The sequence below is a fragment of the Mytilus galloprovincialis genome, chromosome 9, assembly GCF_965363235.1.
Source record: "Mytilus galloprovincialis chromosome 9, xbMytGall1.hap1.1, whole genome shotgun sequence".
Lineage (NCBI taxonomy): Eukaryota > Metazoa > Mollusca > Bivalvia > Mytilida > Mytilidae > Mytilus > Mytilus galloprovincialis.
In genome coordinates this window covers 41951668-42023756 of record NC_134846.1, presented here as the reverse complement: position 1 = coordinate 42023756, position 72089 = coordinate 41951668, and the positions used below count along the sequence as shown (strand labels likewise).

Here is a 72089-nt window from a genome sequence, read left to right as displayed (position 1 = left end):
TTATCCTGTAACAATAATGATATCTTGACCAAAAGAAATGGCGTCAGAGTAAACATATCATAGTCAGATGATTTATCCTGTACCACCAGTGCTACTGTGGCCAATAGACATAGTGTCAGAGTCAATCTATTACAGTCAGATGATATATCCTGTTACAATAATGATACTCTGACCTATAGACATGATGTCAGAGTTAATCTATCACAGTCATATGATTTATCCCGTAACAATAATGATACCTTGACCAATAGAAATGGCGTCAGACTAAATCTATCACAGTCAGATGATTTATCCTGTACCACTAGTGGTACTGTGGCCAATAAACATTGTGTCAGAGTCAATCTATCACAGTCAGATGATTTATCCTGTAACAATAATGATACTGTCACCTATAGACATGATGTCAGAGTCAATCTATCAAAGTCAGATGATTTATCTTGTAACAATAATGATACTGTGTCCTATAGACATGGTGTTAGAGTCAATCTATCACAGTCCGATGATTTATCCTATAACACTAATGATACTTTGACCAATAGAAATAGTGTCAGAGTCTATCTATCACAGTCAGATGATTTATCCTATAACAATAATGATACTGTGACCTATAGACATGGTGTTAGAGTCAATCTATCACAGTCAGAAGATTTACCTTGTAACAATAATGATACTGTGACCTATAGACATAGTGTCAGAATCAATCTATCACAGTCCGATGATTTATCCTTTAACAATAATGATACTGTGACCTATAGACATGGTGTCAGAGTCAATCTATCACAGTCAGATGATTTATCCTGTAACAATAATGATACCTTAACCAAAAGAAATGGCGTCAGAGTAAATCTATCACAGTCAGATGATTTATCCTGTAACAATAATGATACTGTGACCTATAAACATGGTGTCAGAGTTAATCTATCACAGTCGGATGATTTATCTTGTAACAATAATGATATTGTCACCTATAGACATGATGACAGAGACAATCTATCACAGTCAGATGATTTATCCTATAACAATAATGATACTGTGACCAATAGAAATGGTGTCAGAGTCAATCTATCACAGTCAGATGATTTATCCCGTAATAATAACGATACTGTGACCTATAGACATGGTGTCAGAGTCAATATATCACAGTCAGATTATTTATCCCGTAACAATAATGATACTGTGATCTATAGACATGGTGTCAGAGTCAATCTATCACAGTCAGATGATTTATCCTTTAACAATAATGATACCTTGACCAATAGAAATGGCGTCACAGTCAATCTATCACAGTCAGATGATTTATCCTGTACCACTAGTGGTACTGTGGCCAACAGGCATAGTGTCAGAGTCAATCTATCGCAGTCAGTTGATTTATCCTGTAACAATAATGATACTTTAACCTATAGACATAGTATCAGAGTCAATTTATCACAGTCAGATGATTTATCCTGTAACAAAAATGGTACTGTGTCCTATAGACATGGTGACATAGTCAATCTATCAGTCAGATGATTTATCCCGTAACAATAATGCTACTGTGACCTATAGACATGGTGTGAGAATCAATCTATCACAGTCCGACGATTTATTTTGTAGCAATAATGGTACTCTGACCTATAGACATGGTGTCAGAGTCCATTTATCACAGTCAGATGATTTATCCCGTAATAATAATGATACTGTGACATATAGACATGGTGTAAGAGTCAATCTATCACAGTCAGATGATTTATCCCGTAACAATAATGATACTGTGACCTAAAGACATGGTGTCAGGGTTAATCTATCACAGTCCGATGATTTATCCTGTAACAATAATGATATCTTGACCAAAAGAAATGGCGTCAGAGAAAACATATCATAGTCAGATGATTTATCCTGTACCACCAGTGCTACTGTGGCCAATAGACATAGTGTCAGAGTCAATCTATTACAGTCAGATGATATATCCTGTTACAATAATGATACTCTGACCTATAGACATGATGTCAGAGTTAATCTATCACAGTCATATGATTTATCCCGTAACAATAATGATACCTTGACCAATAGAAATGGCGTCAGACTAAATCTATCACAGTCAGATGATTTATCCTGTACCACTAGTGGTACTGTGGCCAATAGACATTGTGTCAGAGTCAATCTATCACAGTCAGATGATTTATCCTGTAACAATAATGATACTGTCGCCTATAGACATGATGTCAGAGTCAATCTATCAAAGTCAGATGATTTATCTTGTAACAATAATGATACTGTGTCCTATAGACATGGTGTCAGAGTCAATCTATCACAGTCCGATGATTTATCCTATAACAATAATGATACTGTGACCTATAGACATGGTGTTAGAGTCAATCTATCACAGTCAGAAGATTTATCCTGTAACAATAATGATACCATGACCAAAAGAAATGGCGTCAGAGTAAAGATATCACGGTTAGATGATTTATCCTGTACCACTAGTGGTACTGTGGCCAATAGACATAGTGTCAGAATCAATCTATCACAGTCCGATGATTTATCTGTACAAGTAATGATACCTTGACCAATAGAAATTGTGTCAGAAATAATCTATCACAGTCAGATGATTTATCCTATAACAATAATGATACCTTGACCAATAGAAATGGCGTCAGAGTAAATCTGTCACAGTCAGATGATTTATCCTGTACTAGTGGTACTTTGGCCAATAGACATAGTGTCAGAGTCAATCTATCACAGTCAGATGATTTATCCTGTAACAATAATTACATAATAATTAATTATGTAATAATTATGTCATAATGAAATTATCACAATTTGAAAGACTAATCTTTCTTCTTTCTTTTGGTACCTCGTTTATAAAATATAAAGAAGGATGGAATGAACTACATCAGTTTAAAGTTGTCTGTTTGGGAATGACAAAAACTTTGTATTGTGCTACCTTAAGTTATACAACATTAATAATTATGTTAAAAGGTACATTTGTGTATCAATTTTAAACCTGGATCATGCAGTATGAGCAATGAAAACCTGTCCGCATCTCTGAACTATATCATGACTTTATTAAAACAGTACATATTATATATTATTTCTTATTTTATTTAAAAATCTTGAATTTGTCGTCTGTTTATTTATCATTCTACATTAAAAATTCATAACGGATACAGTAAAAACGGTATTTCAGGATTCGCACATTATATACACTGAATCTCTAGTTATACTACATGTACTAAGTAGTTGTGATAATGTGTTTTGAGACAGTGAGGCAATTTTGTAAAATGTATTTAAAATTTTAATTTTCAATTTTATTATTAGATTGTTGGTTCCGAGTATGACCTGCCAATTTTGAAGGAAGGTGACAGGTATGGTCACAGAGAGAAGAAACAGAGAAATAAGCTGTACACATGGGTGAAAAACCTTTGTGTGCAGCATAAGCATGGAAATGCTTATAAAGCAGGTACATGTATGTATAACTACATGAAATTAATAACACAGATTGATATACTGGGTTGTTGGTGGTCAAGTGGTTTAAGTAGTTTATCTACAGGGATAAATAGCTTGTCAACACTAACAATGACTGAGATTGTGAGATTATGAGGTGCATTTGACGGATATCTTTAAAATTGACAAGGATTACCATTTTTGCTGTTGAAGGTCAATACTCATTGATGGTTCTCTCCAGATAGTATGGCTTCTTCCACCAATAAAAAATGGCTACCGAAATATAGCTGAGAGTGCTTAAAGTTGAGTTCATCACCAACAAAGAAACAGATTGATTTGTGTATGATATTTAAAAACCAGTTTCTTTGCTGTATTCTTTGTTATTTGATGCAAAGTAAATACATGTATAATCTGCTTATCATGATCTATTATGTTAATATGAGGCAGGAGTTACCTGTAAAAGGGGATGAAGTGTGTATAAATTATTTTTGAACTTGATTAAGCATATTTTAACTTTTGTCTTTAGTGATTTTGTTAGTTATTTTTACCTGCATCACCAATGTTAAAAGAGGTCTAGTAACCCCTTGACTTTGCACATCATTCAGTTTGTCTGTACGTATGTACATCTGAATAACCTTCTGTAGAAAACTTTCTAACTTGTTTTGGCTTCTATAAAAGGAGGCAATTTTATATTTGATCTGGAAATTGACAATGTTGATTTGTAGCATGTAAACAATTTTTAGAAGCTTTATGTGAACATGCTCAAGTGTGTGATACAATATTTCAGATTCTTCACTCATCTGAACTGCCTTTTTCAGAATGTATAATAATAATAAGAGAGGAGACCTGTTTTCATGGTTTTTGTGTGTCTCTTTGGTTCCTTTTCTTCTAGATAAAATCAAGCAACTTGGCTCACTACTGTTAAAGGGGCATTTTGTGTGTATTTCAGTATAGACACCATCTGATTAACTATTGAGGTAACCTCCAAAGTCTGCCGACGGTCATATAACTTGATATAAATATAGATATAAATAGATAGCAAACCTGTGCAGTTTGATTTTTTCTAGGTTTGTTTGATTTCATATTATAGATTAAAAATATATGTTAATCATCATTTTTGTCGAGCCTGCAACTTTTGTTGCAGAAAGCTCGACATAGGGATAGTGATCCGGCGGCGGCAGCGTTAGCTAACTTTTTAAAAGCTTTATATTTTAGAAGGTGGAAGACCTGGATGCTTCATACTTTGAATATAGATGCCTCATGTTACGAAGTTTCCGTCAGTTACATGTCAAATGTCCTTGACCTCATTTTCATGGTTCAGTGACCACTTAAAAAAAAAAGTTCAGATTTTTTGTAATGTTGAATTCTCTCTTATTATAAGTAATAGGATAATTATATTTGGTATGTGCGTACCTTGCAATGTCCTAATGCCTGTCAGACAGTTTTCACCTGACCTCCACCTCATTTCATGGATCAGTGAACAAGGTTAAATTTTGGTGGTCAAGTCCATATCTCAGATACTATAAGCAATAGGGCTAGTATATTTTTCGGTGTATGGAAGGACTGTAAGGTGTACTTGTCCAACTGGCAGATGTCATCTGACCTTGACCTCATTTTCATGGATCAGTGGTTATGGTTAAGTTTTTGTGTTTTGGTCTGTTTTTCTCATACTTTATGCAATAGATCTACTATATTTGTTGTATGGAATGATTGTAAGGTGTACATGTCCAACTGGCAGATGTCATCTGACCTTGACCTCATTTTCATGGTTGAATGGTCAAAGTTAAGTTTTCGAGTTTTGGTCTTTTTATCTTTAGAATACTATATGCTATAGGTCAACTATATTTGGTGTATGTAAATATTTTATGATCTATATGTCAGTTGCGCAGGTTTTATTTGACCTCGACCTCATTTTCACGGTTCATTGCTTAGTGTTAAGATTTTGTGTTTTGGTCTATTTTTCTTAAACTATAAGTAATAGGTCAACTACATTTGTTTTACTAAAGCATTGTTAGCTGTACATGTCTGCTTGGCATGGTTCATCTGACCTTGACCGCATTTTCATGGTTCATTGGTCTTTGATTAGTTATCTTGGTTAATGATAAGTTTATGTGACAGTTTTTAATAAAGCTTTATACTTAGGACTATATCAACATAATATCAATGATAAGTAAAGAAGGCGAGACATTTCAGTGTATGCACTCTTGTTACCTGTATAAGAATGAGATTTTGTGGGTCGAATCAGTCAATCAAATGATTTATCCTTGTTTCACATTTAATGTTGACATTCTTTTCCTTTTAATAACAAAACACCCCTCATTCTTGCTTAACCAATCTCTAGATAAGGGGTTAAATTGAAGGACACATGAATATGGATTAAATAAAGTAAAATTATTCACTTGCAAGTTAATAATTCATCAGCAATCTTTCTTAGCATATTCTGACAAAATTGAACCAAACTGGCTGCTAAAAGCGAATTATGATTGTAAGGTGTACATGTCTGATTGGAATGTGTCATCTGATATTGACCTCATTTTCACAGATCATTGGTCAATATTAAGTTTTCCTGGTTATGTTTGTTTCTTAGATAGTATATGCCATAGGGCAACTATATTTGATCCATTGAATGATTGTAAGGTGACATGTCTGTATGGCAGGGTTCATCTGACCTTGACCTTGTTTCATTGGTCAATATGAAGTTTTCAAGGTTTGGTCTGTTTCTTGTATATTTACTGTAAGTAATAGGTCAAATATGATTGATATGTATGGAATAATTGTAAGGTGTAATGTATTTCTGGCTTGATTTATCTGAGTATGTCCTCATTTTCTTGGATCAAATTAAGTTTATATATGTGATACACGAAGTAAAACGTCATATTTAGGACTATCAACATAAAATCAATGCTCAGTAAAAACAGGTGAGACATTTTAGCATGTGCACTCTTGGTAGTCTTAGGGGGAGGATTGGCACCTTTAAACTAATTTAACATCCAACATTCTGTTTGTACATGTTCCTAGTCAGGAGCCTGTAATTCAGTGGTCGTCATTTGTTCCTGTGTAACATATTGTTGAAGGCCTTACAGTGACCTATAGTTGTTAATTTCTGTGTTATTTGGTCTCTTGAGGAGAGTTGTCTCATTGTCAATCATACCACATCTTCTCATTTTTATATTGACTACTGTGATCTATCTTGCTTTTTCATTTGTACTTAAAAAAAACCTTTAGGACTTCTAACAGGGGGTAAAAATCACTATCATTTTATATTTTTGTTGTAGTGACCCCGACAGAGACATTTCTACACAATAAAAACAAATTATACCAAGCATGTTTCATAAGATAGACCATCTAACATCATAGTACTATCTTACTACACAATAAAAACCAATTATACCAAGCATGTTTCAATAGATAGACCATCTAAAATCATAGTACTATCTTACTACACCATAAAAACCAATTATACCAAGCATGTTTCAATAGATAGACAATCTAACAGCACAGTACTATCTAACTAGACAATAAAACCAATTATACCAAGCATGTTTCATAAGATTAACAATCTAACATCATAGTACTATCTTACTACACAATAAAAACCAATTATACCAAGCATGTTTCATTAGATAGACCATCTAACATCATAGTACTATCTTTCTACACAATAAAAACCAATTATACCAAGCATGTTTCATTAGATACACCATCTAACATCATAGTACTATCTTTGTACGCAATAAAAACCAATTATACCAAGCATTTTTCATTAGATAGACCATCTAACATCATAGTACTATCTTTCTACGCAATAAAAACCAATTATACCAAGCATGTTTCATTAGATAGACCATCTAACATCATAGTACTATCTTTCTACACAATAAAAACCAATTATACCAAGCATGTTTCATAAAATAGACCATCTAACATCATAGTACTATCTTACTACACAATAAAAACCAATTATACCAAGCATGTTTCATTAGATAGACTATCTAACATCATAGTACTATCTTTCTACACAATAAAAACCAATTATCCCAAGCATGTTTCATTAGATAGACCATCTAACATCATAGTACTATCTTACTACACAATAAAAACCATTTATAATACCAAGCATGTTTCATTAAATAGACCATCTAACATCATAGTACTATCTTTCTACACAATAAAAACCAATTATACCATGCATGTTTCATTAGATACACAATCTAACATCATAGTACTATCTTTCTACACAATAAAAACCAATTATACCAAGCATGTTTCATTAGATAGACCATCTAACATCATAGTACTATCTTTCTACGCAATACAAACCAATTATACCAAGCATGTTTCAATAGATAGACCATCTAAAATCATAGTACTATCTTACTACACCATAAAAACCAATTATACCAAGCATGTTTCAATAGATAGACAATCTAACAGCACAGTACTATCTTACTACACAATAAAAACCAATTATACCAAGCATGTTTCATTAGATAAACAATCTAACATCATAGTACTATCTTACTACACCATAAAAACCAATTATACCAAGCATGTTTCAATAGATAGACAATCTAACAGCACAGTACTATCTTACTAGACAATAAAACCAATTATACCAAGCATGTTTCATAAGATTAACAATCTAACATCATAGTACTATCTTACTACACAATAAAAACCAATTATACCAAGCATGTTTCATTAGATAGACCATCTAACATCATAGTACTATCTTTCTACACAATAAAAACCAATTATACCAAGCATGTTTCATTAAATAGACCATCTAACATCATAGTACTATCTTTCTACGCAAGAAAAACCAATTATACAAAGCATGTTTCATTAGATAGACCATCTAATATCATAGTACTATCTTTCTACACAATAAAAACCAATTATACCAAGAATGTTACATTAGATAGACCATCTAACATCATAGTACTATCTTTCTACACAATAAAAACCAATTATACCAAGCATGTTTCATTAGATAGACCATCTAACATCATAGTACTATCTTTCTACACAATAAAAACCAATTATACCAAGCATGTTTCATAAAAGAGACCATCTAACAGCATAATACTATCTTACTACACAATAAAAACCAATTATACCAAGCATGTTTCATTAGATAGACCATCTAATATCATAGTACTATCTTTCTACACAATAAAAACCAATTATACCAAGAATGTTACATTAGATAGACCATCTAACATCATAGTACTATCTTTCTACACAACAAAAACCAATTATACCAAGCATGTTTCATTGGATAGACTATCTAACATCATAGTACTATCTTTCTACACAATAAAAACCATTTATACCAAGCATGTTTCAGCAAATAGACCATCTAACATCATAGTACTATTTTTCTACACAATAAAAACCAATTATACCAAGCATGTTTCATTAGATAGACCATCTAACATCATAGTACTATCTTACTACACAATAAAAACCATTTATACCAAGCATGTGTCATTAGATAGACCATCTAACATCATAGTACTATCTTTCTACACAATAAAAACCAATTATACCAAGCATGTTTCATAAGATAGACCATCTAACATCATAGTACTATCTTTCTACACAATAAAAACCAATTATACCAAGCATGTTTCATAAAATAGACCATCTAACATCATAGTACTATCTTACTACACAATAAAAACATATTATACCAAGCATGTTTCATTAGATAGACTATCTAACATCATAGTTCTATCTTTCTACACAATAAAAACCAATTATACCAAGCATGTTTCAGTAAATAGACCATCTAACATCATAGTACTATCTTTCTACACAATAAAAACCAATTATACCAAGCATGTTTCATTAGATAGACCATCTAACATCATAGTACTATCTTACTACACAATAAAAACCATTTATACCAAGCATGTTTCATTAGATAGACCATCTAACATCATAGTACTATCTTTCTACACAATAAAAACCAATTATACCATGCATGTTTCATTAGATACACAATCTAACATCATAGTACTATCTTTCTACACAATAAAAACCAATTATACCAAGCATGTTTCATTAGATAGACCATCTAACATCATAGTACTATCTTTCTACCAATTATACCATGCATGTTTCATTAGATACACAATCTAACATCATAGTACTATCTTTCTACACAATAAAAACCAATTATACCAAGCATGTTTCATTAGATAGACCATCTAACATCATAGTACTATCTTTCTACGCAATAAAAACCAATTATACCAAGCATGTTTCATTAGATACACCATCTAACATCATAGTACTATCTTACTACACAATAAAAACCAATTATACCAAGCATGTTTCATTAGATACACCATCTAACATCATAGTACTATCTTTCTACACAATAAAAACCAATTATACCAAGCATCTTTCATTAGATAGACCATCTAACATCATAGTACTATCTTACTACACAATAATAACCAATTATACCAAGCATGTTTCATAAGATAGACCATCTAACATCATCGTACTATCTTACTACACAATAAAAACCAATTATACAAAGCATGTTTCAATAGATAGACCATCTAACATTATAGTACTATCTTACTACACAATAAAAACCAATTATACCAAGCATGTTTCATAAGATAGACCATCTAACATCATATTACTATCTTATTACACAATAAAAACCAATTATACCAAGCATGTTTCATTAGATAGACCATCTAACATCATAGTACTATCTTTCTACGCAAGAAAAACCAATTATACAAAGCATGTTTCATTAGATAGACCATCTAATATCATAGTACTATCTTTCTACACAATAATAACCAATTATACCAAGAATGTTACATTAGATAGACCATCTAACATCATAGTACTATCTTTCTAGACAATAAAAACCAATTATACCAAGCATGTTTCATTAGATAGACCATCTAACATCATAGTACTATCTTTCCACACTATAAAAACCAATCATACCAAGCATGTTTCATAAAATAGACCATCTAACATCATAGTACTATCTTTCTACACAATAAAAAACAATTATACCAAGCATGTTTCAGTAAATAGACCATCTAACATCATAGTACTATTTTTCTACACAATAAAAACCAATTATACCAAGCATGTTTCATTAGATAGACCATCTAACATCATAGTACTATCTTACTACACAATAAAAACCATTTATACCAAGCATGTGTTTTTAGATAGACCATCTAACATCATAGTACTATCTTTTTACACAATAAAAACCAATTATACCAAGCATGTTTCATTAGATAGACCATCTAATATCATAGTACTATCTTTCTACGCAATAAAACCAATTATACCTAGCATGTTTCATTAGATACACCATCTAACATCATAGTACTATCTTACTACACAATAAAAACCAATTATACTAAGCATGTTTCATTAGATACACCATCTAACATCATAGTACTATCTTTCTACACAATAAAAACCAATTATACCAAGCATCTTTCATTAGATAGACCATCTAACATCATAGTACTATCTTACTACACAATAAAAACCAATTATACCAAGCATGTTTCATAAGATAGACCATCTAACATCATCGTACTATCTTACTACACAATAAAAACCAATTATACCAAGCATGTTTCAGTAAATAGACCATCTAACATCATAGTACTAATTTTCTACACAATAAAAACCAATTATACCAAGCATGTTTCATTAGATAGACCATCTAACATCATAGTACTATCTTACTACACAATAAAAACCAATTATACCAAGAATGTTACATTAGATAGACAATCTAACATCATAGTACTATCTTTTTACACAATAAAAACCAATTATACCAAGCATGTTTCATTAGATAGACCATCTAACATCATAGTACTATCTTTCTACGCAATAAAACCAATTATACCTAGCATGTTTCATTAGATACACCATCTAACATCATAGTACTATCTTACTACACAATAAAAACCAATTATACTAAGCATGTTTCATTAGATACACCATCTAACATCATAGTACTATCTTTCTACACAATAAAAACCAATTATACCAAGCATCTTTCATTAGATAGACCATCTAACATCATAGTATTATCTTACTACACAATAAAAACCAATTATACCAAGCATGTTTCATAAGATAGACCATCTAACATCATCGTACTATCTTACTACACAATAAAAACCAATTATACAAAGCATGTTTCAATAGATAGACCATCTAACATCATAGTACTATCTTACTACACAATAAAAACCAATTATACCAAGCATGTTTCATAAGATAGACCATCTAACATCATAGCACTATATTACTACACAATAAAAATCAATTATACCAAGCATGATTCAATAGATAGACCATCTAACATCATAGTACTATCTTACTATACCATAAAAACCAATTATACCAAGCATGTTTCATTAGATAGACCATCTAACATCATGGTACTATCTTACTACACAATAAAAATCAATTATACCAAGCATGTTTCATAAGATAGACCATCTAACATCATAGTACTATCTTTCTACACAATACAAACCAATTATACCAAGTATATTTCATTAGATAGACCATCTAACATCATAGTACTATCTTTCTACACAATAAAAACAAATTATACCAAGCATGTTTCATTAGATAGACCATCTAACATCATAGTACTATCTTTCTACAAAATAAAAACCAATTATACCAAGCATGTTTCATTAGATAGACCATTTAACATCATATTACTATCTTTCTACACAATAAAAACCAATTATACCAAGCATGTTTCATTAGGGAGACCATCTAACATCATAGTACTATCTTTCTACACAATAAAAACCAATTATACCAAGCATGTTTCATTAGATAGACCATCTAACATCATAGTACTATCTTTCTACACAATAATAACCAATTATACCAAGCATGTTTCATTAGATACACCATCTAACATCATAGTACTATCTTTCTACAAAATAAAAACCAATTATACCAAGCATGTTTTATTAAATAGACCATCTAACATCATAGTACTATCTTTCTACACAATAAAAACCAATTATACCAAGCATGTTTAATTAGATAGACCATCTAACATCATAGTACTATCTTTCTAGACAATAAAAACCAATTATACCAAGCATGTTTCATTAGATAGACCATCTAACATCATAGTACTATCTTTCCACACTATAAAAACCAATCATACCAAGCATGTTTCATAAAATAGACCATCTAACATCATAGTACTATCTTTCTACACAATAAAAACCAATTATACCAAGCATGTTTCAGTAAATAGACCATCTAACATCGTAGTACTATTTTTCTACACAATAAAAACCAATTATACCAAGCATGTTTCATTAGATAGACCATCTAACATCATAGTACTATCTTACTACACAATAAAAACCATTTATACCAAGCATGTGTTTTTAGATAGACCATCTAACATCATAGTACTATCTTTTTACACAATAAAAACCAATTATACCAAGCATGTTTCATTAGATAGACCATCTAATATCATAGTACTATCTTTCTACGCAATAAAACCAATTATACCTAGCATGTTTCATTAGATACACCATCTAACATCATAGTACTATCTTACTACACAATAAAAACCAATTATACTAAGCATGTTTCATTAGATACACCATCTAACATCATAGTACTATCTTTCTACACAATAAAAACCAATTATACCAAGCATCTTTCATTAGATAGACCATCTAACATCATAGTACTATCTTACTACACAATAAAAACCAATTATACCAAGCATGTTTCATAAGATAGACCATCTAACATCATCGTACTATCTTACTACACAATAAAAACCAATTATACCAAGCATGTTTCATTAGATAGACCATCTAACATCATAGTACTAATTTTCTACACAATAAAAACCAATTATACCAAGCATGTTTCATTAGATAGACCATCTAACATCATAGTACTATCTTACTACACAATAAAATCCAATTATACCAAGAATGTTACATTAGATAGACAATCTAACATCATAGTACTATCTTTTTACACAATAAAAACCAATTATACCAAGCATGTTTCATTAGATAGACCATCTAACATCATAGTACTATCTTTCTACGCAATAAAACCAATTATACCTAGCATGTTTCATTAGATACACCATCTAACATCATAGTACTATCTTACTACACAATAAAAACCAATTATACTAAGCATGTTTCATTAGATACACCATCTAACATCATAGTACTATCTTTCTACACAATAAAAACCAATTATACCAAGCATCTTTCATTAGATAGACCATCTAACATCATAGTATTATCTTACTACACAATAAAAACCAATTATACCAAGCATGTTTCATAAGATAGACCATCTAACATCATCGTACTATCTTACTACACAATAAAAACCAATTATACAAAGCATGTTTCAATAGATAGACCATCTAACATCATAGTACTATCTTACTACACAATAAAAACCAATTATACCAAGCATGTTTCATAAGATAGACCATCTAACATCATAGCACTATATTACTACACAATAAAAATCAATTATACCAAGCATGATTCAATAGATAGACCATCTAACATCATAGTACTATCTTACTATACCATAAAAACCAATTATACCAAGCATGTTTCATTAGATAGACCATCTAACATCATGGTACTATCTTACTACACAATAAAAATCAATTATACCAAGCATGTTTCATAAGATAGACCATCTAACATCATAGTACTATCTTTCTACACAATACAAACCAATTATACCAAGTATATTTCATTAGATAGACCATCTAACATCATAGTACTATCTTTCTACACAATAAAAACAAATTATACCAAGCATGTTTCATTAGATAGACCATCTAACATCATAGTACTATCTTTCTACAAAATAAAAACCAATTATACCAAGCATGTTTCATTAGATAGACCATTTAACATCATATTACTATCTTTCTACACAATAAAAACCAATTATACCAAGCATGTTTCATTAGGGAGACCATCTAACATCATAGTACTATCTTTCTACACAATAAAAACCAATTATACCAAGCATGTTTCATTAGATAGACCATCTAACATCATAGTACTATCTTTCTACACAATAATAACCAATTATACCAAGCATGTTTCATTAGATACACCATCTAACATCATAGTACTATCTTTCTACAAAATAAAAACCAATTATACCAAGCATGTTTTATTAAATAGACCATCTAACATCATAGTACTATCTTTCTACACAATAAAAACCAATTATACCAAGCATGTTTAATTAGATAGACCATCTAACATAATAGTACTATCTTTCTACACAATAAAAACCAATTATACCAAGCATGTTTCATTAGATAGACCATCTAACATCATAGTACTATCTTTCTACACAATAATAACCAATTATATCAAGCATGTTACATGAGATAGGCCATCTAACATCATAGTACTATCTTTCTACACAATAAAAACCAATTATACCAATCATGTTTCATTAGATAGACCATCTAACATCATAGTACTATCTTTCTACACAATAAAAACCAATTATACCAAGCATGTTTCATTAGATAGACCATCTAACATCATAGTACTATCTTTTTACACAATAAAAACCAATTATAACAAGCATGTTTCATTAAATAGACCATCTTATATCATAGTACTATCTTTCTACACAATAAAAACCAATTATACAAAGTATGTTTAAATAGATAGACCATCTAACATCATAGTACTATCTTTCTACACAATAAAAACAAATTATACCAAGCATGTTTCATTAGATAGACCATCTAACATCATAGTACTATCTTTCTACACAATAAAAACCAATTATACCAAGCATGTTTAATAAGATAGACCATCTAACATCATAGTACTATCTTTCTACACAATAAAAACCAATTATACCAAGCATATTTCATTAGATAGACCATCTAACATCATAGTACTATCTTTCTACACAATAAAAACCAATTATACCAAGCATGTTTCATTAGATAGACCATCTAACATCATAGTACTATCTTTTTACAAAATAAAAACCAATTATACCAAGCATGTTTCATTAGATAGACCATCTAACATCATAGTAGTATCTTATGTCGCAATAAAAACCAATTATACCAAGCATGTTTCATTAGATAGACCATCTCACATCATAGTACTATCTTTCTACAAAATAAAAACCAATTATACCAAGCATGTTTCATTAGATAGACCATTTAACATCATATTACTATCTTTCTACACAATAAAAAACAATTATACCAAGCATGTTTCATTAGTGAGACCATCTAACATCATAGTACTATCTTTCTACACAATAAAAACCAATTATACCAAGCATGTTTCATTAGATAGACCATCTAACATCATAGTACTATCTTTCTACACAATAATAACCAATTATACCAAGCATGTTTCATTAGAAACACCATCTAACATCATAGTACTATCTTTCTACAAAATAAAAACCAATTATACCAAGCATGTTTCATTAAATAGACCATCTATAGTACTATCTTTCTACACAATAAAAACCAATTATACCAAGCATGTTTCATTAGATAGACCATCTAACATAATAGTACTATCTTTCTACACAATAAAAACCAATTATACCAAGCATGTTTCATTAGATAGACCATCTAACATCATAGTACTATCTTTCTACACAATAATAACCAATTATATCAAGCATGTTACATGAGATAGGCCATCTAACATCATAGTACTATCTTTCTACACAATAAAAACCAGTTATACCAATCATGTTTCATTAGATAGACCATCTAACATCATAGTACTATCTTTCTACACAATAAAAACCAATTATACCAAGCATGTTTCATTAGATAGACCATCTAACATCATAGTACTATTTTTTTACACAATAAAAACCAATTATACCAAGCATGTTTCATTAAATAGACCATCTAACATCATAGTACTATCTTTCTACACAAAAAAAAACAATTATACCAAGCATGTTTCAATAGATAGACCATCTAACATCATAGTACTATCTTTCTACACAATAAAAACCAATTATACCAAGCATGTTTCATTAGATAAACCATCTAACATCATAGTACTATCTTTCTACACAATAAAAACCAATTATACCAAGCATGTTTCATTAGATAGACCATCTAACATCATAGTACTATCTTATGTCGCAATAAAAACCAATTATACCAAGCATGTTTCATTAAATAGACCATCTAACATCATAGTACTATCTTTCTACAAACTAAAAACCAATTATACCAAGCATGTTTCATTAGATAGACCATCTAACATCATATTACTATCTTTCTACACAATAATAACCAATTATATCAAGCATGTTACATGAGATAGGCACTCTAACATCATAGTACTATCTTTCTACACAATAAAAACCAATTATACCAATCATGTTTCATTAGATAGACCATCTAACATCATAGTACTATCTTTCTACACAATAAAAACCAATTATACCAAGCATGTTTCATTAGATAGACCATCTAACATCATAGTACTATCTTTTTACACAATAAAAACCAATTATACCAAGCATGTTTCATTAAATAGACCATCTAACATCATAGTAATATCTTTCTACACAATAATAACCAATTATATCAAGCATGTTACATGAGATAGGCCATCTAACATCATAGTACTATCTTTCTACACAATAAAAACCAATTATACCAATCATGTTTCATTAGATAGACCATCTAACATCATAGTACTATCTTTCTACACAATAAAAACCAATTATACCAAGCATGTTTCAATAGATAGACCATCTAACATCATAGTACTATCTTTCTACACAATAAAAACCAATTATACCAAGCATGTTTCATTAAATAGACCATCTAACATCATAGTACTATCTTTCTACACAATAAAAACCAATTATACCAAGCATGTTTCATTAGATAGACCATCTAACATCATAGTACTATCTTATGTCGCAATAAAAACCAATTATACCAAGCATGTTTCATTAAATAGACCATCTAACATCATAGTACTATCTTTCTACAAACTAAAAACCAATTATACCAAGCATGTTTCATTAGATAGACCATCTAACATTATAGTACGTTCTTTCTACACAATGAAAACCAATTATACAAATCATGTTTTATTAGATAGACCATCTAACATCATAGTACTATCTTTCTACACAATAAAAACCAATTATACCAAGCATGTTTCATTAGATACACCATCTAACATCATAGTACTATCTTTCTACAAAATAAAAACCAATTATACTAAGCATGTTTCATTAAATAGACCATCTAACATCATAGTACTATCTTTCTACACAATAAAAACCAATTATACCAAGCATGTTTAATTAGATAGACCATCTAACATAATAGTACTATCTTTCTACACAATAACCAGGTGCTCCGCAGGGCGCAGCTTTATACGACCGCAGAGGTCGAACCCTGAACAGTTGGGGCAAGTATGGACAAAACATTCTAGCGTGATACAGCTCTGACTTTGGATTGTGATCAAATTTTTGACATTACATGGTTTCTTTTTACACAAAACAAATGTCAAGATTTTACAAATTTTACAATTAAAGATTTCTTCTTCAAACTTTTTAAATCTAAAATTAAATAGTTGACACAGCATAGGTTTCTGACACAGAATGAATGTGGTCTAATGAACTTAAAAGTTTGTTTTTGCCTTTGAGCAATTCACTATGCTGTTGAATATTAATCCTCTCAAAAAAATGTTTGAAGAAATTTTCTTTTTATTTATGAAATCTGAAATGAGAAAAATTTAACCCCCCCCCTTTTTTCACATCCCCGTTTCCCTTTTTCCAAAACTGATATCAATTCAAATTTCTAATGGAGTTTGCAACAATAACTACTCTTTTAAATACATCATAAAATATTAAAATGTAAAATAAAGTGCTTGTTATCACTGAATGGTAAAGATTGGTTGGTAGTAAAAGTGAATATACATTGTTTATTGTATAAAACAATAAAAAAAACTTCATCAGCAACATTTTATATTGGCAAATTTCCAATGAAGTTATTTACATAAAGTTATTGGCAAATAAAAATAGAAAATGACATCATAGTCATGTCTGGCAAATGTCCAACATACATTATCTAAAAACATTTTAGATAAGATAAGGAAATAAGATGTAAAAAAACTGCTTGTTATCACTGAATGGTAAAGATTATTTTAATTTATCAGTTGGTAGTAAAAAGTGAATATGCATTGTATATTGTATATAACAAAGATTTAAAGTTGATTCTGGACAAAGAAAGATAACTCCAATTAAAAAAAATCTTGCTATTGCACAATATTTTGCAATTAGATATTTCTTGCTTACTATTCTGGACAAAGAAAGATAACTCTAATTAAAAAAAAATTTGCTATTTCACAATATTGTGCAATTAGATATTTCTTGCCATTGCGCAATACTGTGCAATTGAAAAGACTTGCTATTGCACAATACTTAATATAATAATTTTAGATCCTGATTTGGACCAACTTGAAAACTGGGCCCATAATAAAAAATCTAAGTACATTTTTGGATTCAGCATATCAAAGAACCCCAAGATTTCAATTTTTGTTAAAATCAGACTAAGTTTAATTTTGGACCCTTTGGACTTTAGTGTAGACCAATTTGAAAACAGGACCAAAAATGAAGAATCTACATACACAGTTAGATTTGGTATATCAAAGAACCCCATTTATTCAATTTTTGATGAAATCAAACAAAGTTTAATTTTGGACCCCGATTTGGACCAACTTGAAAACTGGGCCAATAATGAAGAATCTAAGTACATTTTTAGATTCAGCATATCAAAGAACCTAACTGATTCATTTTTTGTCAAAATCAAACTAAGTTTAATTTTGGACCCTTTGGACCTTAATGTAGACCAATTTGAAAACGGGACCAAAAGTTAAGAATCTACATACACAGTCATGACAGTTCGATTCGGCATATCAAAGAACCCCAATTATTCAATTTTGATGAAATCAAACAAAGTTTAATTTTGGACCCTTTGGGCCCCTTATTCTGTTGGGACCAAAACTCCCAAAATCAATACCAACCTTCCTTTTATGGTCATAAACCTTGTGTTTAAATTTCATAGATTTCTATTTACTTATACTAACGTTATGGTGCGAAAACCAAGAAAAATGCTTATTTGGGTCCCTTTTTGGCCCCTAATTCCTAAACTGTTGGGACCTAAACTCCCAAAATCAATACCAACCTTCCTTTTGTAGTCATTAACATTGTGTTTAAATTTCATTGATTTCTATTTACTTAAACTAAAGTTATTGTGCGAAAACCAAGAATAATGCTTATTTGGGCCCTTTTTTGGCCTCTAATTCCTAAACTGTTGAAACCAAAACTCCCAAAATCAATCCCAACCGTTCTTTTGTGGTCATAAACCTTGTGTCAAAATTTCATAGATTTCTATTAACTTAAACTAAAGTTATAGTGCGAAAACCAAGAAAATGCTTATTTGGGCCCTTTTTGGCCCCTAATTCCTAAAATGTTGGGACCAAAACTCCCAAAATCAATACCAACCTTCCTTTTGTGGTCATAAACCTTGTGTTAAAATTTCATAGATTTCCATTCACTTTTACTAAAGTTAGAGTGCGAAAACTAAAAGTATTCGGACGACGACGACGACGACAACGACGACAACGACGCCGACGACACCAACATAATAGCAATATACGACGAAAAATTTTTCAAATTTTGCGGTCGTATAAAAACCAATTATACCAAGCATGTTTCATTAGATAGACCATCTAACATCATAGTACTATCTTTCTACACAATAATAACCAATTATACCAAGCATGTTACATGAGATAGGCCATCTAACATCATGGTACTATCTTTCTACACAATAAAAACCAATTATACCAAGCATGTTTCAAAAGATAGACCAACTAATATCATAGTACTATCTTTCTACACAATAAAAACCAATTATACCAAGCATGTTTCATTAGGTAGACCATCTAACATAATAGTACTATCTTTCTACACAATAAAAACCAATTATACCAAGCATGTTTCAAAAGATAGACCAACTAATATCATAGTACTATCTTTCTACACAATAAAAACCAATTATACCAAGCATGTTTCATTAGATAGACCATCTAACATCATAGCACTATCTTTCTACACAATAAAAACCAATTATACCAAGCATGTTTCATTAGATAGACCATCTAACATCATAGTACCATCTTTTTACATAATTAAAACCAATTATACCAAGCATGTTTCATTAGATAGACCATCTAACATCATAGTACTATCTTTCTACACAATAAAAACCAATTATACCAAGCATATTTTATTATATAGACCATCTAACATCATAGTACTATCTTTCTACACAATAAAAACCAATTATACCAAGCATGTTTCAAAAGATAGACCATCTAACATCATAGTACTATCTTTCTACACAATAAAAACAAATTATACCAAGCATGTTTGATTAGATAGACCATCTAACATCATAGTACTATCTTTCTACACAATAAAAACCAATTACACCAAGCATGTTTCATAAGATAGACCATCTAACATCATAGTACTATCTTTCTACACAATAAAAACCAATTATACCAAGCATATTTCATCAGATAGACCATCTAACATCATAGTACTATCTTTCTACACAATAAAAACCAATTATACCAAGCATGTTTCATTAGATAGACCATCTAACATCATAGTACTATCTTTTTACAAAATAAAAACCAATTATACCAAGCATGTTTCATTAGATAGACCATCTAACATCATAGTAGTATCTTATGTCTTAATAAAAACCAATTATACCAAGCATGTTTAATTAGATAGACCATCTAACATCATAGTAGTATCTTATGTCTTAATAAAAACCAATTATACCAAGCATGTTTAATTAGATAGACCATCTAACATCATAGTACTATCTTTCTACAAAATAAAAACCAATTATACCAAGCATGTTTCATTAGATAGACCATTTAACATCATATTACTATCTTTCTACACAATAAAAACCAATTATACCAAGCATGTTTCATTATCTAACATCATAGTACTATCTTTCTACACAATAATAACCAATTATACCAAGCATGTTTCATTAGATACACCATCTAACATCATAGTACTATCTTTCTACAAAATAAAAACCAATTATACCAAGCATGTTTCATTAGATAGACCATCTAACATTATAGTACTATCTTGCTACACAATAAAAACCAATTATACCAAGCATGTTTCATTAGATAGACCATCTTACATCATAGTACTATCTTATGTCGCAATAAAAACCAATTATACCAAGCATGTTTCATTAGATAGACCATATAACATCATAGTACTATCTTTCTACACAATAAAAACAAATTATACCAAGCATGTTTCATTAGATAGACCATCTAACATCATAGTACTATCTTTCTACACAATAAAAACCAATTATACCAAGCATGTTTCATTAGATAGACCATCTAACATAATAGTACTATCTTTCTACACAATAAAAACCAATTATACCAAGCATGTTTCAAAAGATAGACCAACTAATATCATAGTACTATCTTTCTACACAATAAAAACCAATTATACCAAGCATGTTTCATTAGATAGACCATCTAACATCATAGCACTATCTTTCTACACAATAAAAACAAATTATACCAAGCATGTTTCATTAGATAGACCATCTAACATCATAGTACTATCTTTTTACACAATTAAAACCAATTATACCAAGCATGTTTCATTAGATAGACCATCTAACATCATAGTACTATCTTTCTACACAATAAAAACCAATTATACCAAGCATATTTCATTAGATAGACCATCTTACATCATAGTACTATCTTATGTCGCAATAAAAACCAATTATACCAAGCATGTTTCATTAGATAGACCATATAACATCATAGTACTATCTTTCTACACAATAAAAACAAATTATACCAAGCATGTTTCATTAGATAGACCATCTAACATCATAGTACTATCTTTCTTCACAATAAAAACCAATTATACCAAGCATGTTTCATTAGATAGACCATCTAACATCATAGTACTATCTTTCTACACAATAAAAACCAATTATACCAAGCATATTTCATTAGATAGACCATCTAACATCATAGTAGTATCTTATGTCGCAATAAAAACCAATTATACGAAGCATGTTTCATTAGATAGACCATCTAACATCATAGTACTATCTTTCTACAAAATAAAAACCAATTATACCAAGCATGTTTCATTAGATAGACCATTTAACATCATATTACTATCTTTCTACACAACAAAAAACAATTATATCAAGCATGTTTCATTAGTGAGACCATCTAACATCATAGTACTATCTTTCTACACAATAAAAACCAATTATACCAAGCATGTTTTATTAGATAGACCATCTAACATCATAGTACTATCTTTCTACACAATAATAACCAATTATACCAAGCATGTTTCATTAGATACACCATCTAACATCATAGTACTATCTTTCTACAAAATAAAAACCAATTATACCAAGCATGTTTCATTAAATAGACAATCTAACATCATAGTACTATCTTTCTACACAATAAAAACCAATTATACCAAGCATGTTTCATTAGATAGACCATCTAACATAATAGTACTATCTTTCTACACAATAAAAACCAATTATACCAAGCATGTTTCATTAGATAGACCATCTAACATCATAGTACTATCTTTCTACTCAATAAAAACCAATTATACCAAGCATGTTTCATTAGATAGACCATCTGACATAATAGTACTATCTTTCTACACAATAAAAACCAATTATACCAAGCATGTTTCATTAGATAGACCATCTAACATCATAGTACTATCTTTCTACACAATAATAACCAATCATATCAAGCATGTTACATGAGATAGGCCATCTAACATCATAGTACTATCTTTCTACACAATAAAAACCAATTATACAAATCATGTTTCATTAGATAGACCATCTAACATCATAGTACTATCTTTCTACACAATAAAAACCAATTATACCAAGCATGTTTCATTAGATAGACCATCTAACATCATAGTACTATCTTTCTACACAATAAAAACCAATTATACAAAGGATGTTTCAATAGATAGACCATCTAACATCATAGTACTATCTTTCTACACAATAAAAACCAATTATACCAAGCATGTTTCATTAGATAGACCATCTAACATCATAGTACTATCTTTCTACACAATAAAAACCAATTATACCAAGCATGTTTCATTAGATAGACCATCTAACATCATAGTACTATCTTTCTACACAATAAAAACCAATTATACCAAGCATGTTTCATTAGATAGACCATCTAACATTATAGTACTATCTTGCTTCACAATAAAAACCAATTATACCAAGCATGTTTCATTAGATAGACCATCTTACATCATAGTACTATCTTATGTCGCAATAAAAACCAATTATACCAAGCATGTTTCATTAGATAGACCATATAACATCATAGTACTATCTTTCTACACAATAAAAACAAATTATACCAAGCATGTTTCATTAGATAGACCATCTAACATCATAGTACTATCTTTCTACACAATAAAAAACAATTATACCAAGCATTTAAAAAAAAATAGACCATCTAACATCATAGTATTATCTTTCTACACAATAAAAACCAATTATACCAAGTATGTTTCATTAGATAGACCATCTAACATCATAGTACTATCTTTTTACACAATAACAACAAATTATACAAAGCTTGTTTACTTAGATAGACCATCTAACATCATAGTACTATCTTTCTACACAATAAAAACCAAATATACCAAGCATGTTTCAAACGATAGACCATCTAACATCATAGTACTATCTTTCTACACAATAAAAACAAATTATACCAAGCATGTTTGATTAGATAAACCATCTAACAGCATAGTACTATCTTTCTACACAATAAAAACCAATTATACCAAGCATGTTTCATAAGATAGACCATCTAACATCATAGTACTATCTTTCTACACAATAAAAACCAATTATACCAAGCATGTTTCATTAGATAGACCATCTAACATCATAGTACTATCTTTTTACAAAATAAAAACCAATTATACCAAGCATGTTTCATTAGATAGACCATCTAACATCATAGTAGTATCTTATGTCGCAATAAAAACCAATTATACCAAGCATGTTTCATTAGATAGACCATCTAACATCATAGTACTATCTTTCTACAAAATAAAAACCAATTATACCAAGCATGTTTCATTAGATAGACCATTTAACATCATATTACTATCTTTCTACACAATAAAAACCAATTATACCAAGCATGTTTCATTATCTAACATCATAGTACTATCTTTCTACACAATAATAACCAATTATACCAAGCATGTTTCATTAGATACACCATCTAACATCATAGTACTATCTTTCTACAAAATAAAAACCAATTATACCAAGCATGTTTCATTAGATAGACCATCTAACATTATAGTACTATCTTGCTACACAATAAAAACCATTTATATCAAGCATGTTTCATTAGATAGACCATCTTACATCATAGTACTATCTTATGTCGCAATAAAAACCAATTATACCAAGCATGTTTCATTAGATAGACCATATAACATCATAGTACTATCTTTCTACACAAAAAAAACAAATTATACCAAGCATGTTTCATTAGATAGACCATCTACAATCATAGTACTATCTTTCTACACAATAAAAACCAATTATACCAAGCATGTTTCATTAAATAGACCATCTAACATCATAGTACTATCTTTCTACACAATAAAAACCAATTATACCAAGCATATTTCATAAGATAGACCATCTAACATCATAGTACTATCTTTCTACACAATAAAAACCAATTATACCAAGCATGTTTCATTAGATAGACCATCTAACATCATAGTACTATCTTTCTACACAATAAAAACAAATTATACCAAGCATGTTTCATTAGATAGACCATTTAACATCATATTACTATCTTTCTACACAATAAAAAACAATTATATCAAGCATGTTTCATTAGTGAGACCATCTAACATCATAGTACTATCTTTCTACACAATAAAAACCAATTATACCAAGCATGTTTCATTAGATAGACCATCTAACATCATAGTACTATCTTTCTACACAATAATAACCTATTATACCAAGCATGTTTCATTAGATACACCATCTAACATCATAGTACTATCTTTCTACAAAATAAAAACCAATTATACCAAGCATGTTTCATTAAATAGACCATCTAACATCATAGTACTATCTTTCTACACAATAAAAACCAATTATACCAAGCATGTTTCATTAGATAGACCATCTAACATCATAGTACTATCTTTCTACAAAATAAAAACCAATTATACCAAGCATGTTTCATTAAATAGACCATCTAACATCATAGTACTATCTTTCTACAAAATAAAAACCAATTATACCAAGCATGTTTCATTAAATAGACCATCTAACATCATAGTACTATCTTTCTACACAATAAAAACCAATTATACCAAGCATGTTTCATTAGATAGACCATCTAACATCATAGTACTATCTTTTTACACAATAAAAACCAATTATACCAAGCATGTTTCATTAAATAGACCATCTAACATCATAGTACTATCTTTCTACACAATAAAAACCAATTATACAAAGGATGTTTCAATAGATAGACCATCTAACATCATAGTACTATCTTTCTACACAATAAAAACAAATTATACCAAGCATGTTTCATTAGATAGACCATCTAACATCATAGTACTATCTTTCTACACAATAAAAAACAATTATACCAAGCATTTTAAAAAACATAGACCATATAGCATCATAGTACTATCTTTCTACACAATAAAAACCAATTATACCAAGCATGTTTCATTAGATAGACCATCTAACATCATAGTACTATCTTTCTACACAATAAAAACCAATTATACCAAGCATGTTTCATTAGATAGACCATCTAACATCATAGTACTATCTTTCTACACAATAAAAACCAATTATACCAAGCATGTTTCAATTGATAGACCATCTAACATCATAGTACTATCTTTCTACACAATGAAAACAAATTATACCAAACATGTTTGATTAGATAGACCATCTAACATCATAGTACTATCTTTCTACACAATAAAAACCAATTATACCAAGCATGTTTCATAAGATAGACCATCTAACATCATAGTACTATCTTTCTACACAATAAAAACCAATTATACCAAGCATATTTCATTAGATAGACCATCTAACATCATAGTACTATCTTTCTACACAATAAAAACCAATTATACCAAGCATGTTTCATTAGATAGACCATCTAACATCATAGTACTGTCTTTTTACAAAATAAAAACCAATTATACCAAGCATGTTTCATTAGATAGACCATATAACATCATAGTAGTATCTTATGTCGCAATAAAAACCAATTATACAAAGCATGTTTCATTAGATAGACCATCTAACATCATAGTACTATCTTTCTACAAAATAAAAACCAATTATACCAAGCATGTTTCATTAGATATACCATTTAACATCATATTACTATCTTTCTACACAATAAAAAACAATTATACCAAGCATGTTTCATAAGTGAGACCATCTAACATCATAGTACTATCTTTCTACACAATAAAAACCAATTATACCAAGCATGTTTCATTAGATAGACCATCTAACATCATAGTACTATCTTTCTACGCAATAAAAACCAATTATACCAAGCATGTTTCATTAGATAGACCATCTAACATCATAGTACTGTCTTTTTACAAAATAAAAACCAATTATACCAAGCATGTTTCATTAGATAGACCATCTAACATCATAGTAGTATCTTATGTCGCAATAAAAACCAATTATACAAAGCATGTTTCATTAGATAGACCATCTAACATCATAGTACTATCTTTCTACAAACTAAAAACCAATTATACCAAGCATGTTTCATTAGATATACCATTTAACATCATATTACTATCTTTCTACACAATAAAAAACAATTATACCAAGCATGTTTCATTAGTGAGACCATCTAACATCATAGTACTATCTTTCTACACAATAAAAACAAATTATACCAAGCATGTTTCATTAGATAGACCATCTAACATCATAGTACTATCTTTCTACACAATAATAACCAATTATACCAAGCATGTTTCATTAGATACACCATCTAACATCATAGTACTATCTTTCTACAAAATAAAAACCAATTATACCAAGCATGTTTCATTAAATAGACCATCTAACATCATAGTACTATCTTTCTACACAATAAAAACCAATTATACCAAGCATGTTTCATTAGATAGACCATCTAACATAATAGTACTATCTTTCTACACAATAAAAACCAATTATACCAAGCATGTTTCATTAGATAGACCATCTAACATCATAGTACTATCTTTCTACACAATAATAACCAATTATATCAAGCATGTTACATGAGATAGGCCATCTAACATCATAGTACTATCTTTCTACACAATAAAAACCAATTATACCAATCATGTTTCATTAGATAGACCATCTAACATCATAGTACTATCTTTCTACACAATAAAAACCAATTATACCAAGCATGTTTCATTAGATAGACCATCTAACATCATAGTACTATCTTTTTACACAATAAAAACCAATTATACCAAGCATGTTTCATTAAATAGACCATCTAACATCATAGTACTATCTTTCTACACAAAAAAAAAACAATTATACCAAGCATGTTTCATTAGATAGACCATCTAACATCATAGTAGTATCTTATGTCTTAATAAAAACCAATTATACCAAGCATGTTTCATTAGATAGACCATCTAACATTATAGTACTATCTTATGTCGCAATAAAAACCAATTATACCAAGCATGTTTCATTAGATAGCCCATCTAACATCATAGTACTATCTTTCTACAAACTAAAAACCAATTATACCAAGCATGTTTCATTAGATAGACCATCTAACATCATAGTACTATCTTTCTACACAATGAAAACCAATTATACCAATCATGTTTTATTAGATAGACCATCTAAAATCATAGTACTATCTTTCTACACAATAAAAACCAATTATACCAAGCATGTTTCATTAGATAGACCATCTAACATCATAGTACTATCTTTCTACAAAATAAAAACCAATTATACCAAGCATGTTTCATTAAATAGACCATTTAACATCATAGTACTATCTTTCTACACAATAAAAACCAATTATACCAAGCATGTTTCATTAGATAGACCATCTAACATAATAGTACTATCTTTCTACACAATAAAAACCAATTATACCAAGCATGTTTCATTAGATAGACCATCTAACATCATAGTACTATCTTTCTACACAATAATAACCAATCATACCAAGCATGTTACATGAGATAGGCCATCTAACATCATAGTACTATCTTTCTACACAATAAAAACCAATTATACCAAGCATGTTTCAAAAGATAGACCAACTTATATCATAGTACTATCTTTCTACACAATAAAAACCAATTATACCAAGCATGTTTCATTAGATAGACCATCTAACATAATAGTACTATCTTTCTACACAATAAAAACCAATTATACCAAGCATGTTTCAAAAGATAGACCAACTAATATCATAGTACTATCTTTCTATACAATAAAAACCAATTATACCAAGCATGTTTCATTAGATAGACCATCTAACATAATAGTACTATCTTTCTACACAATAAAAACCAATTATACCAAGCATGTTTCATTAGATAGACCATCTAACATCATAGTAGTATCTTATGTCGCAATAAAAACCAATTATACAAAGCATGTTTCATTAGATAGACCATCTAACATCATAGTACTATCTTTCTACAAACTAAAAACCAATTATACCAAGCATGTTTCATTAGATATACCATTTAACATCATATTACTATCTTTCTACACAATAAAAAACAATTATACCAAGCATGTTTCATTAGTGAGACCATCTAACATCATAGTACTATCTTTCTACACAATAAAAACCAATTATACCAAGCATGTTTCATTAGATAGACCATCTAACATCATAGTACTATCTTTCTACACAATAATAACCAATTATACCAAGCATGTTTCATTAGATACACCATCTAACATCATAGTACTATCTTTCTACAAAATAAAAACCAATTATACCAAGCATGTTTCATTAAATAGACCATCTAACATCATAGTACTATCTTTCTACACAATAAAAACCAATTATACCAAGCATGTTTCATTAGATAGACCATCTAACATAATAGTACTATCTTTCTACACAATAAAAACCAATTATACCAAGCATGTTTCATTAGATAGACCATCTAACATCATAGTACTATCTTTCTACACAATAATAACCAATTATATCAAGCATGTTACATGAGATAGGCCATCTAACATCATAGTACTATCTTTCTACACAATAAAAACCAATTATACCAATCATGTTTCATTAGATAGACCATCTAACATCATAGTACTATCTTTCTACACAATAAAAACCAATTATACCAAGCATGTTTCATTAGATAGACCATCTAACATCATAGTACTATCTTTTTACACAATAAAAACCAATTATACCAAGCATGTTTCATTAAATAGACCATCTAACATCATAGTACTATCTTTCTACACAAAAAAAAAACAATTATACCAAGCATGTTTCATTAGATAGACCATCTAACATCATAGTAGTATCTTATGTCTTAATAAAAACCAATTATACCAAGCATGTTTCATTAGATAGACCATCTAACATTATAGTACTATCTTATGTCGCAATAAAAACCAATTATACCAAGCATGTTTCATTAGATAGCCCATCTAACATCATAGTACTATCTTTCTACAAACTAAAAACCAATTATACCAAGCATGTTTCATTAGATAGACCATCTAACATCATAGTACTATCTTTCTACACAATGAAAACCAATTATACCAATCATGTTTTATTAGATAGACCATCTAAAATCATAGTACTATCTTTCTACACAATAAAAACCAATTATACCAAGCATGTTTCATTAGATAGACCATCTAACATCATAGTACTATCTTTCTACAAAATAAAAACCAATTATACCAAGCATGTTTCATTAAATAGACCATTTAACATCATAGTACTATCTTTCTACACAATAAAAACCAATTATACCAAGCATGTTTCATTAGATAGACCATCTAACATAATAGTACTATCTTTCTACACAATAAAAACCAATTATACCAAGCATGTTTCATTAGATAGACCATCTAACATCATAGTACTATCTTTCTACACAATAATAACCAATCATACCAAGCATGTTACATGAGATAGGCCATCTAACATCATAGTACTATCTTTCTACACAATAAAAACCAATTATACCAAGCATGTTTCAAAAGATAGACCAACTTATATCATAGTACTATCTTTCTACACAATAAAAACCAATTATACCAAGCATGTTTCATTAGATAGACCATCTAACATAATAGTACTATCTTTCTACACAATAAAAACCAATTATACCAAGCATGTTTCAAAAGATAGACCAACTAATATCATAGTACTATCTTTCTATACAATAAAAACCAATAATACCAAGCATGTTTCATTAGATAGACCATCTAACATCATAGCACTATCTTTCTACACAATAAAAACCAATTATACCAAGCATGTTTCATTAGATAGTCCATCTAACATCATAGTACTATCTTTTTACACAATTAAAACCAATTATACCAAGCATGTTTCAAAAGATAGACCATCTAACATAATAGTACTATCTTTCTACACAATAAAAACCAATTATACCAAGCATGTTTCAAAAGATAGACCAACTAACAAATTCAGTAATTTTTTCATTTGTAAAGGGGCATAACTCTAGAAAAGTAATAGTAATACCATCAAAATTTGAATTTCATCTGTATTTTGTTGCAATAAGAATTGTGTATAAGTTTTATAACGTTAGGTTGAGGGAAACTTAAGTTTGAGAAAGAAAACGACGAAAAATTCAGCAATTTTTTAATATGTTAACAAGCATACATTTATTTTTGGCATTGCACAAGTCATGTCTTCTTTGACTGTTCATGACGTTGAAATACTAAATCTCTGGGATCTGTTTTAGTTGATTTTAGTCTCTGATGCAAGATTTTTTTTTAATTAATTGTTTTTGGCGTTTCAGTAACTAAGAGTACTCTCAAATCGTACTTTCTTGTTTATTTGACCTGTTGATACTATTTGTAATGCTCTTTAGTTATTTAATGTTTACTTATTCAGGGATGTAGCTGGTCTATATACCAGCTTTGATAAGTGTTTGATAGTACTATACATTTTCTCTAGAAAGGTTAAAATTATGCCACTAAAATTCAAACTTGATCTGTGTTTTGCGTAATAAGCATTGTGTATATGTTTCAAACATTTGGTCGAGTCAAACTATAACATCCATAGCTAAGGCTGCGGCATAAAAATGTTGGTTATCCCCATTATTATTCAATCTATTGATAACTTACGTTACTATCCTTATAAATCTATCTATAATCAGCTTGCATGTTAAATAGTCTAGAGCTGTTCCATTGAATTCGTCTTCTTTTTCTGTTTCTTGAGGAAGTTAAATCAACCTGTTCAGTCACTATAAAGTGTTACAATTCGTATTTAGACGCAACACATAAATAGTGACCAAAAAGGTACCGCAATCTCAGGATGAACACTTACATAAAAAAAAAAATATGAACACACCTCTTATGTCTCACCCCGCAACATTCTGTATGTATGTTTCTATCCCTAGTCAGGAGTCGGTCATTCAGTGGTTGTCCTTTGTTTATGTGTTACATATTTGTTTTTGATAGATTGGACTGTTAGATTTCTCGTTTGAATTGTTTTACAATGTCATTTCGGGGCCTTTTATAGCTGACTATATGGTATGGGCTTTGCTAATTGTTGATGGCCATACTGTGCCCTATAGTTGTTAACTTCTGTGTCATTTGATCTCTTGTGGAGAGTAGTCTCATTGGCAATCATACCACATCTTCTCTTTGACATAAAATATTTTAACCTTCGTTCTAAAAAACACATGTCCAAAACTGGAATATGATTTGATTGCGTTAAAGATCTGAACACAGACAGAAACACTAACATGACTAAATCCATATATTTTTGTTCAAGCATAATTGATTTGAAGTCATACTCTCCTCGTACATACTTGAATTTAACACGAGATGGATTGTATGAATAAATGATATCATTATTTTGAAACTTTCGGATGCACAATTAAATTTCCTAATGGTGCACATGCGCAGAAGCGTAACCAATTTGATTAAGATTAACCCGAATAATCCAGTTGTTTCATTTGGATTATTCCAATTATTAATGTATCAAAGGCAATTATAACAACAATCAGTGAGAATTATTATTATGTCCTATTAATGCTCCAAAACAAGCCATTAACTTTTAATTATTTTCATGTGTTTTCGTGAATTTCGAGAATTTATACCATTTAAATATCTGAAAAGGTTTATTTAACTTAAATACCCATAATATTAATATTTTAGTATTATGCGTCCTTGATAAAAGTAAGGAGAACGAACCCAGGGCCTTACTGCTGATTAATGTTGATGTTTGAGTTCTTTTATATACGTTATAATATGAATATACCCAATAATCTAGAAAACTTGCAATAAAAACATAATCAACCTAGTTGTTTTATACTCATCTAAAATAGATATTTTTCAAAGGTCTTTTTTATTTTTTTACCGTACACCTTTTACATTTATTGACATTATAATAAAAATCATAAAAATTTATGAATTACAATTAATATATATCTTTATTTTTATTTCTTATATACATGATAAATATATTTTTTATTGGGGCCGGATCGATTTTACATATGGGATGGATCGACGTTGGGCCGGATCGACTTGGGCCGGATCTACGTGGGGCCAGATCGACCCAAAAGCTTATTCTTGCTGTGACACTTTCCTGTCGCAGAAAGGGATCAAGGCAAGAAATAAAATAGCCTTTCATGACTTCACAAAAATAACATATTTTATATTTTTCCAGCACCAGCAATAATTTTATCCCTCTATACAGGTATAAACACCATATAGAGGGTTTGTTCCCAACCGGATAAATAAAACTTAGATATGATGTCTTCTCCTTGTACATTTTTTGTACTTAGCTACAAAAGGACAGCAGGAGTCTACATGCCAGTTTGTAGAATTTGAAGCGTTTTACGTTTTTGTGGTTTTATCATAGAGTATTGACCCTTTGACTGCCATGGCATTGAAAAACGTTTTACCTTTGACTGCTAAGAATCGGCCTGGCTTCGAACTTTATCAAACAGCGCCATGGCAACCCTGACAACAATTGATAACGTCACGCTATTCTGCATGGTACCTGTATATGATTGCTCGTGTGATGACACCACAGTATGTCTGCTTCGTTCATTTATCACTCTCAAGTGTCGAATGTTTTTACTGTATTTGTGTTTTTTTTATATTTGATCAGTCTTTTAATTGGTGTTAATTGCAATTTATTAGTATTTGTAAAAACTGATAGCCTCATTGACTTTAATGGTATTCAGAAAATCTGTGCCACATGGCCAATATTTTGGCCTTAAAGTTATTTCTCAAAAATGCCACGGCCCATTTTAAATCGTTTGTGTTGTATGAAATAAACCATAATTAGTTATGGTGACAACACCAGTGTTTAGTTTAAAATATTTAACGGTTTTACTTCGATTGACATCAGAAGAAGTGTGACGTCTTTTGCATCACTTTTAAATTCACGACAGGCTCCCGTTCTAGAACAAACTCTATGTGTAATATGCTTTATTAAACTCAAATGTTCGGATTTGTGTATCAGATCGGACGCCCGGTATTTTTATGTCTCCTGCATGCGTTTAGCTCAGTAATAAAAAATCAAAGGTTGTAGACTCAAATTCCTGGAAAGAGAAGTCACTTCAGTTCCTATACTCAGAAGTTCCTAAATTATACAGAAGTGCCGCTGTAATGGAGTCCGTTTAAACGGTTTTTGATATGTCAAATAGAAGATTGGGGGGGAAACTTTACATCAAATATTTATGAATTGAATGATGGTAGTTTCAAGAAAACAATAAAATTTGGTTAAAAATATAAATATATGAATTGGTGGGTATTTTGAATTTAAACAAAAATCTAACTAGTGTCGGATTCTGGGGGAGTACATGTGCTTAAATAAAAAATATTTTCTGCACAAAAAGGTCCAAAACATTTTTCGGCTCGCTCGACTCGGCAAAACATCCACATCATTTCAACCCTGGCTACGCCACTGCCTTGGATCCCCAATAGAACAAGCAGAGCTTGCATTGCTCACAAGTTTGTTTTTTTGCTTAAATCTTTCATCAATAACTGTTTTTGCTTTTCAATTTATATTTAATAATAAGAGGCTTACAAATGCCAATACAATGTTCATTGTATCTGTCATATTTTCATTAAAAGCAAATAAATGCATTTTACCCATTTGTTCCATTTTAACCATAGTGTCTTTGTTTCTTGAAGTACAAGGAAATAAAATAAAAATTTATACTAAATTCATTTGCGAAGATTTATATAGTTAAAAAAAAAATAAAACAACTTGTGTAATTTTCCTTAAAGGTCAATAACTCCGTAACGGGTCAATTGACAATTTTTGTCATAAAAAACATTTTTGAAGATGTTACTTTGCTGAACATTTTTTGCTGTTTACAGTTTATCTTTATCTTTAATTAATTTCATACAAAAACTAAAAAAAATCCTTAAAATAACCAATTTAGTGGCAGGAACCCAACAATGGCAGCCATGTTTGTCAATGGATCAAAACTTCGGATACAATTTATAAGCAAGATACCAGATAATTAAGGAAATTTTTTTTTGTTAAAGTTTGAAATCTTTGGCCCAGTAGTTTCAGAGAAGGTTTTTTGAAATAGTTAACAACAGATGATGATGGACGCCAAGTCATTAGTGATAACATAAGCTCAAATGGTTAAAGCTAACAAGAATGTGTCCCCAGTACATGAATAGCCCATCCACACTATCATTTTCTATGTTCAGTGGACCTTGAAAATGGGGGAAAATTTCTAGTTTGGCATAAAAATTACAAAGATTATAAAATAGAAAACATGAGCCCTAAGTTTCAAGTTGATTGGACTTCAACTTCATCAAAAACTACCTCTACCAAAAACTTTAACCAATCCTTTAACCTGAAGCGGGACAGACAGACGGAAGGACAAACGGACGGAAGAACTAACCAATGGATGGACAGATGAACAAATGGACAGACAAAAGAACGAATGAATGGACGCACAGAACAGAAAACATAATGCACCAAAATGGGGCATAATAAATGGGACATTAAAATGGGTTTTAATCGATCCTACAAACTATCCATGTTTATGTAATAAGGAGTACTGTCTTTTGGTATGTATAACAAACACATTTACATTTATACCCTGTGTGTTATACATGACTACAAATATTTTCTTAGTTTTTTTTTCAGGTCCAAAATTGGACCAAGAAATTTCCAATTGAAGTGAAAAGTAAGGATTTTTTTTGCTCAAACCTTGATTGTTTTTTATGTGTTATAATATTAATATTCTTGATTTGTCATGTTTTATTCAAATAAAATACATTTTATATCTTTGTTGTTACGTTTTTCGTGTAAATTTGTCAATATGTTTTGCAATCCGGAAATTTGCCAATTGTCTTTATATTGAAGACACAATAAAGCTTTTGTTATTGGTTAAATCAGCCTAGAGTTGTGTTCCTTGTTGTCATAACTTATTGTTTTGTATGTGAAGAGTTGAAGAAAAGTGTATGAAAATTGAATAAACAACACTCATTTTGAAAAGATAAACCATATAATATATCAGGTGATCACAAGTCATGTTGGTCAGTCATGTGACATAATATTGTAAAGTGATGATTTATTCTATGAGAAGTTTATTTTTATAAATACGTTTTTACTTTGTAACTTTTCAACTTTTAAACAACTGTTTAAAACCTTTCAAGAAATTATGATTGAAAACATGATTATCACATAATTGTAACCTGAACAAATTTAATTAGGAACAAGGTCAACCTGTCACTGATTTGTTTTGACATTCATTAGACCTGGGGTTGAAGTCATAAAACTTTGCTCAGTGCTCGGAGCACAAAAATCTTGCTCAAAACATAAAATCCAGCATTTTGATTGGTTTTTATTTGTTTAAGTACAAAAAACTGAGTCAAATATTTATTACTTCAAGGCCTGTTGATTGAGGTGGGATAATCCAGATTAACAGCTAGAATCATCAAACAAAAAATAAAAGTATTGAGATTTTAACAATTCATTACAGCACTAATGACATTAATTGATTTGTAATTATTTTATTGTTTGAATCAGAACATTAATTGGATATTTATAATCTTGTCCTTTATACTCAAACAATTCATCCTTTTAACTGTGATTTTCAAAAAATTATCAAAGTTCAAAGCCCATAATTATAGCAAAAATGAGCCAAGCGGAACAAAACTGAAACTTAACAATTCCTAGTTGTGGAATTAGGGAATGACAGAATGATGGAATGACGGAATGACAGAATTACGTAATGACCTAATTACGGACATGGATAAAACTATATGGCACCGACATCTTTGTTGCGGGCCATATTCGTTGCAGGGCCATAACAATGCAAATTTTTCAATAAAGATAAAAAAGATGGAAAAAATTCAATTCTTATTTCCCAAAATTTTATGCTTGTCTAATAAAAAAAGAAAACCTAAGCATAAATCCAGTTTTCATTAATACTATTTGATTTTTGATCTAAAATATATAAGTAAATTTTACCCTTCAACATCTTGACTGCTATGGCAGTTGTTGGAGCTTTATTTAAACCAACAGTTTCTGCTTTAAAAACTTTACCAAATGCTCCTTCCCCAAGAGGTTCACCAAGTGATAACCTATAACAAAAAATAAATTATTTCATCTCATATTCATTTAGATATTGAGATACTGATTGATGTAACCATATATATATAACTAAATAAAATTCTAATAGTTGTACACATTTTCTTAGATATAAGAAGATATGGTATGAGTGCCAATGAGACAACTCTCCATCCAAATGACAATTTATAAAAGTAAACCATTATATGTCAATGTACGGCCTTAACACAGAGCCTTGGCTCACACTGAACAACAAGCTATAAAGGGCCCCAAAATTACTAGAGTAAAACCATTCAAACGGGAAAACCAACGTTCTAATCTATATAAAACCAGAGGCTCTAAAGAGCCTGTGTCGCTCACTTTTGTCTATGTGAATATTCAAGGACATGACAAAATTGTGTTTTGGTGATAACTAAGATTTATGAAAAATGGTTAAATATTGACTATAAAGGGCAATAACTCCTAAAGGGGTCAACTGACCATTTCGGTTATGTTGACTTATTTGTAAAACTTACTTTGCTGAACATTATTGCTGTTTAGTTTATCTCTATCTATTATAATCATGATAATATTCAAGATAATAACCAAAAACAGCAAAATTCAGGGGTAGCAACCCAACAAAAGGTTGTCCGATTCATCTAAAATTTTTAGGGCAGATAGATCTTGACCTGATAAACAATTTCACTCATGTCAGATTTGTTCTAAATGCTTTGGTTTTTGAGTTATAAGCCAAAAGCTGCATTTTACCCCTATGTTCTATATTTAGCCCTGGCGGCCATCTTGGTTGGTTGGCCGGGTCACTGGACACAATTTTTAAACTAGATACCCTAATAATGTTTTGGCCATGTTTGGTTAAATTTGGCCCAGTAGTTTCAGAAGAGAAGATTTTTATAAAAGTTAACGACTATGGATGACGGACGCCAAGTGATGAGAAAAGCTCACTTGGACCTTCGGGCCAGGTGAGCTAAAAACAAGAAACGAGAAACACATATAAATTATATAAACAAACTACAACTACTGTACATCAGATTCCTGACTTAGGACAGGTGCAAACATTTGCAGTGATGGATTAAATGTTTTAATGGGTTAAACCATTTATTACTAATGATTTACAATTTTCAGTGTTTTTGAACAATTTTGTACCGAGACACATGCTTTTTTTTATCTAGGTAATGTGAGAATGTTATATTTGCTCTTTTAAAAAATTACCAGAAAATCAAGTTTCTCACATTGTATTGCATGATCAGACCTCTACAATAACATTTTTTTCAACTTGTTTAGGAGGACTTTGCATTATAAGTTGATTCAAGGAACAAAAGAAATTTAAAACAATAGAACAGAAGTTAGTTTTATATCTTTTGAAATATTTTTCAAAAATTATGAGTCAAGAAAAACTGAAACTAGTCATGTCACAGAACTTAGGATCTACTTTTTAACAATGCCAAGTCAAATCAGACTTGCATATCAGGCACCGTCTGATAGGCATGTCAATGTAAATTCATTGGATTTGTATCTTGTTTTTATTTTAAAGTCGAATTTTTTGTCAGCTTTTTCCAGTTTTATCCATTTCATACAGTAAGTACAGAGTGAGTCATGGATGATATTACGACACTCATTCCAATTTATAATTGACTGGGGAAGATAATTAGGTCCTTTACTGAGGAATTATTTTAACTCTCCGTCTTGAAATATGTTAAGATCTCCTGTTATAACATGGGAAATTGGTCCATAAATGTATTTGGAATTACTGCAATTACATGAAGTAGGTGTATTTTCACTGATATTAAAATCTTTACACAATTGGCTATAATTTAACACAAATTTCCATGTAGATTTCTTGTAAATATATCAAATAAGAGGGAGCTCAGTATTATCAAAATATCCAGGAATTTGTTCTTTAACAGAATGGTTGTTAAAAATACCAGCAATATTTACAAAATCAAAACCTTTATTGACATATTTTATTTTAATAAAATGTTTTTTATGATCTTCAGGACGATCAATTTTAGGAAACAGTTTAGAATAACAATATGCCATTATAATTTGAACAATTTCGTACTTAGGACTGCTATATGAAATTGTGTTGCAATCCTCTAAAATTTTTTTTAACTTATTAATCGGTAATGAACAGAGCTTTGTTAACAGATAATGTCTGCTGTTGTTTTTTGAAATAGAAATTAGGTTCGAAATATTGGTGTGATTGGTCCGAAATTTTCTTTGATTGTGATTTTTTCTACGACCATGAGAATGTTTTTTTTTTCGAACAGTTTTAGAAACAATATCCAAAATGTTAACAGTATCGGTTCTTGATATTTTTTAATCTAATTTAATTCAATTATTTTCCGTGATTGTACAAACTTTGAATGAGATTCACCAGGCTGCTTATTTACTTCTTCCAAAGGTTGAACTGCTAAATATTTGATAAGATGACTGTGCTTCTTAAGGTGTTGATAAATGATACTTTTGAATTTATTGGGTTATTTTCTTGAGTGCGTTTAGATAAATATCGACCAGTTTAACCTACGTACTGAATACCGCATCCTGGTTTGTTTCATGTGAGTAAATAAATAAGACTGTTTGTTTTTCAAGTTATATCAGTTTCAAATTTTAAAGAAAATGAGCGACCATTAAGTGTGGACCTTACCGTATTGTTGGTGGAAAGACAGGGACATGTTACTCATTTTTTGGCATGACACTTATCGATAGAAGGGTAACCACAATTTTTATTTTTAAAAATGTTAGCGATGGTAGTATTTTTAGATAGGCGATTTTGAAGATTGAGACGTGTAATTACCCTTTGAACGAGTTAAGTATTTAATATTTTTCCATTTCTAAGCTTCCTATTTGTTTTTTGTTTGTGAATTATATTAGAAAGGAGCAAAGACTGGTGTCCAGAATATGAACCAGCATACAATGAATTAAGTTATGAAAAAATGATAAATCTGTTCAGCTAAAGATGTCAAACGCTATCGTTATTAATTACCCAAAAAAGATAGGGTATATCAGGGTAGCGACTGACGTCTGACTAAATATTCTCGCTCGGACACACACTCCATAATCTAGTATATTATAAGAGCATATAAACCTGTTAAATTAAATTAATATTGATATAGCTTTTACTTGTCTGACCTTTTTATCCTCCAGTACAAGACAATCAGACAAGTGTTATTGTTGAGCCCTAATGATTCCAGTATATATATGAGAAAATGTTAAACCTTGGAAAAAAAGAGTTTTTGGAAAAACTTCTTGTTATATTTCATACTACAGTGGTTACAATATCTATTGAATTCATCTGAAAATTGATACAACCAATCAAATATCAGGTCATTATACAGCTTTTAACCAAAGAAAAAATCTGGATGTCAGAAACAGTGAGCAATGCTATTTGTGGGTCGACAGATATAAGTTAAAATGTTGTCATGAGTCAATATATATGTCTTTACAGTATGATAACTTTCATGGAATGGTCAATGTTATGCTTTAACTTACTGTTCCCGTCTAAATTCCCAGTGTTTGTCCAGAGGGAGATCATACTCTGACATCATGGTCAAATCAGATGACAAGCGTCTTCTTGGACCAGGTTCAATTCTGATTGTGGGTAAAACAAATGGTTGTGTACCATCATAAGATTTGTATGGATGGTAATTCTCATTCTGGAATTGATGCAAAACATTCTGATATGAAATTAAAATGTATACCTGTTTCAAATTTGTGTGCAAATCCATGTCATTTTTTTAATTATCATGATTTTGTAATAGAAATAAACATCATAAAAGTTTGAAGAGCACACAGACTATCGCTAATAATAAATGAAGCAAGTCCAGATGCAAAGCTGTTATAAATATTCAAATCTAAAATTGACAAAAACTTCCTTAAAAGTAAATTAGATTCTGTCTAGATTGAATATCTCTATTTTCATAATCTAAACATTACTGATGAACATTTAATGAATCTCAATAATCTTCCTTTCTTAAGACTTACTTTGTAACTTTTACACCATATAAAGACAACTTCCTCATAAAACTTCATTTCCTAATTATAACCGAATAAGTCAAACATATTCTTTTTTGTGCACTTGTATTTGAACTTATCAGTAATAAAATATGTTTGAATATTGAAACTAGCCTGTGTCATGACAATTACTCTCTTGACATTTCTATATTTGCTGGACTGAACCCTCTTGTAACGTCTATAACATATAAATATCAGGAGTAACAGGAAGAGAACAACTACTGATGCGACACCACCGATAATGTAGATTACTATTTGCTCTTTATCGTTTGTTCCTCCTGACCTAATGTCTACTGCTTCTGCTTGTTCATCTGCAATTAAAGTATTTGTAATTTAAAAGTTTTCAAAAGATGAAATAATATGTTTGAAAGGAAATGGTAAATATGTGTCAGCTCAATAGCTGGCTTATCTACAATATTTATAACCAATTCAATCCTTTTTTCCTCCTCATCAAACTTTTAATTGTTAAAAGTCTTTATTTTAGGAATGATTGTAATATTTTTTTCTGTCTATGAAGGAATAATATCATTAAAAAAAATGTGGTGCACACTGAATAACCCACTACATAAGTTACTCTAAAGTGTGTATCAAATTCAACATTTTTAACGATGAACGCCATGATTATTTTTGGTGTTAAAACTGCTTATTCTCCTTTTTTGTAAGTGTTCTATACTTTAAGCACCTGCATAGCCATTTTTACTTGATAGAAATATAAGATAAGGGGGTTTCAAATATTTATTTATTACATATATAAAGTTAAGATAAAGTGATCAGCCATCATATATAGTTGGTAAAAAGTATCTCTGCTTAAGCTACATAATGTCAACTTTGGTAACACTATTGAGCAGTGGCTTTCTGGTAGGTAGCTGTCTCAATATGTTTAATAAAGTCATTAGGGTCACCATAGTCAGCTTGGCAAGAAGTGTAGTAAGCATGATCTTGACCCAATGGCACTGGACTTGTACAATTTAAAATCAGATCTCCAGGCAGAGAAAATATGGCTAGATAATTGGTTGTTTTTAATTTGCTGCTAGGGTATTTGGTAATAACAGAGACATACATGTATAATACATTATATGTCTATGGGATAACATAGTTTGCATTTCATCAAATTATAAAAATTTAGAATTTTCAAAGACAAACATACTTACACTTAGGTATTCCATTGGTTTAGATAGAAAACAAGCCATAAATATCGTATTTGATTTCATTAAGACATTTGTCTTTGAGGTTCAGTACTATAACTGTTCAATGTTTTCAACAGCATCAAATTAAATCTTTTTTTTTACATCTTAATCCATTGTCAGTATTTCACTTTTAATCATCCAGATGTGTGTCTTAAACTAGCTAGTTGATGACCAGGTAATTGCCAATAATTTGTTATTGCTGTATATATAGTCTAATAATAAACACCTTCATTGATTACTCGAAGCTATTTACCTTACGACACAAAAACAAGAAAAAGAAATGGTGACCTTCTGTTTTTACAGACTTTTCCGATATCAATTTCGAGTTTCTCAAGAGTTTTACCCTGTCAGTTTTAATTCTGTAAACAAAAATGTTTACTGAAACTTTTTCGATGTTGACATTTTCAAAAGTTGTAGATTTCAAATTTTAATGGGAGGGATGGAAGAGGGTCTGAAAAACAAGAGATTTCGACTCCCATCGGAAGAATCACATGTATGACATACAAAATTTAATTATTACACAATACAAACTAGACTAAGTGAAATCCCTGGCCACACTTCACTCTGAAACTGTTTTATAGCAAAGTCAATGTTGGATTTCTTTGACAGACACAAATGATGCCCCTGCAGATGCAAAGTCTTATTTAAAAATAACTGTCAAACACTTTACCTTAAATATGACAAAGGTAAATTATATTATCACCCAAAAGAGCAAATATAAATAAGAATCAAAATCCTGACCCCATGCACAAAAAATGGAAAAACCACCAAATAAGTGAACACTTCCTAGCATAAAACTGTAGGACAATTATCTGTATGCGAGCTCCCCTTATGCAAGTAACTACTACAAAAAATGATTAAGAGCAAATATTAAACAAAATCAAAACCCTGACCACATGCACACCTTCAATACATGTACAAAGACTACAAACAGACATCAGAGTGAAAACTTCCTAGAATTCAAACTGTAGGAGGAGTTAAGTGGAATAACTGTAAACCCATAATGGGAATGACATACAGAGAGACACTGACAGGGGTAAAATAATATGACGTTTCAGTTGTGGCGGCATTAAAAGAATTAATTTTTTAAGAAAAAACTGTACATTTCCAATTTTCATGATGCCAAACCTCCTATTTTTATGACAGTCTATAAAAAATTTATTGATAATGATGTAATCGAAAATTGATAATTAAATTCTCCAAACGATTAAATCATTTTTATGTGAATATTTTGCTCTAAGACGTATTATTTCTTGGTGAAAAACAAACATTTCTCATTCTTATCTAAGCCTTTACCTAAAACTGTTAGCCAGGCAGTCTGGTAATATCTACCCAGTGGAATAGAAATCAAGCAACCATACCATCCAGCATTATCTTTCGTTACATTCTTTATTGTCAGTATTTCTGGGTGACTTAAATTCACCATGGATTGCTAAAATATCAAATAAAACAGCATTAGAGGATGAGTATATAAAACATTGAAAAGCAAAATTTTCAAAAAAGTGAACTAAGACAATAAATTATAAAAAAAGTGAAAAAAGAAGAAAATATTTCAATAAACTAGACAATTAGAATCACATTATTTTCTTAAGTCACTTGAGATTTGTCATGCAGTCAGTTTTTTAAATATACACATGTATATATACTATTGTATAACACTTTTTAACAGCAAGATAAACTTATCAACAGACAATAAGAAATTAAATTTAAAGAAACATTCACATCAAGATCATTCAGACACACCATATCTGTAAACATTTCATGACTCAGTGAGACATTTTTCAAGCGACATACATTATGGTGTGAAAATCCCAATGCAACCTTCTACTTGAGGTATTAATAAGTTGAAGTTATGAAATAACTGTTTCACAAATGATATCGGATATGTTCCTTATGTTGTTACTACAATCCCCTTCCCTTTCATGAATGTGACCTACCAAATTAGACTATTTACCGGACTTGTTATTACATAAGCAACATGACGGGTGCCACATGTGGAGCAGAATCTGCTTACCATTCCGGAGCACCTGAGATGACCCCCAATTTTTGATGGGATTCGTGTTGCTTATTCTTTATTTTCCTATGTTGTGTCATGTGTTCTATTGTTTGTCTTTTTTATTTTTAGCCAGGTGCATGTTGTCAATTTATTTTAGTTGATTTATAAGTTTGACTGTTCCTCTGGTATCTTTCGTCACTCTTTTTTTGAAGTCTAGATTGACTATATAGATAAAGATAGAAAAATACTGGTCTTGGCCCGTAATTCCTAAACAGTTTGGACCATCACCACCAAAAAAAAATCTGAATCTTCCTTTTGTGGTTTTAATATAACTAAAAAGTGTGTGAAGATTTATGGAATAATCATAAATAGTTTTTGAGATACGGCACAACATGTATTTTTAATAAACATGATCACTCTAAAATAAGATAAAGAATCATCACAAAAAAGTAAACAGATCTTCAGATTAATATAACTTACCACTGAACCATGAAAATGAGGTCAAGTTCAGATGACACCTGCCAGTTGGACATGTACACCTTACAGTCCTTCCATACACCGAATATACTAGCCATATTGCTTGTAGTATCTGAGATATGGACTTGACCACCAAAACTTAACCTTGTTCACTGATCCATGAAATGAGGTCGAGGTCAAGTGAAAACTGTCTGACAGACATGAGGACCTTTCAAGGTACGCACATATCAAATATAGTTATCCTATTACTTATAATAAGAGAGAATTCAACATTACAAAAAATCTGAACTTTTTTTTCAAGTGGTCACTCAACCATGAAAATGAGGTCAAGGACATTGGACATGTGACTGACAGAAACTTTGTAACATGAGGCATCTATATACAAAGTATGAAGCATCCAGGTCTTCCACCTTCTAAAATATAAAGCTTTTAAGAAGTTAGCTAACACCACCGCCGCCGCCGTAGCCGCCGCCGCCAGATCACTATCCCTATGTCGAGCTTTCTGCAACAAAAGTTGCAGGCTCGACAATTAGCATCCACAGATTTTATCAAAACATTATATGATTAGGCGTTGTTAATTAAAGTCTATTTTTGATAATGAGAGTAATATTAACATGTCGGGATAAATTGAGTTATTTTGTGTTTTAGTATAAATATCGTTGCAAAATTTTGGAAGAGCAGTCACCCTTCGGAAACCCAAACTTGCACTGCTAAAGTCTATTATACTGGACCTGTAGGACTGACGATCAGTCTTCCAGTTGACTTTGTAGTGTTTGGACAAAAATGTATTTTTTGACTCCCCTTTTATTTTTGAGAATATTTTAAGATAGCAGTCAGTGTTCTGGAAGCGTAACCTCACACTACTCGTCATGCTCATGTCATTATACTAGACCTAAAAGATTGTTTTACCAGTCTACTAGTTGACTGTGCAGTGTTGAGACAAAATTTATCTCTGAATCATAATTTAATTTTAGAAAATACTTTTAAGACTTTTATATTTTGATTTTGAGATTAAGTTCATTTTATGATTTAGTAAATTTGGCATTTATTTTATATTTTACATTGTAAGGAGAAAATAGTTTTACTTTGGATTTTTTATTTTGAATTGATACTATGTACTTTAATTGGATGATTATTATTATTTGGAATTGTTTAATAATTAATTTATTATCATCATACGTCTAAATTATTATAGTAATTAAAGTATGAAAACCTAGTGATTTTTAGCCTTATGTTACAGTTCTATGTAATATAGGCATTTTCTAGTAATATTACTGTTTTATGTAGTATGGAGACTATATTACACATTTCAGTAATATAACAATATTACAGGTTTTAGTAATATAAGAATTATATTACTATTTTTTGTAATATTACTTTTACTTGTAATATTATATAAAAAAGTAATATTACAGTTTTCAGTAATTGCCTGGACTGCGATAACAGCAAAATAAAATTTCATGTAGACAAGAAAAGATACCAAAGAAGACATCATAAGTCTTAGCTTGTGTCTCATTCCCTTTGATGATTACAAATAAAATATGTTTATATTAAGGGGGCTCTCCAGTATAAATCTTTTTTTTCTTTCTAAAAGAGGGACGAAAGATACCAAAGGGACAGTCAAACTCATAAATCTAAAACAAACTGACAACGCCATGGCTAAAAATGAAAAAGACAAACAGAAAAACAACAGCACACATGACACAACATAGAAAACTAAAGAATAAACAACACGAACCCCACCAAAAACTAGGGGTGATCTCAGGTGCTCCGGAAGGGTAAGCAGATATATAATATATGATTTCTTTATATTTTTCTATAAACATGATAAATAAACTTTATTATATACTTAATAGAACAAGAGGCTCTCAAGAGCCTGAATCGCTCACCTGGTAAATAATGCCTTATTGAACATATTGAACCATGCCAGGCAAACATGTACAGCTAACAATTCTTCAATATTAGAAATACAAGTTCTACCATGTTTACATGTTTCCTTCTAATATAATATGCATACAAGAAGAGCGGCAGGACGTTATTTTTATTACATTATAGTTACAATAAAAGAATTTTAACAATAAAATTGTTATTGTTACATTATTAAATTGTTATTCTTTCGAATTTCTTCATTCATGATTTGAATTTATTCCACTGCTGAGAAGGGGCAAGGGGCTCCAATAACAGCAAAACAGTTAAATGATTTCATTAATAACAGTTAGGCATGGACCATTTAACTTGTAGGGGGACATGGGTTTTTTTCTGGTCTGAATATTTTCTATTTTTTGGAAGTAGCACAACAAACAAGTGAAACTGCGAGCTACTGCTCACTGATGATACCCCCGCCGCAAGTGGATAATATTAATAGTGTAAAAATATGCAAGTGTTTCGGTAAACAGGAAGTTGTCGAGTGATGAATCTGAAAACGCCCCCGCAGCAAGTGGATAATATTAATAGTGTAAAAATATGCAAGTGTTTCGGTAAACAGGAAGTTGTCGAGTGATGAATCTGAAAACGCATCACACGGTATAGCTGACTTATAAAAATCCTGAAACCAAATTTCAGAAATCCTTGTATTGTAGTTCCTGAGAAAAATGTGACGAAAATTTTTAACTTGGCTATCATGTGTAAAATCATACAAGTGTTCGGTAAACAGGAAGTAGTCGAGTGATGAATCTGAAAACGCATCACACGGTATAGCTGACTTATATAAATCCTGAAACCAAATTTCAGAAATCCTTGTATTGTAGTTCCTGAGAAAAATGTGACGAAAATTTTCAACTTGGCTATCATGTGTAAAATCATACAAGTGTTCGGTAAACAGGAAGTTGTCGAGTGATGAATCTGAAAACGCATCACACGGTATAGCTGACTTATATAAATCCTGAAACCAAATTTCAGAAATCCTTGTATTGTAGTTCCTGAGAAAAATGTGACGAAAATTTTCAACTTGGCTATCATGTGTAAAATCAGACAAGTGTTCGGTAAACAGGAAGTTGTTAAGCGATGAATCTGAAAACGCATCACACGGTGTGGCTGACATATATAAATGTTGATACCAAATTACAGAAAGGGTGGATGTGTAGTTCCTGAGAAAAATGTGACGAAAGTTTCATGGGACGGACTGACTGACGGACTGACTGACAGACTGACTGACGGACTGATGGACGGACGGACTGACAGACAGAGGTAAAACAGTATACCCCCCCCTTTGAAAATTTTCAACTTGGCTATCATGTGTAAAATCAGACAAGTGTTCGGTAAACAGGAAGTTGTTAAGCGATGAATCTGAAAACGCATCACACGGTGTGGCTGACATATATAAATGTTGATACCAAATTACAGAAAGGGTGGATGTGTAGTTCCTGAGAAAAATGTGACAAAAGTTTCATGGGACGGACTGACTGACGGACTGACTGACGGACTGATGGACGGACGGACTGACAGACAGAGGTAAAACAGTATACCCCCCCTTTTTTAAAGCGGGGGTATAATTATTTTTTTTGCAAATTGCAAATTGAAAATTTCAGGACAGGTAGACCTTGACCTAATAAATATTTTAACTTCTAGTCTTATTTGCTCTAAATGCTGGAGTTTTTTTAGATATAAGCCAAAAACTGCATTTTACCCTGTGTTCTATTTTTACCCATGACGGCCATGTTTTTAGACAAAATAGAAAATAAAACACAAACTTTATTTTATACACCCTACTGATCATTCAGTTGAAGTTTGGTTGAATTTGGTTGAGTAGTTTTAGAGGAGAAGATTTTTTAAAGTTAGCAAAGATGATGAACAAATTGTGAAAAAATTGTCATTAAAGGACAATAACCCCTTAAGGGGTCAATTGACAATTTTGGTCATATTTAACTTATTTGTAGATCTTACTTTGCTGATCATTTTTGCTGTTTACAGTTTATCTTTATCTATAATGATATTCAAGATAATGACCAAAAACTGCAAAATTTCCTTAAAATTACCAATTAAGTGGCAGCAACCCAACAATGGTTAGTTTGATTCGTCTGAAAATTTCAGGGCTGATAGATCTTGACCTAATGAACATTTTTACCCCATGTCAGATTTGCTCTAAATGCTTTCGTTTTTGAGATATAAGCCAAAAACTGCATTTGACCCCTATGTTCTATTTAAAGTAAGGGCGGCCATGTTTTTTGACGGATCAAAAATCGAAGCACACATTTTGTGCAGGATAATCTAAGGAACTATCATGCTAAGTTTCATCCAAATCCATTCAGTAGTTTCAGAGAAGAAGATGTTTGAAAAATTGTTAACGACCACAGACGACGACGACGGACGCCAAGTGATGAGAAAAGCTCACCTGGCCTTTTAGGCCAGGTGAGCTAAAAATGAAATAAAAAAATTGGGTCACCGTTCATTTACGCTAACAATCTGCCTCTGAAAGAAGCATAATTTTTTGTTAATGTCCTTATTTACTGTTGAACTAATAGGAGAAAAAGAAGTAATATCGAAATAAAAAAAGAACTAAATTACAGAAATCGCTTAAATTTTACAAGTATTTAGTTCATGTACAGCTTTTTGAAAACAATAATAAAAAATATAGGTCATCGATGATTTAAAAAAGATATTTCAACTTTAATGCCAAAAAAATGTATTTTTGCATCAAAGGGAGATAATTTGGAGCTTTTTCAATGCTATAAACATATTAAAAGTCACCTGGGGGCAAACAAAATTTTTTTAGTTGATTTTTGTACCATATCATAAAGCAATAACTAATAGTGTGATGAATAAAATTTGTAATGAAAAAATTCGTAAGGGTTCCGCGGAACCCAGTGTTTCACCTACTTTTGCTGTAAATCGCAGGCTGAACAAAAAAAAGGAAAACAAGAGATTGTCACAACGACAGCAAACCGGATTTATTAACATTTATTTGTGTCCTAGCAATATCACAAGAACCATTACTGATGAATGGTGAAAGGGAAAATCGTCAATATCAAATTTGACCTCCATTTTGTCATCAGTATCAACATATTAAAATTAGAAAAGCTTAGATTGAATGGTTCATGAGTAAATGCAATAAAGTGAATGGAAACGCCATTTTACGATCTTTCAAGAACCATAACTCCTGAACGGTAAAAGTCAAAATCGTCATTATTGAACATGTTGAACTTGACCTCTATTTTGTCATCAGTAACAACATATAAAAATTTCAAAAGCTTTGGTTGAATGGTTCATGAGAAAATGCACGGACATGACTGGAAACACCATTTTTCAATCTTTCAAGAACCATAACTCCTGAACGGTAAAAGTCAAAATCGTCATTTTGAACTTGACCTCCATTTTGTCATCAGTAACAACATATTAAAATTTGGGAAGCTTTGGTAGAACAGTTCATGTGTAAATACACGGACACGACTGGAAACTCCATTTTTCAGTCTTTCAAGAACCATAACTCCTGAACAGTAAAAGTCAAAATCGTCATTATTGAACTTGACCTCCATTTTGTCATCAGTAACAACATATCAAAATTTGGGAAGCTTTGGTAGAACAGTTCATGCGTAAATGCACGGACACGACTGGAAAAACCATTTTTCAATCTTTCAAGAACCATAACTCCTGAACGGTAAAAGTCAAAATCGTCATTATTGAACATGTTGAACTTGACCTCTATTTTGTCATCAGTAACAACATATAAAAATTTCAAAAGCTTTGGTTGAATGGTTCATGAGAAAATGCACGGACATGACTGGAAACACCATTTTTCAATCTTTCAAGAACCATAACTCCTGAACGGTAAAAGTCAAAATCGTCATTTTGAACTTGACCTCCATTTTGTCATCAGTAACAACATATTAAAATTTGGGAAGCTTTGGTAGAACAGTTCATGTGTAAATACACGGACACGACTGGAAACTCCATTTTTCAGTCTTTCAAGAACCATAACTCCTGAACAGTAAAAGTCAAAATCGTCATTATTGAACTTGACCTCCATTTTGTCATCAGTAACAACATATCAAAATTTGGGAAGCTTTGGTAGAACAGTTCATGCGTAAATGCACGGACACGACTGGAAAAACCATTTTTCAATCTTTCAAGAACCATAACTCCTGAACGGTAAAAGTCAAAATTGCCATTATTGAACTTGACCTCCATTTAGTTGTCGGTAACAACATATTAAAATTAGAAAAGCTTAGATTGAATGGTTCATGAGTAAATGCAATAAAGTGAATGGAAACGCCATTTTACGATCTTTCAAGAACCATAACTCCTGAACGGTAAAAGTCAAAATCGTCATTATTGAACATGTTGAACTTGACCTCTATTTTGTCATCAGTAACAACATATAAAAATTTCAAAAGCTTTGGTTGAATGGTTCATGAGAAAATGCACGGACATGACTGGAAACACCATTTTTCAATCTTTCAAGAACCATAACTCCTGAACGGTAAAAGTAAAAATCGTCATTTTGAACTTGACCTCCATTTTGTCATCAGTAACAACATATTAAAATTTGGAAGCTTTGGTAGAACAGTTCATGTGTAAATACATGGACACGACTGGAAACTCCATTTTTCAGTCTTTCAAGAACCATAACTTGAACGGTAAAAGTCAAAATCGTCATTATTGAACTTGACCTCCATTTTGTCATCAGTAACAACATATCAAAATTTGGGAAGCTTTGGTAGAACAGTTCATGCGTAGATGCACGGACACGACTGGAAAAACCATTTTTCAATCTTTCAATAACCATAACTCCTGAACGGTAAAAGTCAAAATCGCCATTATTGAACTTGACCTTCATTTAGTTGTCAGTAACAACATATTAAAATTTTAAAAGCTTTGGTTGAACGGTTCATGAGTTAATGCACGGACAACATTTGATTGACGCCCGAAAAATACCGAAAAAATGAATTTAATTTTTTACAAAATTAAGTTCTGGATACTATCTTATGATCATAAACAAGCTTCTGTCCAAGTTTGGTACAAACCCAGGATAGTTTAAGAAAGTTAAAGTTAAAAAACTACCTTGATCAAAAACTTTAACCTGAACTTTGCTCTATCATTTTCTATGTTCAGTGGACCATGAAACTTGGGTCAAAACTATAATTTGGCATTCAAATTAGAAAGATCATATCATGGGGAACATGTGTACTAAGCTGAATGGACTTCAAATTCTTCAAAAACTACCTTGACCAAAAACATAAACCTGAAGCGAACGGACACACAGATGGATGAACTAACGAACGAACGAACGGAGGCACAGACCAGAAAACATAATGCCTCTCTACTATCGTAGGTGGGGCAATCGTAGGTGGGGCATAAAAAAGAAATCACATTTAAACTTTTTTTTTACACCAGAAATCAGGGACGTTCTCTGAAAGCAGGAAATATATTTCCTGACTTGTGCTCAACCTGTTCAGACGTCTCAGACTATTTTTACTCAAAAGATTTTATCCTTTAAACAGGAACAGAGGTTAAAGACAAATCCAATCAAGGTGCACTCAGTGGGTTGAAAGATGCTTCAGATTTAAGATCACCCTTGCACACAACACAAATCATGTGGCAAGGCATTATGTTTGTTTTTCTTGATTCCAAATCATATAGAAGCTTCAAAGCAAAAAAGCTTTGATTTAAAACGTTTGATGACTGCAGCATCAGAAAGGTATAAAAAAAAAACCAACGCATCGGAAAGATATCACTAAAAACCAACATAGAAAAAAAAAATTTGGACAAGAATGGCCAATAAAATTTTTCGTGTTGCAGTGATTTTACAGGGTTAGTCGTGGAAAGGGAAACAAACAATAATTAATTTTTGGCCTACATAGCTAGTTGACACACAATGAATGTTGTGTTAGAACTTAAAAAAATTAAATTGGACATTTACCTGCTATGGTCCAATATACAAAATCTAAATACATGATTTGATTCAGCATATTTTAAAAAGAACCCCAACAATTCAATTTTTGATGAAATCAAAGAAAGTTCAATTTTGGAACCTCTAGAACTCAATGTGGACCAATTTGATAAAGGGGCCCAGACATCACAAATCTAAATAAATGATTAGAATCGGCATATCAAAGAACCCCAATAATTCAATTTTTGATGAAATCAAACAAAGTTTAATTTTGGACCCTTTTGGCCCCTCATTCCTAAACTGTTGGAACCAAAACTCTAAAAACCAATCCCAATCTTCCGTTTGTGGTCATAGATTTCTATTTACTTATACATACTAAAGTTATTATCCTGAAATCATTGGTCTTGGATGACGCTCAACAAGGCAGATGACAACAACGTATAACAAATATCAACTAAATTTTTTTTAATTATTTTTGCGGTTGTATCAAACGGACATATAAATCCATAACGTTAAAAGTGAATGTACCCAAATTCATGCTTCATTAAAAATTTGTGTGAATAAGCATTGTGTATACATTTTTTATATTATTTGGTTGATGGAAACTTCAGTTAGAGAATGGAACGGAAAATTCAGCATTGTTTCCATAATTGTAAAGAAATATTTAACTTAAATGGAAATTAAGACCTCATTTAACACAAAATTAAAAATAAAAGGTTGAAAAATAAAAGGCAAAGCTACAATATTTACAAACCTTTCGGCTCACTAATGCCATGAATTGATAGCCATACCACAGTGGTAACATCCTGTGTTATCTGATCTAGAAAAGAAAAAAAATACAAAAATAAATATGTAGTAAATATATATACTGTCTTAAGTGTTGAGGTACAATATACAATAAAGAAAAATAAATCTAACATTAAGACGAAGTTGCAAGTGTTGAATTAATATTTCTGAATGCAGTTGTTTGCCAGCCCAGAATTGCATCAATTGAGGGCAGTATGTTTATTATACTAAGTGCTTGCAGAAATTAATCCTAACTACATAAGCCAAGGTTGTTTATAATTATTAGGATTTTAAATAGCATGAAACATAACCAGTGCTTAACAATTGTAAAGTATTGTGTAACTTATATTCAGAACTGTTAACGTTGGATTATGTTGCTTGATGAATTTGGTGATTAGATTTTGTCAGTTGTCATGGTTGTTGTAGGATTTTTCTTGGATTTCAGTATTTCTGTTATTCTACTTTTTTTGTTATGTATAACAGCACTTACAAAAAGATTTTAATCATTTTAATTAGCCAAACATCATGTAGTCGCCAGAAATATGGTCATTGTATCGAAGCACATGTGAATGGTTCCAGTATGAAAAGAAGATAATTACACTTTTGCGAGATATGAACAAAGAAATGTTTAGCAACATTTTGAAAGCATATATTTCATGCTATTATCATTGCATGAAGTTTTAGAAGAACAATAATGTATACAAAATCATACATGTACATGTATTATTGGGGAAAAAAATGAAAAGCAAAGGAAGGGTGCTTTGGCTGTTGTCTTTCATCCTAAGGTCATGGTCAAATGGTGAGTACCCTGATTTAACATAAGTGAATTTCTTTGTTAGTGTGAGTAACCCTGCAAAGACGCCATTGGCATTGCAACAATTAATAAAAGTATATTTCAGGTGTAAGTAGGATGACAAAAGTATCTCTTATATTTGGAACTTGTAGCTTAACAGTGGAAAAGGTGTTTTCTAGAATTGATGCCACAGTAAACCAATCTTATTTCTCGGATTTAAACAAATGAGTAAAGGTTCTGTGCTACAAGAAAAAAAAGTATCATAAGTATAATGTGTACATACATTTTGAAGTTATTTTGCATTTTTTACAAAAAATATTTACATGGTAATAATGAGAAGTTCTGTTAATATTCACATGCAAATTTCAAAAACGCACACGACATAGAGGGAATAAAAAGCCATATCTAGTTGTTACAATGGTCAACAAATATGGTCATAATTTAACTTAGGACTCAATAAAAACCAACGCATCCCAGCTGGAGAAAACTCTGCAAATTTTGTTTGTTTTTGGATTTGCAAATTTTAAATTCTTCTTCTTGTCTTTATCATGTTTATGTGTTTACAGATTTTTTTACATCATTTATTAATCTCCCACATTCATGACATTTGAATCAAATGATTGATGATTTGAAACAATCACATGGTCACAGTGTGCCCACATATAACGCATCCAAAGACGATTGTGTAAGATTTATTTTAATTCATTCAGAAGTTATATTATAACTTGCTTATTTATAAAAATCTGACATTTTTTTTTTTAATATTGCAATGTATTGTAATGAAAGAAAAAACAGTGTATCGTAATTTTCTGTCGATAAACACATCTACATATTTTGTTCTTGTTATCTACAGAGTTTTATAAAATTCTGTTGAGTGGTTTCAGAGGAGTTGGGATGACTAGAACAGGACTGATGGACATTATACCCTACAGAACTTTGATCCATGGGTTATAATTAATGTACATGAAATAAAAATCTCAGACATAAGAGATTTTGTTTTACTTACACACAATTTTCCATTAGGATCCCCCATGATGCAAACTGTCACATGTCAGTTCTTACCATGCTGACCAAACCAATCACTCTGTTTTTCTCGATACTGTAACAAAAAAGAAAGATACATGTATAACAAAGGTATATGTTCCATACTCCAAGGTATATCTAAAAGTAAATGTCCATAAAAACTGTCAATACAAAATCCCACTATCATATCACTATTAGGTAAAAATACCATTTTTTTTTAATCATTGTTAATGTTCCATTTTCTGTTCATCGTTCCAGAGTTTTATTTTTTTTACACTATCTACATGTATAGTATATAAATACAAATGGTGTTGTGATGTAAACAAATGACACCATAATGACATTTATGTGGTGAAAACAGATACTTTTGCAGTATAAGCTATTTATTTGTCTAGCAAATATGAATAATTGCATACAATTCACATTTTGTATCATAATCCTTCATGCTTAACAAATAAATTATATACATGTACATGTAATCTGGCATATTTGACTGTAAACACTGAATTTGACTGAGAATGTGTATGTATGCATTGAAAGAAGTGAGCTCCTTCTTCATGTGTTCATCAGAAAAACCAGATGCTCCGCAGGGCGTAGCTTTATACGACCGCAGAGGTTGAACCCTGAACGGTTGGGGCAAGTATGGACACAACATTCAAGCTGGATTCAGCTCTAAATTTGGATTGTGATTAAATAGTTGACACATCATAGGTTTCTGACACAGAATGAATGTGTTCTAATGAACTTAAAATTTTTGTTTTCTCTTAGAGCAATTCACTATGCTGTTGAATATTAAACCTCTCAAAAAAATGTTTGAAGAAATTTTCTTTTTTATTTATGAAATTTCAAATGAGAAAAATTGAACCCAATTTTTTTAATCACATCCCCCTTTCCCTTATTCCAAAACTAATCTCAATTAAAATTTCTAATGGAGTTTGCAACAATAACTACTCATTTAAATACATCATAAAATATTAAGATGTAAAAAAAACTGCTTGTTATCACTGAATGGTAAAGATTATTTTAATTTATCAGTTGGTAGTAAAAAGTGAATATACATTGTATATTGTATATAACAAAGATTTAAGTTGATTCTGGACAAAGAAAGATAACTCCAATTAAAAAAAAAATCTTGCTATTGCACAATATTTTGCAATTAGATATTTCTTGCTTACTATTCTGGACAAAGAAAGATAACTCTAATTAAAAAAAAATTTGCTATTTCACAATATTGTGCAATTAGATATTTCTTGCCATTGCGCAATACTGTGCAATTGAAAAGACTTGCTATTGCACAATACTTAATATAATAATTTTAGATCCTGATTTGGACCAACTTGAAAACTGGGCCCATAATAAAAAATCAAAGTACATTTTTGGATTCAGCATATCAAAGAACCCCAAGATTTCAATTTTTGTTAAAATCAGACTAAGTTTAATTTTGGACCCTTTGGACTTTAGTGTAGACCAGGGCTTCCAAAACGGTCATATATTCCGGTCATTTGTATAATGTCCGGTAAAAGTCCGGCTGGGCAAAGCATGAAACGGTCATATACTTTTTAGTTTTCAAGGCTTTTTCGGTAATTTTTACATAATTCACGATCTTTTTGACCCAACCTTTTGCCTTTAACATCAACACATTTCCGGTCATAAATTTGACATGATGATTAATTACTATCAAAACAACACCTACTTCAATACTTTCTAATTTTAATCAAGGCTAATTAGTAGTTGGACAGCTGAAATCTACCTGTTCAGGTGACAGGTGAACTATGTTCAGTACCGGACATCGTATAAATTGATTGGTTTATTCACAATTATTTTTTTTACATTTCAGAGGTTTTTATCTAATTGATTTAGACCAAAAGATTAACATTATTAAAAACTAGTTAATATGATTTGATGAATAATTTAAAAAGGTTTTAAAAAAAAAATCGTCAGAACTACGTCGTATGAACTAGAACACGTGTGCGCATGTGCACAGGTGGGAAATTTAATAATGCATCCTAAATTTCTTTAAAAATGCTAAAATTATCAATGAGACCAGTATCAAACATTCAATTCAAGTATTTTGTTGAAGAAATAACGTGGAAAGAGCTTCTTCTCTCAGTCGTGCTTTGTAAACGTACACGGATTTTACGTATCCGTTTATGGTCCATGTTTTACCATTGTCAAGTCAACTTCTGGTTGAAATGAAAGTAAAGTTTTTGACAGGCCTTTTTGACAATGTCATTTTGCACAAATAAAAAGTCTACGGCAGATATGAGCACGCTGATGTGCACACTTTGAATGATGCACTGCCAATTTAACAGTAACATCCTAATATCAAATTCATATCATATCAAAGTAAAGTTTAAGATCGTTTTTTTTTTTTTAATGTAATGTCAATCATTGGAATGGCCATCTGATTACCATAATTGCCTTTTGTGACTAAGTCTTAAGGGATTAAAATCGGGATCAGATATGAAATGTCCGGCTGGCTCAAATATTTTTTGGAAGCCCTGGTGTAGACCAATTTGAAAACAGGACCAAAAATGAAGAATCTACATACACAGTTAGATTTGGTATATCAAAGAACCCCATTTATTCAATTTTTGATGAAATCAAACAAAGTTTAATTTTTGACCCCGATTTGGACCAACTTGAAAACTGGGCCAATAATCAAGAATCTAAGTACATTTTTAGATTCAGCATATCAAAGAACCTAACTGATTCATTTTTTGTCAAAATCAAACTAAGTTTAATTTTGGACCCTTTGGACCTTAATGTAGACCAATTTGAAAACGGGACCAAAAGTTAAGAATCTACATACACAGTCATGACAGTTAGATTCGGCATATCAAAGAACCCCAATTATTCAATTTGGATGAAATCAAACAAAGTTTAATTTTGGACCCTTTGGGCCCCTTATTCTGTTGGGACCAAAACTCCCAAAATCAATACCAACCTTCCTTTTATGGTCATAAACCTTGTGTTTAAATTTCATAGATTTCTATTTACTTATACTAACGTTATGGTGCGAAAACCAAGAAAAATGCTTATTTGGGTCCCTTTTTGGCCCCTAATTCCTAACCTGTTGGGACCTAAACTCCCAAAATCAATACCAACCTTCCTTTTGTAGTCATTAACATTGTGTTTAAATTTCATTGATTTCTATTCACTTAAACTAAAGTTATTGTGCCAAAACCAAGAATAATGCTTATTTGGGCCCTTTTTTGGCCCCTAATTCCTAAACTGTTGAAACCAAAACTCCCAAAATCAATCCCAACCGTTCTTTTGTGGTCATAAACCTTGTGTCAAAATTTCATAGATTTCTATTAACTTAAACTAAAGTTATAGTGTGAAAACCAAGAAAATGCTTATTTGGGCCCTTTTTTTCCCCTAATTCCTAAAATGTTGGGACCAAAACTCCCAAAATCAATACCAACCTTCCTTTTGTGGTCATAAACCTTGTCTTAGAATTTCATAGATTTCCATTCACTTTTACTAAAGTTAGAGTGCGAAAACTAAAAGTATTCGGACGACGACGACGATCCCCTAAGGAGTTATTGCCCTTCATAGTCAATTTTTAACAATTTTCTTAAAATTTGAAGATTTTCAATAACATTTTCCACAGAAAGTACTGTTATAGATAGAGATAATTGTAAGCAGCAAGAATGTTTAGTAAAGTAAGATCTACAAACACATCGCCATCACCAAAACACAATTTTGTCATGAATCCATCTGTGTCCATTGTTTAATATTCACATAGACCAAGGTGAGCGACACAGGCTCTTTAGAGCCTCTAGTTCTATAGTACACTGCAAATGTGTATGAATTACAATAAATGAGTATTCATTATGATATAGCTACCCAACAACATAACATAGAACTTACCTGTATATGCATTTTAATAACAGCTTTTCCTATTAATGTTGCACCAAAAAATGTCCAAAATGGAATGAGAAAATGACCACATGTTATTCCTGCCAAATCAAACAGTGGGTTTGGTATCTGTAAAAAAAAAGTAAAATTTATAATCAAAACAATCAAAATTGAATTTATACAAATTCAGAGGCAATCCAGTTTCACAATGAAGTAAGCTTAAATAAAATCTATGCTTTTTCAATGTTTAAAAGAAAACAATACCAATTTCTAAAATTAGCCTATATTTAATATTTTATCAATAGATATGTACCAACATCTGAGCATCTGCAACTCATATATTTAACTGACAGACTTCTTATACAGATTTAAAAATAGAATTAAAGAACAAAGAGGCACAGATTAAAATAAAGCATGTTTTTTTGTCTGATAATGGACAAATTGACCATGTTTATAGAAAAAATGTTTTGTCGTTTGGAAAAGTTTTTCCAGAAGTGATGTTTTTAAGATTAATACCTGCATAGGGGCCAGCTGAAGGACACCTACGGGTGCGGGAATTTTCGCTACATTGAAGACCCATTGGTTGCCTTCGGCTGTTGTTTGCTCTATGGTCGGGTGGTTGTCGCTTTGACATATTCACCATTTCCTTTCTCAATTTTATACTGTAAACCAACTTATTTTCGCGGATACTTTATTTCGCGTTTATCTCCAGCTAGTCTACTTCACGGCGATTTAATTTCACGATTTTTTAGTTAACTTGATATAGTTTAATAAGGAAAGATCCAAGTTATACACATTCGCGACGATTTAATTTCGCGTTATTTTTCTTCCCCCAAGAGTCGCGAAAATTAAGCGGTCGCGAAATTAAGTTGGTTTACAGTATTCAGAATTTCAGACACAAATTAAAAGTACCATTTATTAAGATTAAACCTTACATAGAAACCCCAGTAATGTTTATCTAGCTTAGTACTTACCGATTGATTGATTGATTGTTGGTTGCTTAACGTCCAGTGGCAAATATTTCATGCATATTCAGGACGAGAACAAGTTCACAATAAATACAATAGGTAGGTCTTGTCACAATAGAGGCCATCTGGGATGATGGTCGGGGAAATTTGGACTGCCACTGGAAAATGAGGGTTTATTGGATAGGGAAAGAAATTTTGCCTTGCAACAGGCCACCTACGGACCCCTCAAAGAGTTGTTGCAAGGGTTCTTTACGTGCAAAGAGCGTGGCACTCTCTCTACACGAGACATCGGATTTAACGTCCCCATTCTGACCGGACGTGACTGCGAACTTGATACATCCCGCACAGCCAAACGGACACCCCACTTCAGCAAGCGTTTTACTGCCAGTCGAGAGAAGACCAAGTTACCATATTTCTATTCCCCAGTCACCCTTGGGGGTCAGTACTTACCGATGCACAGGCTAAGATACCAAAGAATCCAACTTTCTGTACAAGGTTATGTACAGCTAATTTAGATTTTTCCATAAATCCCTGAAAATAAAAAATAAAACAATAGACAAGAATATATTAAAAATTCTTTTCCAATTATCATGCTTGAGATAACAGAAATTTCAAATCCTTCTTGTTTGTTTACTATTTAAATGCATTTGGACACATTTAATTCTACTTTTTAACCATTGTTAACTCTAGATCTACTTGAAATATGAACTGATTTAAAATAATGGATAAATTTTTTGTTGCTAATTTGCTTCTAGCTATATTTTCCTCGTTTTAGGTCATATGCTCTTATTTTTTTTTTATAAGTTTTGGATTTTCAAATATTTCCACCTAAAGCATTGCTGAAGAGTCATTTCTTGTCAAAATGCACATCTGGTGCAGAAAAATTGGTACCTTTAATGTTATTAATTACAGTAACAACTAACAAACACAGTGAATAAAGCTAACAAAGTCATACCCTCTAAGCACTGTAAAAAGTGTGACAAATCAAGCCAACATAACAAAGAAGCAAAGTCATGAGTTTTGTTAAACAAAGAAGCAAAGTCATGAGTTTTGTTAAGACGTAGCATATGGTTATTTATGTGCTCAATATCATTATGCAAGAAAAATTCTTTAATTTTTTTAAATGAAATCCATTTCAATGCTGGTTCAGAAACAAGATGCCTAAAAACTTCTGAAGATATAGTAGTCCAAATATGAGACATGAGAATGAACAGACAAACAGACCAACAAGTTAAACATACAATTACTATATACAGCTCCCTTAAAAAGGGAGGTATAATACCTACACTGTTAGTGAATTTTAAAATGGATATCCCCAAAACCATAAATAATATTATCTTCACTCGGACAGTAAGAACAAGATAACGTTTCTTTGTTTACACCGTCAAGTAGTGTTCAACAACTGTATCTATATAGATTCCAACACTGCATCAAGTGTATTACGATATTTCTCCACTCGAGACAGTTAAATTTTATTATTTAAAGCACAAGGCTTAAAATTTAACTGTCTCAAGTGGAGAAATATCGTAATACACGAGTTATAGTGTCGGAATCTGTTTCTCTAATGATTTTTATCCTTCTTTTTCAAAGATTTTCAGAAACTTGTGTTTTTTTATATGCGACGTCATCAGGCATTGCCGCCTTTTTTCATGGCGTCACAATAGGACAATTCAGAAGAAAAAAAAACCATTTAGATGTCATAATCAAATTTCGACTAATCATTTGCCGAGAACAGATTTTTCACTAGTGAGGAGAAATATTTTTCTCACACCGGTCAGGAAATGTGAAAATAGCACAAAAATTAGAGAAAGTATCATCAATGTCTGTGCATAGATGTTAAAGAGGAGTTACACTTACAAGAGACAATTACCATAAAAAGCTCAGTATGATAAGTCCCCATTCCCTTTTTGCAACAGGAATTCAGAAAAACCTTTTTGCCACTCAGTGAAATTCTTCAACTTTCAAGATCATGGTCGTTTAAAATGTTTATAGTTCAAAATGTTGAAAAGGATTCTAGAACACTGTTATGACTGTACAGATGCTAAATAAACACAAAATAAAAAAATAAAAAATATTGGAAAGTTTTTGTGTAAATTGTAAACAATTTCATTGTAAGTATGTAAAACATGTAGAAATCCGATCCATAATAAATATTGGGGAAAAAATACAACTTGATATTAGGTGTTAGCTTTTAGTAAATTACTGTTAAATTTATTCATGGCTTGAACGTGTGATGACCGTAGCCAAATTATCCGCCAGCAGCTGTCTGAAACACCAAATCCAATAAATAACTTCTTACGTAAAAATGTAGTTTATACATCATTATGCAATGCTATGAATAGAAATAAGAAATGTCTAATGAATTATATTACATTTTGATATTTATTAGTAAATATTTTTAATTGAATATTAGTATGGAACAGATAATCATTAAAGAATTTGAAAAGAAATAAAGGTGCCCTCTACTCTTTCAGAACATTTCGCAAAGTAAGCAAACATCACAAAATTCTTGCCTTAAGTACTTCAAAATTTGCACTGCTGCCCAGCAATTTGAGATTTGCAGTAAGACTATTGATTTTGCAAGCCCGAGTACGGTGCCACATATTGTAATATTGAAGTAGGTTCAATTATCTCCCCTATCATAATACGACCAAGATTATATTCCTTCATGTACATTGTCAGGTAGAGTTCTACAACTGTGTAAAGTGACCAACAGACAGATAGGTAGTCTGATTCCTAGATTTAAACCTCAAAAGCTTAGGTTGTTGGAAGGGGAGTTTAAAAAAGATAGAATGCCACTTACATTTTAAATCGTGTCAATGGTTTCACAAAAGTTGACACAAAATGCACAAAGGACAAAAGTAAAAATTATAAAATAGACAGAACAAGAATGTGTCCAAAGTACACAGATGCCCCACTCGCACTATCCTTTTCAATGTTCGATGGACTGTGAAATTGGGTAATAATCTAATTTGGCATTAGAAATTAGAAAGATTATATCATAAGCAACAAGTGTACTAAGTTTCAAGTTGATTGGACTTCAGCTTCATCAAAAACTACCTTGACCAAAAACTTTAACCTGAATGGATGCACAGACGAACGGACAGACGAACGGAGCCACAGACCAGAAAACATAATGCCCCTCTACTATCGTAGGTGGGGCATAAAAAACAGAGTGATTACTAGAAGGCACCCACAAAAACATGAAAGGCCAAAAATAACAGTACACACTCTCACTCGGACCATAACCTGTGAGACTTACTAATTCTTCAGGATGCTCTTTTTTCTCATGAATGAGTTCTTCTATTTCTTCAAACTCATCGTCATCAAGATCTGCCCCTGACAGCCTGGCTGCCCTTGCCATAAAATAGGGCGGCAATTCTCCAAGTGCTGTCCCAGCACCCTGAAACATAAAGATATATTTTTTTAATCTCTCACTCTATAATATAAATTATCCAATAATTAGTACTTCTTGTATGGTGTGGTATAAAAAATATTCTTGCATTTTTGTGCCTGTCCCAAGTCAGGAGCCTCTGGCCTGTGTTAGTCTTGTATGATTTTTAATTTTAGTTCATTTATATATTTCGGGTTTAACATCCATTATCACTGAGCTAGTACACATTTTTGTTTAGAGGCCAGCTAAAGCATGCCATGGGTGCGGGATTTTTCTCTTTGTGTTGATGACCCATTGGTGGTCTTTGGTGAATATTGCTCTCAGGTTGGGTTGTTGTCTCTTTAACACATTCCCTATATCCATTCTCAATTTTATCTAAATATATATGATGAGTTTATTTATTTGCTATGATAGTTTAGGAGACAATATCATTTTCATAAAGGTTGAATATATGACATACCCACATAATAGCTTCAAGTCTGACTTTATTCATTATAGTCCATAATGATACTGTGCTGCCATCTGTAACACCTTCCGGACAAACAATTCTAAAAATACAAGATTACTTAAATTTAATCTAGTGTATGAAATAAGGGATCTATATACATTTATTCATATATGACATTATTTGTTAACACAGTTTAAAAATTAAATCTGTTCATCAATATATTTTATAAATTACATAAAATAGGCCGTTAGTTTTCCTCGTTTGAATTGTTTTACATTGTCATTTCGGGCCTTTGCGGTATGGGCTTAGCTCATTGTTGAAGGCTGTACGGTGACCTATAGTTGTTAATTTCTGTATCATTTTGGTTTCTTGAGGAGAGTAGTCTTATTGTCAATCATACCACATCTTCTTTTTTATAATAAATATTTAAGAAACTATATGTCATACAACTAATAGGGAAAGAAACACAAGCAAATTAAAGAAAAATGCTATTTCAACATAAGAAATTTATTAAAAAAAATCCAGAAAATTATAAAATTCAGAATTGATTCCTATCATTCACAAAATAAAACAATTCAAACAGGAAAATTAATCTTCAAAATATAACTGAACACAAAACTTTGTTTTTGATGAAGTAGAAAAGTATCAAATGAAAAATAACTTTCCAACTACTTAAAGATACTGTTTATATTGGAAGGTTAAAAATTTAGGAAGATTAACACAATCATACTATTCCGTGAAATTTAAGAGTAAGCAAGTCTTTCAGAAACTTTAAATCAAAATTTTATAAAGCATTCACTGAATCCATTGATACATGTATCTTACTAAATTAAGAAATATGGGAAGTATTAGCAAACAAGAATGTGTCAATAGTACACGGATACCCTATTAACACTATCATTTTCTATGTTCAGTGGACTGTGAAATTGGGGACAGAACTCTAATTTGGCATTAACATAAAAAAAAGATCATATCATAGGGAACATGCTATAAGTTTCAAGTTGATTGGACTTCAACTTCATCAAAAACTACCTTGACCATAAACTTTAACCTGAAGCAGGATAGACAGACAAATAAACGACGCACAGACCTAAAAAGGTACTGCCCCTAGGTGGGGTATAAAAATTTTAAACACAACATTTTTAAATTAAAGAACCTTAGTGAGCGCGCTCACATACCCCACGTCCCCACATTGTCATTGGAGAAATAAAATAAGTATGAGAAAAAAAAATTGTATAAAAAAAAAAAATTGAATCATAATTTCCTGTCGATATACACATCTACATAGTATGTCCTTATTATCTGAAAAGGTTTCATGAAATTCTGTTGTGTGGTTTGAGAGGAGTTGCGATGACAAAAGGTTGCAGTAGTATATTGGGCAAATAAGTTCAAAGGGGCGTAACTCCTGGGAAAAAAATTGAATCGTAATTTCCTGTTGATATGCACATCTAAGTAGTATGTCCTTATTATCTGAAAAGGTTTCATGAAATTCTGTTGTGCGGTTTCAGAGGAGTTGAGATGACAAACTGTTGCAGTAGTACATTAAAGTAAATAAGTTCAAAGGGGCGTAACTCCTGGGGAAAAAAATGAATCGTAATTTCCTGCCGATATGCACATCTACGTAGTATGTCCTTATTATCTGAAAAGGTTTCATGAAATTCTGTTGTGTGGTTTGAGAGGAGTTGCGATGACAAAAGCTTGCAGTAGTATATTGATCAAATAATTTCAAAGGGGCGTAACTCCTGGAGAAAAAAATTGAATCGTAATTTCCTGTCGATATGCACATCTACGTAGTATGTCCTTATTATCTACAAAGTTTCATGAAATTTTGTTGTGTGGTTTCAGAGGAGTTGAGATGACAAACTGTTGCAGTAGTACATTAAAGTAAATAAGTTCAAAGGGGCATAACTCCTGGAAAAAAAAATGAATCGTAATTTCCTGTCGATATGCACAACTACATAGTATGTCCTTATTATCTAAAAAGGTTTCGTGAAATTCTGTTGTGTGGTTTGAGAGGAGTTGCGATGACAAACTGTTGCAGTGGTACATTAAAGTAAATAAGTTGAAAGGGGCATAACTCCTAGAAAAAAAATTGAATCGCAATTTCCCGTCGATATGCACAACTACATAGTATGTCCTTATTATCTGAAAAGGTTTCATGAAATTCTGTTGTGTGGTTTGAGAGGAGTTGCGATGACAAAAGCTTGCAGTAGTATATTGATCAAATAAATTCAAAGGGGCGTAACTCCTAGAAAAAAAATTGAATCGTAATTTACTGTCGATATGCACATCTACGTAGTATGTCCTTATTATCTACAAAGTTTCATGAAATTTTGTTGTGCGGTTTCAGAGGAGTTGAGATGACAAACTGTTGCAGAAGTACATTAAAGTAAATAAGTTCAAAGGGGCGTAACTCCTGGGAAAAAAATTGAATCGCAATTTCCTGTCGATATGCACAACTACATAGTATGTCCTTATTATCTAAAAAGGTTACGTGAAATTCTGTTGTGTGGTTTGAGAGGAGTTGCGATGACAAACTGTTGCAGTAGTACATTAAAGTAAATAAGTTCAAAGGGGCGTAACTCCTAGAAAAAAAATTGAATCGCAATTTCCCGTCAATATGCACAACTACATAGTATGTCCTTATTATCTGAAAAGGTTTCGTGAAATTCTGTTGTGTGGTTTGAGAGGAGTTGCGATGACAAGAAACAGGACTGACTGACGGACGGACGGACGGGTCAAAAACATTATACCCTCCGCAACTTCGTTGCGTGGGGTATAATAAACTTTATACATACTCTGTTGGATATGGTGGTTCTGGAAAGTTTGTAGATTTACATTCATAAGCTGCTAACGTTACTGCTGCAATATGTGGTCCCTGAAATAATACAAATTAAAGAACCTTAGTGAGCACGCTCACATACCCAAAGTCCCCACATTGTCATTGGAGAAATTAAATAAGTACAAGAAAAAAAAATGGTATAAGAAAAAATATTGAATAATAATTTCCTGTCAATATACACATCTACATAGTATGTCCTTATTATCTACAAAATTCCATGAAATTCTGTTGTGTGTTTTCAGAGGAGTTGATATGACAAACTGTTGCAGAAGTACATTGAAGCAAATAAGTTCAAAGGGGCGTAACTCCTAGAAATAAAATTGAATCGTAATTTCCCGTCGATATGCACAACTACATAGTATGTCCTTATTATCTGAAAAGGTTTCATGAAATTCTGTTGTGTAGTTTCAGAGGAGTTGCGATGACAAACTGTTGCAGTAGTACATTAAAGTAAATAAGTTCAAAGGGGCGTAACTCCTAGAAAAAAAATTGAATCGCAATTTCCCGTCGATATGCACAACTACATAGTATGTCCTTATTATCTGAAAAGGTTTCGTGAAATTCTGTTGTGTGGTTTGAGAGGAGTTGCGATGACAAACTGTTGTAGTAGTACATTAAAGTAAATAAGTTCAAAGGGGCGTAATTCCTAGAAAAAAAATTAAATCGCAATTTCCCGTCGATATGCACAACTACATAGTATGTCCTTATTATCTGAAAAGGTTTCGTGAAATTCTGTTGTGTGGTTTGAGAGGAGTTGCGATGACAAGAAACAGGACTGACGGACGGACTGACGGACGGACGGACTGACGGGTCAAAAACATTATACCCTCCGCAACTTCGTTGCGTGGAGTATAATAACATTTAACATGGGATATTGTGTATATGGAGTTGTAGAGGATGGCATCTAAATTCCTGTAAAAATAAACTCTGAATCTAGAATTTCTGAAAAACACAAAGTAATCTTTTTAACAGACTTAGAGATAAGACAAAATATACAAGTTTACAAAACACAACAGAACTGCATGTAATCCTGGTCAATCACAAGATACTCAAAAAATGTTTGTAATCATGTGTTTCATGACAGACTAATGTTAATACACCTAGATAAAGTGCTCACCAGATATAATAGAAATGTATGTAATCCTGTCCCCAGACCTACAGATGATAGTACACCAAGATATACTCACCAGATATATAATAGAAATGTATGTAATCCTGTCCCCAGACCTACAGATGATAGTACACCAAGATATACTCACCAGATATAATAGAAATGTATGTAATCCTGTCCCCAGACCTACAGATGATAGTACACCAAGATATACTCACCAGATATAATAGAAATGTATGTAATCCTGTCCCCAGACTGACATACAGATGATAGTACACCAAGATATACTCACCAGATATAATAGAAATGTATGTAATCCTGTCCCCAGACCTACAGATGATAGTACACCAAGATATACTCACCAGATATAATAGAAATGTATGTAATCCTGTCCCCAGACCTACAGATGATAGTACACCAAGATATACTCACCAGATATAATAGAAATGTATGTAATCCTGTCCCCAGACCTACAGATGATAGTATACCAAGATATACTCACCAGATATAATAGAAATGTATGTAATCCTGTCCCCAGACCTACAGATGATAGTACACCAAGACCTAACCAATATGCACACCATAATACATATTTCTCTATTTTTGCAACATACTGAAAAATGAGGACATAATATCATGGGTTATAAATTCTTATTGATTTCTTCTTAATAAATCTAATATTTCTTTTAACCCTTTCACCGATTGCTGCCCAGACAGAAGCTACTCTGAGACGATGGCTTCCCTGGCTACTATTGCTCAAGTGGGAGATCTTCATAATAAATGTCAATAAAAACTTGTTTGTAGTTATTTGTGTATTTATTTCATTCACTAACACCATGTTCACAGTTTTATTCATGTTTTGATCATTTTTTCCTCATAAAATATTCAAATTTTCAAATTTTCGGCATTATATCTAGGTGAAATTCTCAAAATTCTGCTATTTGACCCCAAATCGTAATTTTTTAACCCAAAACGGCAAACTTTAGAAAAATTTTATGAGGCTGTACAAATTCCTCACACTGAACGATGTCCATCCCAAGTGTTTTGTACATAAAACGACATTTTATGTCAAACCAGGTGCTCCGCAGGGCGCAGCTTTATACGACCGTAGAGGTCGAACCCTGAACAGTTGGGGCAAGTATGGACAAAACATTCAAGCGTGATACAGCTCTGAATTTGGATTGTGATCAAATTTTTGACATTATATGTTTTTTTTTTACACAAAACAAATGTCAAGATTTTACAAATCAATTAAAGATTTCTTCAAACTTTTTAAATCTAAAATTAAATAGTTGACACAGCATAGGTTTCTGACACAGAATGAATGTGGTCTAATGAACTTAAAAGTTTTTTTTTGCCTTTGAGCAATTCACTATGCTGTTGAATATTAATCCTCTCAAAAAAATGTTTGAAGAAATTTTCTTTTTATTTATGAAACTTTTATCTGAAATGAGAAAAATTTAACCCCCCCCCTTTTTTTCACATCCCCGTTTCCCTTTTTCCAAAACTGATATCAATTCAAATTTCTAATGGAGTTTGCAACAATAACTACTCTTTTAAATACATCATAAGATATTAAAATGTAAAATAAAGTGCTTGTTATCACTGAATGGTAAAGATTGGTTGGTAGTAAAAGTGAATATACATTGTTTATTGTATAAAACAATAAAAAAAACTTCATCAGCAACATTTTATATTGGCAAATTTCCAATGAAGTTATTTACATAAAGTTATTGGCAAATAAAAATAGAAAATGACATCATAGTCATGTCTGGCAAATGTCCAACATACATTATCTAAAAACATTTTAGATAAGATAAGGAAAAAAAGCTTCATCAGCAACATTTTATATTGGCAAATTTCCAATGAAGTTATTTACATAAAGTTATTGGCAAATAAAAATAGAAAATGACATCATAGTCAAGTCTGGTAAATTTCCAACATATATTATCAACTACTATTCTATACAAAGAAAGATAACTCCAATTGAAAATTAATTGCTATTGCACAATATTGTGCAATTAGATATTTCTTGCTATTGTGCAATACTGTGCAATTGAAAATTTCTTGCTATTGCACAATACTTGATATGGAATCCTGATTTAGACCAACTTGAAAACTGGGCCCATAATCAAAAATCAAAGTACATATTTAGATAAAGCATATCAAATAAGCCCAAGAATTTAATTTTTGTTAAAATCAAACTTAGTTTAATTTTGGACCCTTTGGACGTTAATGTAAACCAATTTGAAAACAAACCAAAAAATTAAGAATCTACATACACAGTTAGATTTGGCATATCAAAGAACCCCAATTATTCAATTTTTGATGAAATCAAACAAAGTTTAATTTTGGACCCCGATTTGGACCAACTTGAAAACTGGGCCAAAAATAAAAAATTTAAGTACATTTTTAGATTCAGCATATCAAAGAACCCCAAGGATTCAATTTTTGTTAAAATCAAACTAAGTTTAATTTTGGACCCTTTGGACCTTAATGTAGACCAATTTGAAAACGGGACCAAAAATTAAGAATCTACATACACAGTTAGATTCGGCATATCAAAGAACCCCAATTATTATAAAATCAAACAGTTTAAATCTGGACCCTTTATTCCTAAACTGTTGGGACCAAAACTCCCAAAATCAATACCAACCTTCCTTTTACGGTCATAAACCTTGTGTTTAAATTTCATAGATTTCTATTTACTTATACTAAAGTTACAATGTACAGTACAGGTAGGGACTTATTTTTATGGATGCCTTAATCCGTCTAGATGTCAGACTGGTCGGACAGTTGTCCCAGTGTAATAAACACCTGCTGTGCAATATCCAAGTGGAAGGTCGTAAATCAATCTGTACCAGCTTGATTAGAATTAAATTTTACCTGTACAGATATATTAGTATTTATGGAGGATAGATAAATGTAAAATATTGTATTGTATTCAAAGAGAAAGAATTAAAATTAAAATTAAAATTAAATATAAAAAATAAAATTAAAATTAAATATAAGAATAAAAATTAAAATAAAATATAATTTTATTTTTTTTATAATTTGAAAATGAAATAAAGACGATTTTTAACAATATATTGTGTTGCCAATTATTTCAATAGTTTTGTGCCAATAAACTATTTTGTATTTGTATTTGTAAACCGTAAATATTTCATCTAATTCAAAATAATAAGCCTAATAACAACCAAGACTGTTTTCAATAGAAGTTTAAATCAAATTGTTGAGACTTCAATCCCGTAAGGGACGACATCAAAAGATCGATGTAGGATAAAAAACTTAAATCAAATAGTTAGGGGGTGGGGGGTCAACATTGCTGCAAGTTTTGTTAATTTAAAATCGATTTTACATATATCCCTATTGGACAATCAATTTTTCCCAAATTAAGTTAAGAGGGGGTGTGGCGGTCAGTGAAAAAACTATGTGAATTAAGTTTTTTATCCTTCATTGAACTTTTGATGTCGTCCCTAAATTATACGAGTTTTTGTTGATGGTTATATTATTTCCCACTTTTAACGTCCTGTTCCTTCATATGTTATTATAAGAAACTCAATTTTAAGTATAAGGCCAACATATCGTATTTATGAAATATGTATAGGCATTGTGAATTAAGTTATTTTCCTTTTGATACAACTTTCCCCGTCTGAGCCTCTACATCTATTCACACCTGTCAATCATTTCTCGCAAGTGAAACATTTTGGTCAGACAGATCACTCGTGCTTTCTATTTTGACATATTTGCCGTTAATCTCTTGGAAAGTCAAAAATTGTTTTCCCTTAATACAATATTTATAACGCCGAGATCATATTTCGATTCCTATTTTTTTATTTTATTTAAAATTGTTGACACTCAG

The 72089-nt window shown here is 31.2% G+C and overlaps 2 protein-coding genes across 2 annotated transcripts; both read right to left on the bottom strand.

Annotated features, from left to right (window-relative positions):
- Positions 1-37198: 37198 nt before the first annotated feature.
- On the bottom strand, positions 37199-44027 carry LOC143045024 (fibroblast growth factor receptor-like). Its single transcript, XM_076217305.1, has 4 exons — positions 43997-44027; positions 41628-41824; positions 40992-41155; positions 37199-37516 (listed from the first exon to the last, which is right to left on the bottom strand). The coding sequence occupies exons 2-4, from the start codon at positions 41634-41636 to the stop codon at positions 37336-37338; spliced, it is 354 nt and encodes a 117-aa protein (XP_076073420.1). The 5' UTR covers positions 41637-41824; positions 43997-44027; the 3' UTR covers positions 37199-37335.
- Positions 44028-44043: 16 nt separating this feature from the next.
- LOC143045023 (vacuole membrane protein 1-like) lies at positions 44044-68288 on the bottom strand. Its single transcript, XM_076217304.1, has 9 exons — positions 68234-68288; positions 67073-67152; positions 64287-64374; positions 63695-63835; positions 60883-60963; positions 59477-59593; positions 55584-55676; positions 53753-53818; positions 44044-44132 (listed from the first exon to the last, which is right to left on the bottom strand). The coding sequence occupies exons 3-7, from the start codon at positions 64317-64319 to the stop codon at positions 55629-55631; spliced, it is 420 nt and encodes a 139-aa protein (XP_076073419.1). The 5' UTR covers positions 64320-64374; positions 67073-67152; positions 68234-68288; the 3' UTR covers positions 44044-44132; positions 53753-53818; positions 55584-55628.
- Between the last annotated feature and the right edge of the window lie 3801 nt (positions 68289-72089).

Excerpts from the sequence above, each read along its gene's own strand:
- LOC143045023 (XM_076217304.1), bottom strand. The coding sequence starts at position 64,319 with ATGAATAAAGTCAGACTTGAAGCTATTATGTGG. Across the intron at positions 63,836-64,286 it reads GACTTGAAGCTATTATGTGG|GGTGCTGGGACAGCACTTGG; the intron begins GTATGTCATATA and ends TTTATGTTTCAG. Across the intron at positions 59,594-60,882 it reads GTATCTTAGCCTGTGCATCG|ATACCAAACCCACTGTTTGA; the intron begins GTAAGTACTGAC and ends TTTTTTTTACAG.
- LOC143045024 (XM_076217305.1), bottom strand. Across the intron at positions 37,517-40,991 it reads TGGGAATTTAGACGGGAACA|GTTATCACTTGGTGAACCTC; the intron begins GTAAGTTAAAGC and ends TTTTTGTTATAG.